This window comes from Rhinichthys klamathensis, unplaced genomic scaffold, assembly GCF_029890125.1.
Source record: "Rhinichthys klamathensis goyatoka isolate OS25496 unplaced genomic scaffold, OSU_Roscu_1.1 h1tg000635l_1, whole genome shotgun sequence".
Classification (NCBI taxonomy): Eukaryota; Metazoa; Chordata; class Actinopteri; order Cypriniformes; family Leuciscidae; genus Rhinichthys; species Rhinichthys klamathensis.
In genome coordinates this window covers 852,115-920,187 of record NW_026607081.1, presented here as the reverse complement: position 1 = coordinate 920,187, position 68,073 = coordinate 852,115, and the positions used below count along the sequence as shown (strand labels likewise).

The 68,073-nt window shown below is 37.4% G+C and overlaps 4 protein-coding genes across 7 annotated transcripts in view; 3 read left to right on the top strand and 1 right to left on the bottom strand.

Moving 5' to 3' along the window:
• The first annotated feature begins 16,172 nt into the window (after window positions 1-16,172).
• camk1gb (calcium/calmodulin-dependent protein kinase IGb) lies at window positions 16,173-47,389 on the top strand. 4 transcript variants are annotated; one of them, XM_056241269.1, is made up of 13 exons: window positions 16,173-16,317; window positions 25,659-25,770; window positions 33,339-33,464; window positions 34,150-34,224; window positions 34,306-34,444; window positions 34,544-34,667; window positions 36,568-36,643; window positions 37,207-37,319; window positions 37,451-37,529; window positions 39,040-39,127; window positions 43,563-43,903; window positions 46,472-46,577; window positions 46,665-47,389. In XM_056241269.1, exons 1-12 carry the CDS (start codon window positions 16,257-16,259, stop codon window positions 46,536-46,538), a joined length of 1,401 nt encoding a protein of 466 aa, XP_056097244.1. In that variant the 5' UTR covers window positions 16,173-16,256; the 3' UTR covers window positions 46,539-46,577; window positions 46,665-47,389. The 4 variants fall into 4 exon arrangements, with proteins under 4 accessions (XP_056097244.1, XP_056097247.1, XP_056097245.1 ...); XM_056241272.1 differs by lacking the exon at window positions 16,173-16,317 and adding an exon at window positions 22,868-22,974; XM_056241270.1 differs by lacking the exon at window positions 16,173-16,317 and adding an exon at window positions 23,343-23,482.
• A 4,276-nt stretch (window positions 47,390-51,665) lies between these two features.
• g0s2 (G0/G1 switch 2) lies at window positions 51,666-56,349 on the top strand. Its single transcript, XM_056241233.1, has 2 exons — window positions 51,666-51,797; window positions 55,695-56,349. The coding sequence occupies exon 2, from the start codon at window positions 55,711-55,713 to the stop codon at window positions 56,050-56,052; it is 342 nt and encodes a 113-aa protein (XP_056097208.1). The 5' UTR covers window positions 51,666-51,797; window positions 55,695-55,710; the 3' UTR covers window positions 56,053-56,349.
• Window positions 56,350-58,426: 2,077 nt separating this feature from the next.
• otud3 (OTU deubiquitinase 3) lies at window positions 58,427-63,065 on the top strand. The gene is made up of 7 exons (XM_056241257.1): window positions 58,427-58,699; window positions 58,790-58,938; window positions 59,844-59,956; window positions 60,034-60,156; window positions 62,246-62,363; window positions 62,445-62,638; window positions 62,730-63,065. The coding sequence occupies exons 1-7, from the start codon at window positions 58,494-58,496 to the stop codon at window positions 62,892-62,894; spliced, it is 1,068 nt and encodes a 355-aa protein (XP_056097232.1). The 5' UTR covers window positions 58,427-58,493; the 3' UTR covers window positions 62,895-63,065.
• Window positions 63,066-66,960: 3,895 nt separating this feature from the next.
• The window catches only part of vwa1 (von Willebrand factor A domain containing 1), a 14,005-nt gene continuing 12,892 nt past the window's right edge, over window positions 66,961-68,073 (bottom strand). The window contains exon 5 of the mRNA XM_056241237.1: window positions 66,961-67,238. Coding sequence (XP_056097212.1) covers window positions 66,985-67,238 — 254 coding nt within the window. The 3' untranslated portion in view covers window positions 66,961-66,984. The remainder of the gene's footprint in view (window positions 67,239-68,073) is intronic.

The window sequence follows — 68,073 nt, the reverse complement described above, 5'->3', positions numbered from 1 at the left end:
TATATATTGTTTATGAAGTCAGTATACGTGTTAATCACAAAATTCCCTTTTTCTACAGTGAATATTTAACTAGCCCTATTTATTCATTTTGTCTAATTAATGTTCTGTGTATTATTTTATCATTTATTTTATTTATTTACTATGTTATATTTTATCAATATATTATTTATGCTCGTTTATGAACAACGCAAAAGATATTTTTATTTCTCACATTAAGATAAAAATAAAGACTCAGAATATGTGGAATATAGTGCTTGAGTTGTATGGATTATGTTTATGGTGCTTTAATGTCACTTTTTTTAAAGCTTGGCAGCCCCAGTCCTCCAGTTTTATAGTATGGAAAATAGTTAATTCATTTACAAGTTCAGATTACAAGTCGGACTCTCTAAGCATTAGGCCAAATGGTTTAAGATGTCTTCTTGCAATACATTTAAGATATCTTCTTGCATGCGGGATACTTTCAGGACCTAAAAAAATGGCATTCTTACCAAAAGACCATCCACCTTTGCAGCAGATCTAGGATCAGTTGACTGGATCAGGACACTGGTCCCAGAGCTGCACACACTGCAGGTTAATCTAAGCTTTGGATCAATTTAACGAGTTCCTCACATGGATGGGTCATAGAGGGTGATATGGGTGTTGTCCTAGATCAGTAAACATACTGAATCATGCTTAGGTCAGATGCACGCTTCTTCTCGACAGATGCAGAAACCTGTAATGAAATGCCATCATAGTCATCTGTGCGCTCCTCCATCAAGAGCTCTACTGCAGCACAACAGATGTTCATTTGATTTGATGAGTATGTGCCTGCTCCTCAGTCATGGCCTTTTTAATCACTGATACTTTTTAAATTACATTTGCTATTCCTCCTCTAGAGAATCAATTTGATTTGAGAGGGACAGAGAGAGAGAAAATTGTTTATAAAATAGTCCAATTTTGGATCCTTTGTACACAAGCTATAGCATTTAACAAGGTTTTTTTCTCCCTCAATAGTTCATATGTTTTTAGCATATTTCTGTTGCTAGCAATATTTTTGCTAGCCCTATTACTATTATAATTGATGATGATAATGCAAATACAACGAGCAAATAAAAATAATAATTTATAAAATGGTCATGTGATTATAGATAGATGTCAGTGAAACCAGGTGATAATGTATTACAATTATACACATTTATAAGACATTTAGAATGCATTAATCACAAAATAAGCCATCATATGACTTGCAAATATAGTTAAAGTCGAATGGACAACTGTTATTATCTCCTTTTTTTCTGGTAAGCTATTGTTGTATGGAAAAGAACATAAAAATCCTGCCTAATATTTTCTTTTGTTTTCCACATAAGAAAGTAAGTCATACTGGTTTGGAACGATATATGACAGTAAATGATGACCGAAATTTAATTTTTACCAAGATTTTATTCTTTTTCTCTCCCTTTTTTATCCTGTTATTGGTTACTTTATCATCATAATTGTCATGTGTCCTGTTACTTTCTCTTGTCCTCTATTACTCTCCGACACCTTTCATTTCACCAAACACAATCTGAGTTACATAAGACATCATTGGTCATGAACGCTTTCCAGTGACATCACTGTCAGATTATCACTGGCTTTAGATTAGAGCTGCTTTTTACTGTCCAGCCGAAGCACAGTAGAGGTTTGTCTGCAATAATCAGCTTTGATTTAGAGTTGTGTAAACTTGCTTTAAGGATATTACATTTTACCATAGAAAAAAGTGTCAGAGGATTGATGGTAACTTTAGGTCCCATTCATTAACATGAAATATTAATGAGAAATACATATTTTTACAGTATTTATTTATCGATTAATTTTTTATGTTAGTTCACAGTGCATTAATGAATAATAACTTTTTATTTAAAAATGTATTAATAAATGTTGAAATTAAAGCTGCAGTCCGTAAAATTTTTTGTTCAAAATTAACTAAATGTATATAATAAGCGAGTATATCATGAGAGTGGGCCAATTAGCAGTAGGGGACGTGTCCACTCATGATGTGGGAGGAGAGAGAGTTGGCCAATCAGCAGTAGGGGTGTGTCCACTCATGATGGGGGAGGAGAGAGAGTTGGCCAATCAGCAGTAGGGGCGTGTCCACTCATGATGGGGGAGGAGAGAGATTGAGCAAGAGTGAGATTTGATGAAAGACTGTAGAAAGAGAAATGGCTGAGAGACATTACAAAAGAGAAAAGGTTAGATGAATATCACTGGAAAAAGAAGGGTTATGATCAGGCAAGAGCTTTAGGCGTTAATATTGGAAAAGCTTGCAGCACTGGAGAGACATGAGCGGGAAGGCCTGAAAATGGACGCAGAGGTTGCGTTGTTTTTGCTCCATACGAGAGTAACATTGGTTTTGCTAGTATGAAGATGTGTAGTTGTTGTAATGTTAGCTACAGTAACAAGACGTTTGTGAGTGTCATTGTTTGTCTGGAGCTGCTGTGCTGCTGGTGACCAACCAACTCTTGCTTATATTTACTTGTGTACTGTATGTTAATTTTTTGTTCTTCCTTGTCGTTCATTTGTTCTCTTCGCTTCATTATTTTGCTTCGCTTCAGATATGATAAAGAGATATTCACTCTTGCATTGCGTGTTTGTGCATTTTGGGGGCGGAGCAATGAAGGGAGGCGTGTGTTTGTTTGGATGTCGATTTCAAATATCAAGAGTGTTTCTCAGAAATCGCTTACTGCACCATTAACCCAAGATTAACAAATGCTGCAGAAGTAGTTAATTGTCCGTTCGTGTTTAATATAGAAGCTAACTAATCGTAGCAAATGAAAACAAAATATTGTAAGTGTTACAGAATTGTTTTATTAAAAGTGAAAGCTTAATTGCTTAAAATTAGAGTTTTTGGTTTTCTCTGTCTCGTGTAAGGAGTTCTAATATAGAGTGATTAGTCGCGTGGTGTTTATGGCCCAGATTATTGCAGAGATGGACATGTATAATATATATATATATATATATATATATATATATATATATATATATGACAACCCATCATGGATAATCCCCCATTAGCATCACACATAATGCAATTTAGAACTGTTTCAGATGGTTAAATTAGTCCCTTCAGACGACTCAACCCACCCCTGTCCTGAGGCTCTAAAGAACAATGTTTTATTAATTATTCGTTGTTAATTAAAGACTCTTTTGATGCCGTCTAGTGCCATCTTGTATACCTGATTTCATGGTCAGTGTCATTTCCTGATAAAAGTAATTGAGGCACAGACGATCTTCACTAAATGCTCACTCTGAGTTGAGCTCCAGGTGCATGACGGACAGAACAGGCAAACTTACTATAATATCTGATATGATGCCTCTTAAAACATTCTCCAGCATGTGGGCTTACACTGTGTTTTTCATCAGCATGAAAGGTAAACTATTTCAAATCTGATGTTTTCTCTTTAATTTCAAGCAGACGACTGTTTTAGTGGTTGTGGTCATTGGTTAGGCTGCATGCTGTCAATTTGAGATGCTGGTTCTGTCATGCAAACTTAATTTGTACTAAAAAATCCATCTTGTTAAATGTCTAACATACTTAAAAGTACGATAGCTTAATAGTTATTTAAAAATAGCTGTACCAGCTCTTGTCTAATTGTCATTGATGTCTGTTTGTTTTTAGTTGTTTTTATTCTAGCTTTTTATCTGACACATTTTTATATTGTTTTAGATCTAGTGAATGGTAAGTGGGATGAGCTAAAGATTGTGATAAAGGGAAAAGTCACTCTGCAAACAGGAGCTACTCAGCTACAGAGAGATGATGAAGTAATGTGGCTGTTTGACAGTGGCAACCGAACTACCCGTATAGCACAGCTATTTCAAGCTCATCAACAGACTGCAGCTGGACAGAGAAACTGGATCACTGACTATCTGGAACATCAGCACCAGTGAATCTGGATTTTATGAAGTCACCATCACTAAATTAATGTCCTGGAAGATGTTCAAAGTTGATGTTTATGGTAAGATTTAGTCGCAGACAATATCATTATTTTTGTGATAACTATTTATAATGATTTCTATCTCTGTGTGTGTGTGTGTGTGTGTGTGTGTGTGTGTGTGTGTGTGTGTGTGTGTGTGTGTGTGTGTGTGTGTGTGTGTGTGTGTGTGTGTGTGTGTGTGTGTGTGTGTGAGTAAAGAATCAGTTTCTGTTCCTGCCATCAGGATTGGCTCACTGATGAGTATAAACCAAGCACAAGGTAAGTCTTTTTCTCTTACCAAGTAGTGACTTACAAGATTAGTAGCGACCGTAACATTAGAAGCTGTGCAATACAATTTAAAAAAAATGCAAGTTCAAACTAGCCTGGCTAACGTCAGACCACGTCTCATTGAGATTGAGACGTGGTCTGGGAACCACATGTTCATTTTCTCGTATTTGAGGCGTGGTTTACGAATGCCCAGAGCCGTTTATTGGGTGCTACGAATGTCTATCAAATGCGCCTGTACGTAGCTCATAGCCAATCGTTTCAATTATACCAGATGACGTATGTAGAGCGAAAGAAATTAGACGAGGAAGAAGACGATGGGTCAGAGATTTATTTGCGTTCTAAACTACTTAGAACAATATCTAAGGCTGCATTGAAAGGTAACTTCGCGTCTGCTGCCATGTTGGATCCATAGGTATAAACAAACTGCTCCGGTGTGTCGCATAGACGTCGTCATCGTCTTGCTGCTCCCTCCCCGTTCTGTGATTGATCCCCTCGCTGAGGCGAAAATTTGGTCCATGGTATCCTACCTAGCAGCGTGAATAAAATCGCGCTGCGCAAAGGCAGTATGGGGAAACCCAGGCTAAGTTCAAACAGCAACAGTACAGAGTATTGTGAGGCACTTTTTGGTAGAGTTCGGAAGCTCATTCCCCCATTCAGTGATAATAAGTGTGCATCCCAATTTCCGTACATATTTTTTCTAACTGGCAAGATATTTGTAATGTATGCATCACCTTTACAGCTACAGTACAAGCAAAAAAAAACATAAATTGCAACCCAATGATTGACAATTTAACTTTTGTACATCTGTGTCCCACAAGACGGAGCCAAAAAATTGCCGCTCTGACTGGCAGCTACATGGGCTCATGAAGCAACAGTTTGATTTTAAAAGCGAGTCAAAAATGCTTAAAAACTGTCTTAACTTTAAAATGTTCAAGAGTAACCTTATGATCTGATGTATACCAGGGGCATTGACGCAATCACAGGTGATGGAAGACCCAAACCAACAACTCTGTTCTGTGCTTTGTTCTGTAAAAAATGAACGAGACGTGTCCATCTCCTGGTATAAAGGGGGTGAAATGGTGAACCAGACCAGGGATCCTGATCTCAGCATTAACCTGAGTTTACCATTAGAGCTCCGTTATAATGATCCAGAGACCTACAGCTGCACGGCTGCCAATCCAGTGAGCAATACAACCGTTCATCTTCACATGAAAAAGATCTGCCCACAACATGAAGGTGCAAAATCTCTTCCTGCCACAATGACCTCTGTGTAGCTTATGCGTCTCTTAATAGATGATGACAGTTGTTGACTTCACGTCTGTCACTTTCTCTCTTTCTTCTCTATCAGATTGTCCGGAGCATTGTGGTATCACTGAGGTTCTGATCCGACTGGTTCTGTCTGGTTTGGTGGGGATTGGCACTGTTTTCTTCCTGGTTGAGCATGTGATGTTCTGCTCGGCTCGGGCAAGAGCTCCATCGGTGTGCTAAAGATACTGCCATGATAGTTTCTAAGGTTAGACAGCGCCAAACGAAATGACTAAAATCCAGATGGTTTTCACAAACTCCAAACTATACTGTAAATCTAGAGTGTTGTCGGGATGATGTATTTGTGTTGGCCGTAACCCAGAAACAAGTTTGTACAGTATGTGTGTTTGTACTTTGATTTCCTGTTCTGAAGAGGTAATATTTTAAGGAAAAGATGATTCTTTTGTTCTGCCTTTCTGCCAACCCACATTCATAGAGCTCAGATGTTGTCATTGAAAAGGAAGTGTTGTTGATGATCCACATTCAGTGGAACAGGAAGCGGTCTAGTGGCATGTCTTCTGAAGTGAGGTATGAGCTTTATGAAACCACTTTGTGTGAAAAGATGTTGCCATCTAAGGGCCCAGCTAACTTTTTAACATGAAGTGCCATTGTCTGTTTTTATTTTAAACAAAATAAAGTGCCATTTTAAATATTTCTTTCAAAGCAACAAATTCAACCAAACAGAACTATGGGCTATCTTCCAGTCTCCATACTCCTTAAAAAGAGGGGCTGAATTCAGAATAGCATACCAATTATGCTACATATTGTAAATTAGACACCATGTCTCTCAATTGGGAGTCTCCCTTGCTAACTTCCCTCTGTCTCTTTCACTTGGATACGACATTGCAGGAATTCCCACTACTGGCAAAACCCTTGAAATATGTTTAAATGGAACATAAGCCCCTGATCACTTAAAATAAATTCAGGTAAATTAAGTCTGAGCTCTGCAAGTTGCTGCTGTGACGTCACAATTGTAGACCCGCTCCCTTTGTCAAAATTGAGGGGTTGAGGGTCTGTCTAAATAAACTTCCCTCACCAACTTGACGAAGTTGAACACACTTCAAAAGGGAAGTTCATGAGTGAATGTCTAAAAGTGGAGTAAAATGCAGCCTCAGTTGGCACTCCCAATGACTGCCCATGACCCACTCTCCATCTGTCCATCTATTCTGATTGGCTGATTGTAAGAAACTTCCATGAGTAAGGGCACACGGGTGTTTTTAACACCCTGGGGCCCGGATTCACAGACAGGGCTTAGATTAAGCCAGGAGCTGGCTAAAACATGCCTTAGAAAAAAGCAATACTTGTCTGCATCTTCAAAAAACAATGGCACTGACATCTTAAGATATGTCAGTGCAAGTTACTTTCATTTAAGACAGCACAAACATGCGTATTAGGCTTAATTCTTGTCTGTGAAACCGACATCTGGACCATCAGAATGCCAGAACGCAAACTAAACCAAATCCGATGTCTAAACCGAGCTGGCAGTGAGTGCTTTTCAGGATGACATAAACACGGGATTTGCCAAAGTTTTTGACGTTAGTGACATCAAAGATAATCAGTGCTAAGTTTGAGGCACTTGTTCTGAAAAGAAAACTAATAATTACACAAGAAGGCTCATAATTAGGCTATATATGTTTATTTAGTGCAGAAGTGAAAATACAGAAGGGAAAAAAAAGTGCAAACGTTGATTTAAAGAACTAAACCTTTTCTGGTAATGACCTTCATATATATCTTAATCCTTCAAGGTAAACATGAAAAATGTAAACCAAAAAAAAAGTGACTAGTTGAAATTAACAGGAGAGGTATAGTGCAACAACCCAGAGTTGAGTTTTGTTCACATGCAGTGGTAAGAAGTGAGTTGGCTATTCTGCCAAACCACCAAGTCCATCCTATTCGAACTGCAATGTTGGAGTCTCATTCCTTCAGTTTCTTTGCAACTCAAGTGTTTGAGTTGTATTTAACCTAATGGTAAATGGTAAATGGACTGCATTAATATAGCGCTTTCACAGACCCAATGGCCACCAAAGCGCTTTACATTTGCCTCACATTCACCCATTCACACACTCATTCATACACCGACAGCGGTGTCAGCCATACAAGGCGCCATCCAGCTCGTCGGGAGCAGCTGGGGTTAGGTGTCTTGCTCATGGACACCTCGACACTTGGTCAGGTGGAACCGAGGATTGAACCACCAACCTTTCGGTTCGCAGACAACCTACATGAACCACTGAGCCACTGCCGCCCCACTGCCGCCCCAACCTAGAACAATTAAAAAAATGTATTATCGATTTGCATAAATATTTGTGTGTATTTGAACTGACTGTATATTTCAATTATTAAACTATTCTAACGATACAGAAGCACTCGAGATCATGTTATATTACAACTGAACTGGGTTAAAGCATGAATGGTCCTAATCAATTATTGTGTAATACAGAAAATGCATTGCAAACAATTACATCATGTCCTTATAATGAGAGAGAGAGAATGTAATTTTATGTAAATTTCTTCTTGATATACACAGTATTAATGTCTGTTTGTTTGTTTTTAATACCGTAAGTGTTTTGAAAATGTTGCATGTTATTAATCCTTTCATTATAAGTCACATTTCATTTTCATTGGTGCAAATATGTCAAACCTTTTTGTTGTTCTCAAATAAATTGGGAAGTATTTAACCTACTTAAATAACAACAGAGCTACTAAAATTTGTGAATTTGGGCACTCTTTTTTTTAAGCGATGTTCTGTATGATGATATTTCTTTGTCAAATGTCTCAAGGAACTTCTCTAGTCTGGGATTGTGAAGTTCAAGAACAAAACTGCCCTGAATAATGTGCAATAATGCACATGGTCTTTACTGTATCAGAGCTGTTAAGGAGAGGCAAAATAAAAACAGTTAAATTATTGTGATAATACTTACATTGCGTTTGTAACAGCCAACAACACCAGCAATATGGTATTGCAGGGTGTTGCAGTGCTGGGCTTTGAGTTGGATATTTCTGGGCGGATGTTTGAGTGTAGTGGTTCTGTAAGGGTCACGAGAACAATACATTTTATAAAACTGTAGGCTAACTTCTCTACTGCCCACATGAACCGCAAAACAAACATAAATTGGAAAGTGACAAATGTTATTTAAAAAGATTAGTCATACAGTAACATACTCACTCTTTGCAGTAACAGTATAACATTGCATCTTTCCTGGTATGGGTTGTGCACTGTAGCATGTGTTAGAGGTGACACCATGTAGAATTAGATGGTCAGGCTTTACATTCGGGCTGGTGCAGTTCTCTTTAGGGCCACAGTAATGACCGATCGGACGTATCTTAATCTCTGTTTTGCAATCGATTTCATGGAAAAGAATCAATCCAGAAGTTGCGTAGCGTAGTGTAGCATTTCCATCCTCGGTTGCATTCACCTTCTCACATTCCATGCAAGAACCTGCGGAAATAAATATTTGAACTGTAAGTTAACAACAGATTCATTATTTGATTCACATTTCGATTTTACAATCATTTGCTGTAAATGCTCAAAACACAGATTTGCAGTAAAACATTTAGGAGAACTGTGCCCAAGGATTCAATAAAATGTTATTGACATTTGACAAACTTTGACAAACATTTATTTTAGTAAATATTTACTCTGTTAATGTAAATATTTTGAATAAAATTCCACTCAGAAATCCAAATGTTATTCTAAAGTACTTAGGCAGAAACAAGACCGTTAGCAGAAATGAGACAAAATCTGTTAGTTTGCCAGCAAGGCGCAGTTATCGGCCGATTTGGATCATCTCAAAACGGCAAATATCGTTCCAGAAATCAGCCATCATTCAACCAGCAGCTTTTTTCAGATATTAGTAATATATAAAGTAACTGAGATGATATTATAATAGTCTTTTTCTCATAAATAATATCTCATGAAATGTACAGAGCATGCTAAAAAGTTAATTAAACGTGTAATTTCATCCCAAATATATGTGCGCTAAGTATTATCTACATTGTAGCATAGCTGCACGCTTGCCTGTTATTTTCATGTGGGCAATGATGGCCGCCATTGATACATGTGCTAGCGTCACATAATCAACCTGTCTCTTCACTTTGTTTGGCACTTCTGTTAACAAAATAGCTGGGAGCATATCACATCAGTCACTCATGATGTTTTGAAAGGTTTTACTTGTCTAGACATAGCAGGTGTTTGTTTTTCTCTGTCGCTGGAATGAGCCAGTTGCACAGCACACGCAAGATTCAACTTGAATCAAACAATGAAAACAATATAAATCATGTCTTACCTACGGCGAGTATAGTCATCAACATCAACAACACACACATCATGATCAAAGGAAATTTCATTAAAACACTTCAGTGTTATGCTTGGATTCGCTTCAGCGCACCAACTGTCCGTTTCCTGCCAAGAAATCACTTGAATATTACTCCCGCCAAGAAATTCCCGCCACATCTTCTTTGTTGGTGTTGGCATCGGCATCTGGATTGTTGCATAACTGCCACCTGCGGTTCTACACTTAACTACACTCCATTTATTTAAATGTCTTGTCCAGTCCAGTCTTTTTGAGAAATTAAAACACCCTTACTGCCTGCTCATTCTAAAATACTTTTAATATTGTCCTCTAGCTGTCCTATTTGCTGTAATTGAGTCATCATTCTTGTCTTTCTAGAGTGAAGTTGAACTGTCTTGTATTCCTGACACTGAGTGCACAGACTTGTTGGATGTTTTCCCATGATGTGAAGTGATTGCTATGTCCCATTCTTAGCTTGCTCATTATAACTTGCTCTCTACGATTCATATCTTTAATTCTTAAAAGACCTACTTTGCTTTGTATTGAGGATAAATGTCTCCCTTTTACTGCATTATCACTTGTTGACATTTTTTTTCATATTTAGAAAATCCATTATCCAATTAGACATTTTTCCTATAACACCCAACAAATACATTTTGATTAAAACTCCCTCTTTCCATAGCATATCATCCTTTTCAACTTCAAAAAAACAGCCATCGCTGTTTCTTTACTTGCTTGGGCTTTTCGTACTTCATCCTCAAGTCATATTATTGGATTCTGTAGTACAGTGCTTCTCCCTTGGCTAAATCTGTGTTGATACGTTGCTATCAAATTTGTGCTCTTCAGAAAGTACATTAATCTCTCATTTGATCCTACATTCATTAATTTACAAATGTGTGATGTCTGGGCAATAGGTCTGTAATTTCCTGGTCTGCTGTTATCCTTCCCAGGCTTTTTGATTGGTATGATTATTGCCTCTTTCCAGCTTTCTGGCATTCTACTTTCTTCTTACACTTTGTTATACAGCAGTAGTAATTTCTCAAGACTTTCAACGCTTGAGTGGTTTTTTTTTTGGATTGATTTGAAAAGTGATCACTTCCAACAGTTGAGAGAATTGTGCAGTGAGATGGTGAGTTTCTGCTCGCTCTCAGACGGGAGGTCCTTGGATGTAGGCTGGTGTCTTTCCGAAAGCCATCAGAGGCAGATGGTTGGTGATAACTCCACTTTATTGAGGGATCGAGAGACACAGGCGTTGAAATAACTCTATTGAAGGGGAGGAGGTCACTGGGAAGAGTTGCTAGTGTGTCTGGCGAACCGACACTCTCTGACTCCAACATTCAGACAGGGGAACCCCGAATTTAGTGATTAAAGGGATAGTTCACTTTGAAATTAATGTTTGGTATGTTTTAGCTTACCTCAAGGGCATCCAAGATGTAGGTGTCTTTGTTTCCGCAGTAGTTTCAATTTTGATATTTTTAGGTCAAACCGTTCTTGTCTGTCAGTCATATAATGCAGGTCTATGGTCACCACCTCAAAGAGCATGCACAGAGAAGTCCAAATTAAACATGATTTAATGACTCGTAAATGTAAGTACACATTGATGGCCTTAGACATGGAACGAGCGGTTTGTGTGAGAAAACGAACAGTATTTATATCGTTTTTACCTCTTGTAAACACAGCCACGTCCAAGTGATCTGAGGGCGCGGGCGCTTCGGTCTGTGCGTTACAAGAGGTAAAAACTATATAAATACTGTTCGTTTTCTCACACAAACCGCTCGTTTCGTGTCTTAGGCCAACAATGTGTACTTACATTTACGAGTCATTAAATCATGTTTAATTTGGACTTCTCTGTGCATGCTCTTTGAGGTGGTGACCATAGACCTGCATTATATGACTGACAGACAAGAACGGTTTGACCTACAAATATCAAAATTGAAACTACTGCGGAAACAAAGACACCTACATCTTGGATGCCCTTGAGGTAAGCTAAAACATATCAGAAATTTATTTCAAAGTGAACTATCCCTTTAAGGAAGTCAGGAATATAGTTTAGCCTTTAGTTAAATATGATTGTTATTTTTATTTCTAATGCATAATATTTTTATTTATTATACATATGTTGTGATTATGACTATTTTAATTGCTTTTCTATGAAAAGCACTTTGAATTACCATTGTGTATGAAATGTGCTATATAAATAAGCTTGCCTTGTCTAACTTGTCTAAAGCTACCTATCACACTCAACTTTTTAGGTTAACTCAACTAATTCGCTCCATTTAAAGTCAACTTAAAAGCTTTTGTTTATCTAATGAGTAACAGGTAGTTCTTTGAACTTAAATTCGTGTCAAGGCAACTATAGAATGTTTAGCATAGCAATGCAATCCATGGATTGTGTCTTAAATACAAACATTCATATTCATACTTGGCAGTCACGTGACTACCATGGATACCTGGCGGGCAACAAACGGGTATTTTCAACATAGAGCCCTGTAGTTCCAGGTCTTATGGGTCTTTTAGTAGCTATCCAGTCTGTTAGCGAGCTAGCTGCATAACTATGGACTAGAAATAGGATTAACTCCAAGGTAGCTAAATTGTGTAAAGCAGACAAGGTTTTTTAAGATAATCGAGCGGTTATAAATCCTCCGTAAATAATCTAGCTCTACTGTTGGGTCATCTCTGGTTCTCATTAAAAAACCATAGATATCACAAACCTCAAAACACCAACTTTTGTATAGTAAAACTGGCGACGTCCTGGCAAGATCCTTGATTAGTTTACTGGGGTTTCGTTGCTGGAGTGAGAACGATGTTCTTGCCCGCCAGCCAGTACTTGTGACGTCACGTGCAAAGTATGAATTGTTTAACTAAACATTATCTGCTGGAACAAAACTGTCTGCTTATTGAAAGCTCATCATGAGCATGTTTATAGTGCAGCTACAGGTTGGCGTATTAATTGCGTTATTTGTGAACACTTTCAAATTGCAGTTTGCCGTTGGAGGTACTGGCACAAGATAGTCAACATCATCGTCAACACTGCATGAATATTGACTGGGCGCTGCTCCTGCATGGTAAGTTGGCAACGCGTTATGGATGTTTTCGAAACACTGCTTCATGTAAATTCGAAACCTTTGAATCAGTGGATTCGCAGAACATAAGAAACTGGCCAAGTCACGTGATGTCAGCAATCTGGGGTGTTGATCCTGAAGTAAACCCACGAACCACTGTATAACACAGGGGTTTCCAAACGGGTCCTAGAGGGTCCGTGGGAAAGTTTAGAAAAAAACAATGTACTTTTTTTAAAGTGCTTTTGATTTAAATAAATACGTTTTTTAAATTAATCAAATAAATTTAAAAAGTAAATAACTAAATAACAAAAATATTAAAATAAAAAAGCATCTAATTTGTACAATGATCATAAAAACTGTAATAACGTAACGATAGAAACTAAAAAAAAAAATTTACAGTATAAATTGGATCGTTATACTTAAAAAATATATAGCTCTTTTAAATTTTAGAATTGGGGTCCCTAGCATGATAATGATCATATCTGGGGGTCCATGGCATTTAAAAGATTGAAAGCCCCTGGTCCAATAAATGTTTTTATATTATGTATAAATTAATATGTGTCATATTCATGACAAGTCATTAATGATTTGTAGCATGTTAATTGTGTTTCACATGTTTAATAGAATACACTCAACAGTTTGTTTGTAAAATGTTTCATTATAAATGTTCGGGCTGATATAATTTAACTGTTTCAATGTTTTGATAATGCTGAGACTAAGCGACAGTACAACAAGAAATATTTGTGATTTTATCCTGGGATAGGAGAAATTATTATTTTTATGGTGTGGCTAAATACATAATAAAATTACTTACATTTACATTTATTCATTTAGCTGACGCTTTTATCCAAAGCGACTTACAATTGCTTATGCACAGTTTAGCTCTACAGGAATATATACTTGTGTACTGGATACTCCATATTTAGTTACCTCTTCTCCATTATGTAACTTCAAAATCAAATTGAGGACATCATTATCTTTTGCTCGTACATGCAGAGTTTGTAAATCAGTTGTTCTGTCCGTATAATGACATTAATAACAGGCCTTTTTAAGACTGTCACTGTGAGTCCTGCTGCGAACACATTTATCCATTTAGGGGCTGTTTGACTTGGCAGAGTGACTGATGCGATGGCAGGCCAGATTTGCAGCAAATACGACTGAGCTATTGCCAAAGAAAACAGGAAGAAATCCAGGAACTAAACGTTCATTCCAAAACAGATTCAAAGATGTGCTAGATGTGGTCACATATATGGGAGTAGTTGAATAATATCCCCCGATAAGAGACCCACAGAGTTCCAGAACCATTTAAAGAGCTCAGAACGAGCAGACTGTTGGGTTTGCACAAGTCACCCCATCTCAGGTGACTGACAGTATTACCTTGAACACCAGTTTCTCTGGGATGAATCTTCACATGCAATCGGGACCAAAAGTCTGAGAGTACACATGTGGGTCCATATATACTACCGTTTGAAAGTTTGTTATGATCGTATATGTAACAAAGTCCACTGAAGGCAAGCTTGATGAACCCATGTGCAGTTTTATTAAACCCAATGTGAACAAATACAAAAGAACCAAAGACTTGACTTAAACTTGACTATGAACATAAACATGGACTGGTTACAATGGTTACAGAGACAAAGCTAGACAAGAGACAATGGAAACATGAGGGCTATTGCAACGCTATCTCACAACCAATTCGTACGAGTGATTAACAGGTGGAAAATTCGTACGACCTCACTCGTACAAATTCGTACGATTTGTCTAAACCCACGTGATGGTTAGGTTTAGGGGTGGGGTCAGGGGTAGGTCATTCGTACAAATTGGGCAAGTCGGAAAATATGTACAATTTAGCAAAAATCGTACTAATTTGTACGAGTGATGTCGTATAAATTTATGCGAATTAGCCACCTCGTAAAATTCGTACGAATTGCCGTTAGATCGGGTTTGCTATATATTCACAGAGACTAATGACTAAACGAGAGACACCTGTGCGTAATCAAACAATGATCCAATAGAAAACAAGACACATGAACAGGGGAAACACATGACAGGATCACATGATGGGGTAAGGAAATCACATGACAAAAACAGGAACATGAGACAATTTCAAAATAAGAGACATGAAAACATGAATACAAAACCAAACGTGACATAGTAAAACTTGGTGAAACCAAAGTTTCTATTCCAAATATAATTGTAATTTTTTTTCTTTCTTAAATTATTAAATTATAATATATTATTTATATATTTTATAGGCTACTTTAATTTAAAGGGGCTATATGTAAGATGTTCATGTATTAATCGCTTTTTTGTTGCCAATGTGTGAACGGCTTGTAACGAAAAATGAGACCTCTCCCGACTTCCGTCAATGAAAGCCTGTAGACTGATTTTTATATGAAGGACTCTGGACGTTTTTGCCAGGAAAATCAAAAGATGTGATGTTTAAACGGTTTTCCCGAGAGCCTCTCTTCTGTTCAATGACACAATAAATGAAACAATGTTCAGGATAACGCCAAAAGAGCCATTCTGGACTGTAATGTCAATGTGTCATGCAAAGAAAGGGGATTAATTCAAACTATAATCTCACATAGTCAGATCTAATAGGCGACAGTATACAGTCTACAGTCTCAAATATACTTTATAATCAAACTATCATAAGAGTGTAATTTCAATTTATTAATTTTTAGCTAGTTTTTACTTCTAAGCGAAGAGTGAAAAAGAAGCAAAAAAGGAGTATAACGGGGCCTTGAATTACGTTCAGTCTCTTGTGTGTTTCGAGTGTGAGCACGAGCAAAACGTCACTGGCTGCAGTTCACTTAACAGCCACTGGTGTCGCTAAAACAGGGTTTTTTTATTCTACATAGTCCCTTTAATGTAAAGCGTTGCATTCGATATAATTCAAACCAAAAAAAAAAACAAGAAAAATCATGGCTAACAGACAGGGAGGATATAGTAACACTTTCCAATGATGCAGACACAATTCTGGCTGTGTATGGTTAGTCAATCTGTGAAATGACTTCATTGCAGATGTTAGTGTATGATAGAGCAAATGTTCTTTGTAATATCTGTTCATGGCACTGGGTTTGTTAGATATGTTCTGAAAGTGAATATGAAACCTCTTGGGTGGAAACAGGTTCCTCGTCTCCACATTCTTATTCCCATTTACGCAAATCATCCTCCCTGAAACAGAACTATCTAGAGATCTTCATGTCCGGTTATCTCCCATGTTTCCTTTCCCCACCATGGCAACGCCGTACACAGAGTGTTTTAATGAGAGAACTGTCTCGCCCAGGTTCACCATCCCTCCCAGGATACATACGACAACATCTTGCAAACAAGTCAGACTTCCACCGGTCCTGACAGCGGACACACTTCTGCCAGCGATGCCATCATACTTCATCCCGCAACACAAAGCGCTGGTCAGCCAAAAACAGCATCACAAAGGTAAGCTGGACGAAACCTCGAATTTATCTTCTGTGCCAGGCAGAAGTTTGGACACATTCGACCGAATTTGTTTCACATGGTTGTAAAAACCTTTTGATATAAAGGCTTTTGCTTAAATGCTTGAAATGGTTTTCGACAAATAGTTTTGAATTTGCTTATAAAACAAACATTTTTACAATGAAATTTGATATATATAAATATTTAAATTTTACAACTTTTCAAATTAAAATATTAAAACCTTTAATAGTTTTGATTACATTTCAAATAAATAATCAGATTCAAAATCTAGATTTTTAATAATCATGTAAATGTTACTGTTTTATTTTTACATTTGTTGCTGTTATGATATTAATAAAATGTATATTTGTTTATATAAATAATACCTTAAAGTTCAAAATATATTACATTTTAAATAATATAAATTTTTTTGCATTTATAAGATTTTCTGTTTTTATTTATTTTTGCATAAAAATAATGAGAATTGGTCAAGAAAACATACATAATTGTCTCGAGAAATATTTTTCTTCTAAAATAAAAAATCAGTAGGTGTGTAGAAATTCTCCTTTCACATACATTTCTACTCTCACACACCTACATTCTCCTTTCATTTCTACTGTCACACACACCTACGTTCTCCTTTGATTTCTACTGTCACACACACCTACATACTCCTTTCATTTCTACTGTCACACACACCTACATTCTCCTTTCATTTCTACTGTCACACACACCTACATACTCCTTTCATTTCTACTCTCACACACATACATTCTCCTTTCACATACATACATTTCTACTCTCACACACATACATTCTCCTTTTAGATTGGTAATTTTACTTGTACAATTTCATTGAAGTAGTAGTGCTTTTGCTTGAGTAGAATATTTTATTACTCTTTCCACCTCTGATATATATATATATATATATAGTTTTTTTTTTTTTGTATCCATTACTTCCTCTTTAAGCAGCTTTAAACAATCCTGTTTTCTTTTCAAGTACAGTTGTTATTTTTTGGAGTAAGTAGCGATGAACATGAAATCAGACAATTTGTTAATAATGTGCTGGAATGTATTGAGCAAATGCAAAGAGAAGATTATTTTGTGCATGATAGGCTGCATTGAGAACTTTATCACATTCAAACCCTATGTGGATTTCTGACAGTCTCAAGATTTGTTGAGGATTCAAGAAATAGAGCAGCAGTAAATACATTGGAGTCCTTATATGGATGTCTAAATGTAGTACGGACTGCTTATGAATCCTTTAGAAAGAAGGGATATAAATTATCAGGACCAGCAGACTTTTTTGTGTCTAGTTCCTGAAGAAAAAAAAAGAATCAGGTCTGAGAACAGTTATGTCCTGTTGCACACACAGAAGAGGCTGTTTTTCTAATGGCACATATCATTTTTATTTCTGTCACACACTGTAGCCTACAATCTGCAAATTCAACAAAGACAATAATACATTATTTTTTTGTTTCACAGTGTTGAAATAGCTGGCAGTGTGACTTCTTCATGTCAAAAAGTGAAACGCTCTTTCAATTAACTCGCATTACACATTTATCTACTGTATGGGCACAGAAAATGAAACTGTGTGTTCCACCAAATAAAACAATAGGCCTACTGACATTAACATTTCAGTAATCAGACTATAAAGCTCTATTAACATACACCAACTCTACAAGCACTTTACGTAGCTATTTAAAGCAACACCAAGTAACTTTTCCTCTGCGGTCGCCCTACAGGTTGGAAGCGGAATTGTCCATTACCGCTGTCGTAAATAATTTAGCCTACCGCATCCTACTGTCGCACACACGCACATGCTCTGTTTATCCAGCACCGGCTTTGGAATCATGATGACAATTCAAAAGCTACCCGGCTACTATAGGTATCTTACATGTAGTTGTAGTCTACTGTCCAGTACGCTCCACCTATTGGCAATTGTAACGCTTGCCGTAAAGCAAGTCAAATTTGTAGTTTCATTCGGACTACAGAAACGCGACCCGATCTGGCAATCTTACATAGCGTGAATATATCAGATAAAGTACCGCAAAGCGGTGGCATAAGTGCATTTCACCATGTCACGACTTGACGAACCACTGAAACGATTTTGAAAACATTATTTTAAGGTAAAAAATCTTACTTAGTGTTGCTTGAACTTTATAACTGTAAACGCGATCTCCGCACGACATCCGACAGCGCGGCCGCAAACATCCGCCTAATAAATAAAAAGTTATCCCGCTGCTGTTCCCGAATTTACCGTAGTCATAGTAATAGGCGCACACCCATTTTTTTTACGGCTAGCTTGACCGTGTATTTTTTTATTTTCAAACCGCGGCTGGCTTGACCAGACCTGCCTTCCGTTTCCACTATACTCTCTCTCACACATATACATTATTCTCTTACATTGCCAGGCTACATATATTTTTTTTGTGAAAGCAGAATGTATAGTGTGAGAGTAGAATTTTTTTTCTTCTTCTTCTTCTTCAGGAACTAGACACAAAAAAGTCTGCTGGTCCTGATAATTTAGATCCCTTCTTTCTAAAGTTAGCAGCTGACTTAATTGCAGAGCCTTTATCTTATATCTTTAATTTAACAATTGTTGAAAATGACATCCCTAAAGTATGGAAGTCAGCCCATGTTACACCATTACTAATCACCCCGATCCCTCTATTTTAAATAACTATAGGCCTATTTCCAAGCTGTGTATTTTAGCCAAGCTCCTTGAACGCTTGGTTGGTGAGCAGCTAAAGGAATTTTTAAATACAAATGATATCTTATCCCATTTTCAATCTGGGTTTAGGAAACAACATAGCACCATATCTGCAGCATTGAAAGTGATAAATGATATTGTTGGGGCACTGGATAATAGGAAAATATGTGCTGCACTGTTTAGATCTTTCAAAAGCTTTTGATACAGTGGATCACTGCATTCTTGTGAATAGTCTAGTGAGCATTGCTCTGTCTAAGCTTTCAGTAGATTGGTTTGCAAAATTATCTGTCAGGTAGAACCCAAAGTGTTCAGATGGCCGGCTCTTTCTCTTCCTTTTTGCCTATTTCCAAGGGGGTTCCTCAAGGCTCAGTACTAGGGCCCATATTATTCTCAATTTATATAAACAAACTTTGTGATAATCTATCGAATGCTATGTATCATTTTTATGCTGATGAAACTGTTATTTACTGTACTGCATCATCTACTGCACTAGCCCTTGATCTTTTGCAGTCTGCTTTCAATACTGTTCAGAAGCGTTTAAAACAGCTTAAGTTGGTCTTAAATGTAGAAAAGTCCAAAGTAATGGTATTCACAAACTCAAGACAACTTCCAGTTTCTTCTTCAAGCATCTCAACTTCTGAAGGAAATTAAATTGAGTTAGTAGTTGACAGTTGTAAATATTTGGGTATAATCATTGATTGTAAACTGTGTTTCAGAACCCATGTTAGCAATCTTGTTTCTAAGCTGAATATAAAGCTTGGCTTTCTCTACAGATCAAAATCATGCTTATCCATTCGCTCTAGAGAATACCTGGTGATGGCCACTTTTCTTCCCATTTTAGATTATGGTGATCTGATATACTGTATATGAATGCTTCTGCCCAATGTTTAAAGAAACTGGATGTTGTGTATCATTGTGCATTGCGTTTTTTCAATGGTTGTAATATAGGACACATCATTGTATCCTTTACTATAAAGCTAAATGGCCCTCTCTTTATGCAAGAAGGTACACTCATTGGCTATGTTTCATTTATAAGGCACTTCTAGCTCCTACTTAACTGAGTATCTTTTTAACAAGTAGCCTACTCACGGCCATTATGGATTACGTTCAAAGGACGTCCTACACTTGTTGGTACCCCGTGTCAAAACAGAATTAGGTAAAAAAGCCTTTTATGTTTGCAGCACCTTCTGCTTGGAAACTTCTTCAGAAATCGTTGAAACTGACTACCTTTATTTCTTATAGACAGTTCGTTTCAACTCTGTGGAGCAGGTGAACATTGGTCAGTGTTACTGTTTATAAAGTTGTATTATGCCTTATTCAGCAAAGGGTCTTGTGTTATATATGTATGTGTACTTGATGTCTTTTTATATGTTGGAAACTTTCTTTATGTTCTTTTATGCTGCATCTTGGCCAGGTCTCTCTTGTAAAAGAGATTTTAATCTAAATAAGACTCACCTGGTTAAATAAAGGTAAAAAAAAAGGAGAATGTATGTGTGTGAGAGTAGAAATGCATGTATATGAAAGGAGAATGTATAAGTGTGACAGTAGGCCGCCCTAGAAGAATGGATTTTGGGTTGTACGGCCCCTCATAATAATATACAAATATTTTTATGTATTTTAACTTGAATGTATTATATATATATATATATATATATATATATATATATATATATTCATTCAAAATGTAAAAACAAAAAGTAAACAAAATTATATTTATATCAAATTCTATAAATTATATTAATATTTTTATGTCATGGCGTCACCGCAGCTGCCGTCGTGTTCTGCTCCAGCTTAAAAAATGCATATTTTTTAAACATGATTTGAGTGTTTAGAAACAAGATTTTTGAGACAGTTATAGTCAGATTTCATTCAAATGTGAAATTTAATCATAAGCTTGGCAAACAGTTTTAGATAATTTGATGTTTCCCCATTCAAAGAGATAAGAGCTGCATGCGTGACTGAAATATGCCGAGAGACGTTTCAAAGATGGCCGCCGAGTCAAATGACTTGCAGGGACTTTGCCATGAAAACATGGTGGAAATGGCACTTAAAACATTATCTGACAATCAACCAAACTTGATTTTTGTAGTTTCTGAAAATGAGAGTGGTGTTTGCATGTGTAAAACTCGCCATTGCCATTACATTGCTATATGGTTGCGAAGGTGTTCTGAGTGGAACTGTATTCAGCACATTGCCATTGTGTCTGGTCACAAATCTGGAACAAATCTGGTCTCTATATGGCTCAGGACTGGGAAATTTGTTCACCTCCACCACATGAAATTCAAGTCCAATAAAAGAATGTGGACTGCATGATTCTCCTCAATAAGATGCACAATATAAGTGCAGGACACTTGTTTATTACTGTAGGTTCAGTCAAGGTTAAATGTCTTGTTTTACCAACCTATAACTTGGCTTTATTGCTAACCCGAATGCATGTGAATGTCACCAAAAAACATGTCCAGTCCAGGTCACATTTCACACCAAAAGAAAAAGGACCATTCAAGTGTTTTAGTTTTCTCTAGTTTAGGTCACTTGTAAGGGCCGCATCAGAGTGTACGGTGAGCTCAAGGAGAGATTATTGCATGCGACCTGTTGGGCCAGTCAGGATAATCCCTTAAAACACAGTGTGACACTTCCTCCTTTAATAGGCTTGGGTAAATCTCAAACCAAGCGAATTTTAGTTCTCTTATGACTGGACATGCAAGAACATTAAAGACCACTGTCTACCAATTAGCAATTGACTCTTTTATTTAGACAGCGATACTTATTCCGCCATATTGCGTATTGCACTTTCTCCCATTGATTCATAGAAGCCTAGCAGAGATTGACATTAACCAACCCACCAAATGCGGGTGTATCAGCAGTGACGTGTAAGGGCCTGCTCACATATCGCGTCTTTTGCGCGCTCAAGTTCGTTATTTCAAATCTAGGCGCGCGGTATGCGCGCTCATAATGGAAGCGACGCGCTCGTTTTTTCAAAGCGCGTCCGCGCCGCATCGAGATAAAAACATCTCAACTTTTCAGAATGCCGCAAGCGCACAGTAGTTCACGTGACAAGAACCAACCGGAGCGCAACCGCCCTAGCGCTTTGGAAAAAGGAGAATGCGGCGCGCCCAGCGTTTTCTACGCGTTTTTAGGCGCTATATATGTGAATCCGGCCTAACACAGCCACTTTGGTGGGTTAAATTTTATATATACATTTTACAATTGTAGTCTTTTAAAAAGGCAACTGAAATAATAAACTAAGTGCAATGTAGTGTTGTCAGAAATATAGATATTGTTTTTACACATAGGCCTATCGATACTGAAATATCTGAAACGCTTCCAATACTCATTTCCCACAGAATACACACGACACCAGATGAGCTTTCTCTCTCTCATCTCTCCGACAGCGAGTTACACACAAACCCGCCTCTCCTCACTCACTCGTTTCATTTGCTCCAGATGAATATAGCCTAGTTGCTGCTACAGGGCTTGAATTTCAGCATGGGAATGCTCGTATTGCGCATATTTTGACTCATTCCCGCAGATTTAGTGCTCACACCCAAAGTGTGGCACATAAAGCCGCCATCAGTTCTCAGTTTGTCAAGCCCTGAATATGAGGATAGGATCTAAAGTGTTTGTTAATGGTCATTCACCCGTGGTCAGTTTTAAAATCTACCAACAGCCTTCAAGTAAAGTTGATTTGTTTTTTTGTGGGGGTTTTTCAAAATGCTTTGTTTGTGAATGTTTTGTTTTGTTTTGTGTGTGTGTGTGTGTGTCACATGTACAGACAGTCAGTAAAAAGACCTTGAGAATCTCGCTGGCCGCTCCTCCTTCATTGACAGCTCATGTAATCTCAACCTGTTGGTTATGTGCTCCTCCCGACGGGTTTAATCTGTCCAGACTGCAGCGGGCTTTTGGCAGGAGAGTCAGAGCAGGGCATCTTTTGCGCACTTGCCTCTCTAGGTAAGTCAAAGGAAGGGACGCTGTCCCGAGTAAACCCGATTCCTGTCCTATTAACAGAGACAAAACGAGGATGCTGCAAAAACAGGTCACACTTTAAATTACAGTGTTCATGTTATGTGCAATTATTTATTAGCCTCTAATCCATTATATTTGTATGCAATATGGACATTGTAATGTAAAGTGTTTTTTTTTTTTAAATAGACGATTTTATATGACAGTTTTATTGCTCGAGTGCGCGCAACAATTGCTTAAGAAATTAACTTCTGACTGAGTGGTTTGCAAAATTTAAATGCTCGTTTTTCATATGATGATGTTGCGTATGAAAGATTTTTGCAAACTGTAGCTACTAATTGCATAAATGTGCATCATTGCATTTCGGGCGCGTTGCAAATGTCCGTTTCGCATCAACCTCTCTCCTCGACGCTCTTTCTTTGTCAATGCTGTCCTTGCTTGAGCTTCGATAGTTTCTGCAAGAGACAAAAATCCTGCTGGAGTTACAGACCTGAAGGTAAGGTCAAAAACTGGCTCTTTGTAAAATAATCACCTCTGCTTATGCATGCAGGCAGCATCAGAATGCATATTGTGAAAGATGATTAATGGATCGCATGCGTGTGGCTTAAATGTGCACGTGAGTACAGTACGATCTAGATTAAGACTTTGAATTATGCGATATGATCGTCAGTCACTGTATGGGACACCTTGCACCAGGACACGCGCCCCGTGCATGTTTTTAATGACCCGTGATGAGCTGCGTGTTTATGTGTATGCTGTCTCGTGCGCTGAGTGTTAGTCCACACAGATTCCTTGAACATTAGAGAGGCTGCAGAGGAAAGACAAAGCCACGTGCAGAAATCGATGTTCTTCTTGTTTTATTATTTTGCAATGTTGTGCATTGCGAGATGCATTTTAATTTATGATACTAAAATGAATACTGTGATTGGTACTGTTTGTTTTGAACCTTTTGAAAAAAGTCAAGAAATAAAAAAAAATATTTTTCATTTCAAACATTTATTTGTTTTCTTAAATGAATGTGCATTTCATAAAATTTTATTTCATTTTAATTTATTATTAATTAATTTATTAATTAAATGAATTTAATATTTTAAATATTTGTCTTCATTTAAACGTTTGTAATTTTAATTATTAATATATGTGGCATTTATTTTTTAAATTAATAATTTATTTTTATGAATCTGCAGTTTAACATGGATGGTCATATTCCTTATGTTTTAACCATATATAGCTATTGTTCGTTATGACATGACGGTAATGACTGCATGCAACCATGGTGTGTTTTTTTTTTTTAGACCTGCAGTCCATTCTTGCCTCTTAATTGGATGTTATTTGTTCTCTTGGTCTATTACTGGTTCTACTAGAGTTTTTTCACCTTATTGTTCTTAATGTCACTCTTGGAGGCAAATTATATTTTTGGCTATTGAAGCTATAAATGGCAAGTGACCTCATGGACTCATCTGGGAGGTAATTGTTTTAAGGTCGACTCAGAAGATCAGAGCCTTTAACCCGTTATATAAGTGGAATGAGAGCAAAGCTTTCCAGAACTTACCAGAACTACTGCTAATCCCAGAGAAGTCTTTATATGTTAGAAATGACAAATTTATTGGATTGCATGTATGTTTGAACACCAATTATGGAGAAATAAGAAATATTGTGTTTATTTTACCTTAAAATAAACACAATAGACATGGTGTAAATGAGCAATTTCTGCTGTCTTTGTGTGCAGTTGATGGGCTTGAGTTCGTAATACATGCGTTTTGTTGAAGATGATGACTTTATCAAATACATCCAATTATTTTTAGAGGCATGTGGACACCGCGAAAATGAGTTTTTACGTGCATATGATACGCAGTTTTCGCTTGCATTTGATACGCAGTTCATTTGCGTGTAATACACACGCACCCCACACCACTACTAAACCTACCCTAACCAACCCATGCGTATCCTGTGCACGTAAAAACTCATTTTCGCGTATAAATTACACGATAAACACTGCGTGCTATAGAGACGCATTTAGTGTGATCGGGTTGAGTTTAGACAAAATCCACCTTCTCCAAATACAATCCAGTTAAAACAACCAGATTTATTTATAGATATTTCTTAGAAATTGCCAAAAGAATCTCATAAGTCACCTAAACTCAAATTCAAACTCAAACAAAACAAAAAAAAACATAAGCATTAAGACGCACATCTACCTGTCTGTATACAATGACCAGCCAAAACCTGATTAGTGTTTTCTGACAGCCGTCTTATGTAGGACAGCCCATGAGGAGCTGTGGAGTTTTTAAAGAGTTCGGCGCAGGTCAGTGACACTAAAACTAAAGCTGTTACAGTAGATGAACACACTTCAAGAGTGAAGCCATCGACTGTCCGTCAGTAGCTGGAAAATGAGCTGACTTGCGCTGGTTTCTGCTTTGCACCTGGAACCTTAAAGGATGCAAAAGAGTTTTTGATATTTCATCTTGATTTGGAATTCTAATTGGATTTATATTAGGAATCAGGCCTCATGGCTCCCGGACTGTTAGGGATTATTAGGGATTTGGCTGCGAATAAAGGTACATTCAAAAACCATTGATTTATTGCTCACTTTTTTTCATAACAGATTGTCACAGATCACAGACGTTGGTCACTTTATAACGAGGTTTCTTCTTTTTTTTTATCCTCTTCAGAAATCCCTGTAGAAGCTCACACAGAAATGGGGCGAAAGGAGGGCGACTATGATTGGAAAAAGAGCACGGATAACATCCAGGATGTGTTTGAATTCATGGAGGTGCTCGGATCGTAAGTACAACTTTAGGTCCTCTTATAATTCATTGTAAAAGTTGTGAATGGTTTTATAAACATCATTTTTTCAGTAGGATATTTCATTTTGGTGGTAAATTTATACTGACAGTATTTATGTCTCAAGTGGCATTTTATTTTAATGAAGTATTTACTTCCTACATGCAGCTGATTTTTAGATTTTAAAAAGTGTAAGTGTGCTAAAAAGTATTATCATGCACATTATATCAATTTTTTTTTATTTTAAAAACTTCAAAGTTTGTATAGTTTCCTGAGTATTTTAAATATGTTAGAGACATTTTCCAGAAAGCTGATTTTCCTCACCCAAAGTGTCCGGTAAAGGATTGACCCAGATTGTTTACCCAACTTCACCGTGTGGGTAATTCAAGGCTCGGCATTTGTGAGATTAGTGATTCCCTCAGAAAAACCTCAGGAGCTTCAGCTTTAACTGTGTCTTTACATTTTAAGCCTTTTATTTGGATTTTCTTTGATTAAAGAAAATTGACTTAAAGACCCCCTGTGGTAAAAAATCTAGTTTTTAATGTTGTTTGTCTATGTGGTGTTTTTAATATGCTTTTAGACAAACTAAGTCAACACCATTGCTGAGTATTTTCTCCTTAAAACTGCAGTGAACCAAAGACAGTCTCAAAAACACGGTTTGAAATCGCAGTTGTTCTCAGGTTATCCCACAAAATGTTTCTGTTAACATGAAAAATCAGGTGCATTTAGCAATATAGGGGGTGAATTATATATATGATGTATACGATGTTATGATGAGCTATGCCTTTCTCCACTGACGTTCTGTGATGTTCATAAGAGCGCTGATTGTTAGAGGTAGTTGTTTGATTCTGAGATGCGAACTGTAACATGGTTTGTGTAACATTTTAGCTACACATTATTAGCTGTTTAATAAAAGCTAATCATATCAATTATCATTATGTGTCCGACGTTGTGGAGAGCGATACATAAAACGCATTACCGTTCTGAATCATGGACTTGTAGACGAGCCTGTAATTCACTCTTCCACTTCTTCTTCTCAATCAGTTTCTGCTTCAAACATATATGGCTGAATTAAACCAGCATTTCCACTTGCCATTGTGTAGCGTTTACCATAGTAAAGTTGAGCGAGTGGATCAGGTATTCTGAGCTGGTGTGAGTGAGTGGAGGCGGGGCTCATTTGCATATTCACGTGTATACTAAATGAAGCAAGGGTGTAGAGTTACATTCAAGCTACTTTAAGGCATGAAGAATAGTTTTCACAGGAAAAAAATATTTAAATATGTCATTTTGATGATGAAATATGAGTTTTAAGGGATAAAATTATTGACTACAAGGGGACTTTAATTGAATGTATGTAACTTTCTTTGCATTAAATACTTTATTTTATCCTAGTTTAATATTCAGAACCAAGTAAACCTTCATAGTTTAAATCGGGTAAACACTATTGGGTAACATTTTACAAAAAGGTCCCATTAGCTAACGTTGCTTAACGCATTTACCTACAATAACTAACAATGCGCAATATATTTGTTACAGTATTTATTCATCTTTGTTAATGTTAATAAAATACATTGTTAGTTCAGCTGTATTAAATAATATTAGCAGATACAGTGTTTGATTTCATCAATGTTTAAGTAAGTGTGTCGTTGTTGGTTCATATTAACTAATGTTAACAAACCGAACCTCATTGTAAAGTGTTACATAGTATGGTGATTATAACATTGCTCTGTTTGTTTAATCATTTCACTCAACCAATTGCATGAGTTTGGGGGCGGGACTCTGTTTGACCAGCCAATAGCAGATGGGAGAAATATTCAGGAATCCTGTTTAAAAACTTTATTTTGTAGACACTTGATACTTAATCTTGAGAAAAAAATATTTATTATTTAGATTGTGAATAACCTTTAAATCTTCATATCAATTATCCCATCTGATCCACTTAAAGCTACAATATGTGAAAAAAAAAATTGCAGCTAGGGGTCGCTAACCTCTTACAATAACAAAGGCGTAGGTTGATGACGCATAAGCGGAATTATGGAACTTGTCGTCATGGCGATGGATCTGATAATGCTTATGGATGAGTAAATACATTGATGTTTTTAACGTGACTGGTATTAAGCATGGCACGATTGCTAATGAGAGACAGATATCAGCGCCACAAGCGCACATATAAAGGAATAAGGACATTTCATTCTACCGAACTACCCGCAAGTGCTGAATTACTCACACAGGTCAGTTTATTTGACGAATTAAACTGCATTTGAGTGTGTTGAAAGTTATAATGTTATTCGTGTTAGTTTGTTGGCTGTATGAGACTAGCAGCCGATATTGATCCTCGTTTTATTTCTCCTTTTGTCCCAAAGTCTGCTTGCCATGGTCCAAAATGTTTGAACGAAACAACAATAGCGTGAGCGTGCCGCTAAACGTAACGCAGTTGTCCACGTCTGTCGCCATGGTTACTATGGCAGTACGAGCGGAAACCAGGGATAACGCGGATATTACGTCATTGACAGGCGACAAGTGAACATGGACGAGCCATTATTTAAAATTAGAATTTCTCTGAAATTAAAAACCTTTGGAAACTTTTGGGGTATTGTAAGTACACACCTGCAGGAAACATATCACACTGTGCAAGTGATCTTTTAACAATTTTATTACAAAAATCTTACATATTGCACCTTTAATGGTTCTCAGCCTGTAAAGCAGACAGCAATGATCCGGCCCTGTTGTCCTGAACCGGTTGTGTCATTGCGGGCGCAGAAAGCTTGAGCTCAGCAGACACGAGCAGCTGCACATCGCCTTTGCTGACTGTCCAGCGATCACTAAGCAGAATAATGTTGCGTCCCTGAAGACAGACACTATGAGATCAGTGCAAGCGTCACAAACATTATTTGGGACGTTCGTTTCCATGTTTCACCGAAGTCTTTAACTAAATAATCAGATACAGTGTGATCCAAAAGTGTGCATTTGATTGGCTGATGTTGCATGTTGAGGGTGTGAGATTTATTCAGTGGAGTCTGGATGTGATTCAAGGGTAAAGCACAGGTTAAGACACTTCTAGACCGGTGTGTGTTAATCGCTTTGGCAGACAGGGAATAACAGGGATCACAGGCACCAGGGAACAGCTAACGGGATGGAAACAGCTTTGCGATAATCTACCGGGCATGGCCTGCAATGTGCCGTCTATTACGCAGATGACGATTTCCATGTAAATTATTAATGCTGGATTATTTTCATTGATTAAGGCCAAACAATAGGGTAAAAATGTATCTAGTAATTTTCACTACTTAATGCAATTACAGTAAGAATTGCAAACATTTTTGTATTACACGTTATCTGAAATGTTGTTGAGGCATTATCTAATTAAATAAGCTCTAATTTGCATACATTTCCAGATCAGAATCGTCAAAATAATCGACTCGATTACCAAAATAATCATGTCACAGCCGTCAAAATGTTTTAAAATGCACCTGCATTGTTTTGCATTTTGTGACTTTCAGACGAATAAAAGACAGTTCATATATTTTGTCATTGAGGATTTTTAAAGTGTTAAAATATTGTCTCGTGAACTCATTGTTTCGTCTCGTCTCATGAGCCAAGTGTATCGGCACATCCCTAAAATCTACAGATGCAAACAGATAAAGTGCAATAAAATAAACAAAAGAAAACATGCAATGAAAAGACAAATAGCCCAAAATCTCTGGCTCTCCACTTAATTTTGTTGTTACTGTTTTCTTTTAAAATGGAGAATTTTGCCTCTGTGTTTTGAGACCAAAGTGTTATTTTAGTATCGAAATAGTATTATAGTTTTTATAATAATTTTGAATTAGATTTTCTATTTCTATTTTCCATTTTTATTTTAATTTCATTTAAAGTTTTAGGGATTTTGTTTCAGGGGGTTTTTGTACATCAAGTTAAACTAAATGAAAATGGGGAATGTTACCATGGCAATTAAATAAGTTTACATTCATATATACACTCACCTAAAGGATTATTAGGAACACCATACTGATACTGTGTTTGACCCCCTTTCGCCTTCAGAACTGCCTTAATTCTACGTGGCATTGATTCAACAAGGTGCTGAAAGCATTCTTTAGAAATGTTGGCCCATATTGATAGGATAGCATCTTGCAGTTGATGGAGATTTGTGGGATGCACATCCAGGGCACGAAGCTCCCGTTCCACCACATCCCAAAGATGCTCTATTGGGTTGAGATCTGGTGACTGTGGGGGCCATTTTAGTACAGTGAACTCATTGTCATGTTCAAGAAACCAATTTGAAATGATTCGAGCTTTGTGACATGGTGCATTATCCTGCTGGAAGTAGCCATCAGGTACATGGTGGCCATAAAGGGATGGACATGGTCAGAAACAATGCTCAGGTAGGCCGTGGCATTTAAACGATGCCCAGTTGGCACTAAGGGGCCTGAAGTGTGCCTAGAAAACATCCCCCACACCATTACACCACCACCACCAGCCTGCACAGTGGTAACAAGGCATGATGGATCCATGTTCTCATTCTGTTTACGCCAAATTCTGACTCTAACATCTGAATGTCTCAACAGAAATCGAGACTCATCAGACCAGGCAACATTTTTCCAGTCTTCAACTGTCCAATTTTGGTGAGCTCTTGCAAATTGTAGCCTCTTTTTCCTATTTGTAGTGGAGATGAGTGGTACCCGGTGGGGTCTTCTGCTGTTGTAGCCCATCCGCCTCAAGGTTGTGCGTGTTGTGGCTTCACAAATGCTTTGCTGCATACTTCGGTTGTAACGAGTGGTTATTTCAGTCAAAGTTGCTCTTCTATCAGCTTGAATCAGTCGGCCCATTCTCCTCTGTCCTCTAGCATCAACAAGGCATTTTCGCCCACAGGACTGCCGCATACTGGATGTTTTTCCCTTTTCACACCATTCTTTGTAAACCCTAGAAATGGTTGTGCGTGAAAATCCCAGTAACTGAGCAGATTGTGAAATACTCAGACCGGCCCGTCTGGCACCAACAACCATGCCACGCTCAAAATTGCTTAAATCACCTTTCTTTCCCATTCTGACATTCAGTTTGGAGTTCAGGAGATTGTCTTGACCAGGACCACACCCCTAAATGCATTGAAGCAACTGCCATGTGATTGGTTGATTAGATAATTGCATGAATGAGAAATTGAACAGGTGTTCCTAATAATCCTTTAGGTGAGTGTATATACTATATATCACACTCTAAAAAATGCTGGGTTGTTTCAACCCAAATTTGGGTCAAATATGGACAAACCCAAATGTTGGGTTAAAATGTAATTAAAAAATTTACAGGTGAAAGTGAAAGTTGAAGTTGGGTTAAAATTTTAAATTATATTTTTAACCCAACATTTGGGTTTGTCCATATTTGACCCAAATTTGGGTTAAAACAACCCAGCATTGTTTAGAGTGTACTTCAGTTCATGTTTTTTTGTGTTTTCTTTTTGTTTTACAGTCCATACAGATCATAAAGTGAGATATGTAGTTTCAGCTATAATTTCAAGCATAAACTGCTATGTCTAGAGCTCTGTCACGACCTGCCCTTGCCTGTGGGTGTTACTGGCACCACTGGTGCATTATGGGCCGTGGGGAGTTGAGCACAGTGGTTTCCTCTGACAAAAACAACCCGAATTAAACTCCCACAATCCCTCAGCAGGCTTCCACCGGAGTTAACACCCATCAGGATGAAGTACGACATCTAAAATTGGCTTGATCCAGAGAATCTATGATGAAAAATCATATTTCTATGTATTTCATTAGCAGTTTTCTCTGCCTCTGGGCACATTCTCTGCACTGACCTTCAGTTTAAGCTGTATTTAGTTTTTAATTATTTATTTAGTCATGCGTTTCATTGAAATCCTCAGTATTTAATGAATTCAGGACTTTCTAAAGGATTATACACTCCTGACCGTAGGTGAAGGTTAACACACATCTCTCAGCTCTTGCATTCAATGCAGGAAAAGGTGTTGTGGGAATATGTGATAGACGCTGGCAGTGTCAGGAGACGCTTGTTTTGGTGACGCTCCGTGTGTGTGTGTGTGTGGGAGGACGAGATTGTGTGATGTAGCACTTCAGGCGTGATTTAAGCATTACGAATTCAGCTATATCAAAAATAAATACCTACATTTAAAAACAATTATATTAAGTTTCAAACTTTTTTAAGTAGTAAATGTTATTAAAATATTGTAATAATAATACATTTAGTGAGATTTACACTCAAATAACGGAGTTATTTTTTAAGATATATATTCTCTTAAGGTTTTTGAAATATTCTTTGAGAAATCTTAAAGTCGACATGAAACGGAAGCTGTGATCGTCTTTTCTTCTCTATGTGACGTACAGTATGTCCAAATGAAACGGCTTCTTGAACAAGAACAAATGTAGGGTGGGGCTTGATTTTGTCCGTGGTGAATTGATTGGTTTGCTATTGGTGGATCTCATGTGAGTGACAGGTTGCCTCGCCCTCATCATCAGAGAAGAGAAGAGATGTCGCTGAAAGAGGGAGGGGAAGTTATTTTGATTAAAGATTACTAGGCACATGAATTTAAAAATAATAATAATGATGTGCACGGATAAATCGTTTATGATAAATACTGCAATATTCCATAAAAAATAAGAATTGTCCATTTCTTGGTGACTTTAATATCTTATACAGTTTTACTTCTCTGGTAAATTTTTCTTAAATGAAGCAACACAAAAATGGCTGGCAACTTTTTTTAAAAATGCTGGCCGGGAAAGAGTTAAACAGTGATGATTAGAGTATTACATGAATAATGCAGCAGATAAAGCAGTGATGCGTAATCTCAGCAGCTGTTCTTTATAGCCTGTCTTGTTCAACCGATCTCATGCTAATTGTAACCCATCCTCTTTCCGTCGGAGGCAGTGCCAGGCGCCCTGGTTGCAGGCCTGTGTTTGTCGAGGCTCCTGGATACCAGGCCATTAGCGTTTCCGTTGCGTAAGGGATTGCACATGTAATCCTCGTCCCAGGGCAGCTATTCCAGGTTACTTCTGAGGAGGGCATGGAGAAAAGGAAATTAAGTGCTTTAGGTGATCTTCCAAAGCTCCTACAACCAGCCAACCATATTTTACTGATTGTTTAAACTATCCGGTTACGCAATTAGTTTGTAAATTCAGAAAAAAAAATATTGCACTATGTCTGATTCTGTGCTCTGATTGGTTTCTCAGGTGTTGCTAAGATGTTCAGAATGGTTTCTAGGGTGTTGCTAGGCATTTTTCACTTGTTTTATTGTCCAGACATTTAGCAAATTGATATGTGTTTACCTATATTATAAAATCAATTGCAATAATAGTTATTGCTTCATAGCAGATCTCGCCAGAGCCCTGGCCTCTTTCACATTTCTAGCTGTTATTAAATGGATGCAGTGTGTCTCGCAGGGGTTAAAAAGTCACATCCTCGCCTTCATTAAAACCTGTTTTACTCTCAGGGGGACGTGTTACACCGGCAACACATAAACCAAGATCATGCTCTCGCTCAGAAAAACATCATCCCAGGCAATTGCACATTTGACCTTACCCCCATCTTTCTCTCTTTGCTTTCTCTAGGGGAGCGTTCTCAGAAGTCTTCATGGTGAAGGAGAGAAAAACAGGCAAGCTTTTTGCTATGAAGTGTGTGAAGAAGAAAAACAAAAGGGACATCAACCTGGAGAATGAAATCGCCGTGTTGCGCATGTAAGAATGAAACCAGCTCTAGCTTTTAGCTATGCAATGAAATTGAAATTGAAACTACATTAGAAATTCAAACCCAACTTAGGACATTGATATTATGGAAGCTCGTTTCCGCCACGGAATAAAAAAAAATGTCTCAATTGCGAGTTTATGTCTCGCAACTTGGACTTTATAACTCAAAATTGTGAGTTTATATCACACGATTTAGACTATTTTTTCACCGAATTTTGAGATAAAAACTCGCAATTGCAAGTTATAAAGTCTGAATTGCGAGATCACAATTCTAACTTTTTGCAATTGAGGGATATAAACTCACATTTCTGAAAATAAAAGTCTGAATTGCGATATAAACACGCTTATATCTTATAATTTGGGTTTTATAACTTGCACTTGTGGGATTCTGAGAATAAAAGGCCAAAAAAAAAAACACGTTTATTCTCGCAATTGCGAGTTTATATCTTTTTCTGTCTTTTTGTGAAATTGTGAATTATAAACTCGTTAATTGTGAGAAAAAAGTTTGAAGAAATTTGAGATAAAAAGTTAAAATGACCTTTCTTTATCATTTTATTCCATGGTCTAAATAAGCTTATATAGCCTATTGTAAATGCATTTAAAACAACATTTATCTGATTTTAAAACAGCATAACTGTATTTCCTTATACTAACTTGTTAATTTTTTTGTCTATAGGATCAAACACGACAATGTGGTTTGCTTGGAGGATTTCTATGAGAGTCAGACGCATTACTACCTGCTCATGCAGCTGTAAGCATTATCCCCCACTGAAGCCATGCAGAGCTCTCTGTGTGTTTACAGCATGTCGTTAAATGTCTCGTATGCCGTCAGAGTTTCAGGTGGCGAGCTGTTTGACCGGATCCTGGACCGGGGCATGTACTCAGAGTTGGATGCTAGTCAGGTTATCAAACAGGTCCTGGAGGCAGTCGGCTACCTGCACAAAAACGGCGTCGTACACCGCGATCTCAAGGTACAGAGACGGCCACATTCACACACACACACCTGCGTAGAAATGAATATACTGTACATATATGCAGATAAAGACTTTGAGCCTGTGTTCTCTCTTTAGCCAGAGAATCTGCTCTACTACAGCTCTGATGAAAACTCAAAGATCATGATCAGTGATTTCGGCCTCTCTAAGATGGAAGAGCATGGTGTCATGTCCACGGCCTGTGGGACTCCCGGATATGTCGGTGAGACGGCCAGTGAATGTCAAAGCACAAAAGGCAGCTGGTTTTGATTCGCTGTCTCTAAAGACACCATGAAACTGCATCCACAACATATTTCACTTCTGTAATGGGATGTTTCTCTGAGTGATGCACAGCATTCAGGGATAAATACTGTTTTGAGACTTGAGATTGTATCCATTGGGATCAGGAAAAGTATGCTGTAATAGTATTGATATTATAATACTGCGCTGCAAAAAAGTGATTTAATTTGATTATATTTTGATTTTAAAAGATTTTTTTTTTTTAAGTGTTATTTTAGTCGTTTTTATGAATTTTATTTATTGGTAGCACTGCAATAAGGTTCCATTTGTTAACATTATTAAACTGCATTAGTTGAACTAACAATGAAAAATACTTTTGTTAAAGGTATAGCGGAGGATCTTTCCGAATTTTAGAGAATTTTCTTTTTTAAATGCACATGCGCAACACTCTATTTGCTCCCGAGAGGGAATGCCTATTAAACTTTTACTAGCAGTGATTTTAAAGGTGAACTATGCAGGTTTTTTACCTCAACCGAACAGTTTCGGAGTCATTGGAATGGTTATATTACTCTTTTCGGGTTGAATGGTGGTCGTTTCGCATGTGAGCGGAAAAAACACACTTGCAACTTTGAGCCGGCGGGTCGCCGGCCTCAGTGTTAGGAAGTATCGTGTGATATCAGGTCGCGCGATGTAACGAATTGCTTTACGGCAAAAAAACAGATCTGATAAAATTCTGATAAAATGAGCATCAAACAGAAATAACCCGGCGCCATATACATGTGGTGTTCAAGGCGCACATACAATACAGACTGCCGACAGTTAAACAGGGCGTGCGCAGCTCTTAAAGGGGCCACACCTTATTTCCACTCGTTACAGCGTCCACGCTACTGAACAGGTACCAGTGTACAGGGGGAGGGGATCCGGCCGTGAGTGCGAGCCATCTCTGCGTGAGTGCTATTCACGACAGTACAAGTACTCCACAGCGACTCTAGGGGTCGCTGTTTGACAAAAACGGAATTCCTGCATAGTGCTGCTTTAAATGGATTTCTCCAAATAGCATGACAAACTTTACCTGTCTAGTATAATCTTCGCGACTGCGGCATCAGTGGGAATCCCAACCTGTGCTTTTAGCGCATGCCAGCGTGTGAAATAATCACCCAAAATCACTCTGGTCTTGTTTCTATATTCTGCGGCCTTTCTCTTCTATCATACACTTCGTATACATTTTTTCTCTTTCGACCCTCAGCCATTTTCAAAGGAATGGCTGAAACCGTAACTCATCACACATAATACACCTGATAATATTGTTAATCTAATATTGTTTATTTGGGAGTCAACCTTGTGTTGTGTGCGGTCAAACCGAACACCGGTGACGAAAACCTGATTATTATTATTTTTTTAGTAAATTCAATGTAATATATTTTTCTTTAATAATATTTTTGTAGCCTATTTCCTATGGCGGTCTTTTTGACCGCAAACAAAACAAGTGCAAATATATATTTTTTTACGACCATTCGCTTTTTTGAATGTCCATGATTTTATTTAATTTTTTGTAGTTACAAAGCGACTGCCGCAAAAGTCACAAAGTTTCGTACCATTCTGATTAAGTTTTAACAAAAGAAAATGACCGAACAACATTAGAAGTGTTACTTAATATTATTTAATGGACAGTATTTAATGCCAGGATTTAATGGACCTGAACATGAACAGTTGAATGTATAATGTCCTGTATTACTCATTTTTATTTTGAATTTTAGCATTATTTTAGCAGCATTATTTCAATTAACATCATTTTTTAGAATAACGTGCCCTGATGAATCGTGCTCTAAAACCAGAGACATTCAAGAAAATAAACAAGTGTATGTATTTGTATTTCCTCTTAGCCCCTGAAGTGTTGGCTCAGAAACCCTACAGTAAAGCCGTTGACTGCTGGTCTATAGGAGTCATCACCTATATCCTGTAAGTCCCTCCCTGGCACAAATGTAATTTCTAAGAAATCTGATTTTGTACAAAATGCACTCCACGCTACCAAGTGAGTTGGACTGTAAACAGCACTGTTATTTACCGAGAGTGATAAACGGATGCCAGGTTCTTAATTTGGAAACCTAAAGCTTACTGTTTGTCAAAACTGCCAGATTAACGGTTTGATTCAGAGCGAGGTCATTTATCTGTGCTGTTTAAGGTCACACAGAATACATAGTACAATAGGGCTCTTAGATACACGGCGCCCCCTGGTGGAAATCGACATTTTCATTCATTTATTTGGTTACACTTTATTTCAATAGTCCACTATATACATTCTGCTAACTGTAAGTGTCTTTGCAACTACATGCCTAACTAACTCTCATTAGAGTATTTGTAAACTTGTGTTAGGGTTAGTAAAATAAGCTGATATGTACTTTCAAATTTACAAGACAGTACTAATACTCTAATGACTGGTAGTTGACATGTAGTTGCAAAGTTATAGTTATTAATGTCTAAAGTGGAGCATCAATATAAAGTGTTTCGCTTTATCTTCACAGTCTCTGTGGATATCCTCCTTTCTACGAAGAAACCGAGACTCGTCTGTTTTCTAAAATCATGAAGGCGCAGTACGAGTTCGACTCGCCCTTCTGGGATGATATCTCTGAGTCTGGTGAGCATCCAATAATACAACCATTCTTTACTTACTGCTATCAGGTTGATCTAAACCTCTCTTATGATTCTGTAAAACACACCTGTAACTAGAAGCAATTAACCTCATGTGTATAATTATTATCTCTCTAGCAAAGGACTTCATCCGCAACATGATGCAGAAGAATCCTAAGGTGCGTTACGACACAGAACAGGCTCTCAGACACCCCTGGTGAGTGACCGCAGGACACTTTTATTGCTCAGACGTTGCTCTTTCAAAGCCTTAAAGGGATAGTTCACCCCAAAAAATCAAATTCTGTCATCAATTACTCACCCTTGTGTCGTTCCGTACTTGCTTGGTGCGTGAGAATGAATCTCATTGGCTCGAGCTTCTGTTTACCAAATTTGAATGCACTACATGTAATGCATGTTCGATGATCTATGTTTATGTAAATACAAGCCTGAATTAAATCTGTTCATAAAGCAATCATGTCTCTTCAGAAAGTCTTGGATTTAACCCCTTAATTCATATGGATTTGTTTTACGATCTCTTTATGAAGAGATTTCATTGAAAATATCTTAATTTGTGTTTCGAAGATGAACGCAAGTCTTACAGGTTTAGAACGACATGAGGGATAGTAAATGATGACACAATTTTCATTTTTGGGTGAACTATCCCTTTAACAAATGTCTGCTGTTTAATTTATATATACATTTTTCTCATATGTCTCAGAAAAAAAAAATAAGTGGGGTTTTTTTAACCTTTGTTGACAGAGTATAGAACTATAAAAGGAATATGGATAGTATAGCGCAGATCAGTGTTGTTTGTTAACTAAAACTATAAAAATAGTTTTTATAGAAATTGAAATAAAGCCGAAATAAACTAAAATATGTATATTAGATGAAAACTTAAAGGTTCTCTAAGCGATCCTGGGTGACGTCACTTCTTGTTGACGTTCGAACTATTGTCAAACAAAACGGAGGCTAGCTAGACCCTCCCTCCTCCTCATCCGCACACTAACCCCCCAAACCACACCCCCAAACCCTTCTTGTCGGTCATTGGCTGGAACAGTTTGTTATGTTTTGGGGAGCGGGTCGCTGCAGTTTGTTTTTGGTGCTGTTTGTGAAGCATGGGCTGTCTACAGAGATCGCGTTTCTTTACAGTGTGTTCAGGGGACAGGCAGCCAGCGGATAGTGAGGAGATGTTTGCTGTATGTGACAAAAAATGTTTTGGCCTAAAAAACACATGACATCGCTTAGAGCACCTTTAAACTTGGCAACTAACTGAAATAAAACAAGCTATAAATAAAAATAAACTAAAATAAAAAAAATAAAGCTAAATAGAAATATTTAAAAACACAAAAACTAATAAAAATGACAAAACATGCATAGCAAAATTACCAAAACTTAAACTGAAAATAAAAAAAAATAGAATATAAAAATAATGATAAATATTTTTTAAATATGATTGTAATACAATATCACTGATAATTCTCTCTTAATTTGATGAGAAATGTTGAGTTTGTATTGATATCTCCAACTCGACTTGATATTATTAAAAGTCTCCGTTTGCTCTCTGTATAATCTCATTGATGTGCAGGAGAAACGAAACCCACAAATCACATATGAGATCGACAGTTGTTAGATTAAACTTCTTCCTGTCTTAAAGTCTGGTTAAAAGAGGAAACAAAATCCTCCTGTTTTCCACTAGCTCTGGTTTTAAATCCAGCTTTGACCTGCAGGATTATAGGAAAGACGGCCCGGAGTCAGGACATCTACCACTCCGTCAGTGAGCAGATCCAGAAAAACTTTGCCAAGTCCAAGTGGAAGGTAAAGTCATGTTTCATAACTCTGGTTGGAGTTTGTCTCCTGTGGTTTAGTCTCAGTTGGGTTTTTTCAGATGATCTCTGGTCTGATTACACAATTTAAGTCGTTGATTTGGTCATCCGTCCGGCCTATCATTGCTCCATCTGTGTGAATATCTGGAACAGACCAGTTTCAGTTAGTTTTAGCAATCTGATTTATGCTTGGAGACATCTAAAGGTGTACTTGTCAAATCAAATCAGTGGCCTAGAAAAATATATCTTGGAAACACTTCAAGCCTTTATATACTGCCCGGCCAAAAACAAATTGGCTGTTTGGATTTAAACAGACAAATGCTTAAGAGTCTATGATTGGTTCATTGTTGCAGTGAATACTATGTTTCTAGCATGTTATTAGCCTGGTTAAAACCAGACCATTCTCAGTTGTAACTGAGTTATGGTCTGGCAAAGCGTCATAGACAAATCATTTCCAGAGGGGCGTCACCAACGGACGTCGCGGATAGAGCTAAACCCAATCAGAGCGATGAAGGAGATGACGTATGCAGAGCGGTGGAGACACATCTCCGAGTGTTGTTCTTTGCTCGGTTTTTAACTAAAAGGAAACGTTCAAATCGCTTAAAACAGACGCGATAGCTGATTCGAACGAGTGATCTGGCGGCATCCATCTTTGTAATGTAGGCTACAAAATCTGCTTCAAAATCCCAGCGCTGTCGTCATCGTGTAAAGCCCGCCCCAACGTTTCTGATTGTTGCCTCGATTTCGCCGGATAGGAATGGGCTTGAATGAGCTCTTAAAGGGATACTCCACCAGTTTTTCTTATTAAACTATGTTATTCCCTTAACTAAGACGAGTTGATACATACCTCTCTCGTCTCAGTGCGTGCACTATATCGATCTGTATTGCCGCAAAACTATGTTAGCACTTAGCTTAGCCCATGCATTAAATATGGGCCTAGCAGAGAAGCGACCAAACACTTCCACGTTTTCCCTATGTAAACACAGTTACTCGAGTAGTGTAACTTGACCTGGGCTGGTGACACAAAATAAACCGTTGCGCTTTTCTAAGCGTTTAAAATTGATGACTATATTGTATGGCGGAATACCATAACAAGTGCTTTTGAGCAGTTCGACTTGGCGCAATAATATCTTCACTAGTGAAAAGTCCTCTTACCGGCTCCCGCTTCCTCTCCCCCTCCCTCTGACATTTCCGTCAATACAACCAACGTGACATGCGCCGGTAGTAGTAGTTCGAGCGGAGTTGACGAAGTAACAGGTTGTTGGAAGCTAGTTAGCTTAGTTAGCATTCTAAACAGCACAGGCTCTCAATTTCGGTCGGCATCTGTTCGCAACAGTCACACTTGCACCACCAATTGCTGTTTGCCCGTGGTCTTTCGCCAGCTCCGGTCTGTTCTGGATCATATCTTTCTTTCCTCTCACGGTCCATAAGAGCTAATTCCTCCTCCGTGTACTCGGGTTCAAACAGATATGGCTCTGGGTCTTCTACAAAGAAGTCATAATCATCTACAAAGTCCGCCATTGCAAATGATCTGCAGTTTGCTAATAGCACAGGTAGTAAAAGCCACGTTGGTTGTATTGACGGAAATGAGAGGGAGGGGGAGAGGAAGCGGGAGCCGGTAAGAGGACTTTTCACTAGTGAAGATATTATTGCGCCAAGTCGAACTGCTCAAAAGCACTTGTTATGGTATTCCGCCATACAATATAGTCATCAATTTTAAACGCTTAGAAAAGCGCAACGGTTTATTTTGTGTCACCAGCCCAGGTCAAGTTACACTACTCGAGTAACTGTGTTTACATAGGGAAAACGTGGAAGTGTTTGGTCGCTTCTCTGCTTGGCCCATATTTAATGCATGGGCTAAGCTAAGTGCTAACATAGTTTTGCGGCAATACAGAGCGATATAGTGCACGCACTGAGACGAGAGAGGTATGTATCAACTCGTCTTAGTTAAGGGAATAACATAGTTTAATAAGAAAAACTGGTGGAGTATCCCTTTAACTAACTTTCAGAGCAAATCTAAATTTGCCGGAAGTTGTCTGGGTTTTCCCAGGCTAGCATGTTATATGTTTGGCAACAGAAATTGATGCACCTCTTGATCAAGCGTGCCGCACAAGCCCTGAAAAGTGAAGCCAAAGCGTCTCGATCGCCCTCCGGTGGCCGGTCCTAGTATAGGTCATAAACCCCGCCTCCCCATGTTATTCAACGGGTGAGACCAACTAAACAATTAAATTACACTTCAAATATTGTTTTTCCAAATATGGTTTCTGTCATTTACTGTAGTTTTTATCACGCTGATGTAATTTCAAGTGTTTGTTTTTAAAATAAGTTTGTTTTCAGTTAGTTGTTTGATGCGGTGGGGGTGACGTCATGATTGACAGCTGTGATTGACAGTCACTGAAGCACCAACAGACTTTTTTTCGGGATCTTCGGAGGACTGAGGAGATTGGAGCTTTAAATTTAATATCTAAATTTCTATAATTAATAAAAAAAAGTGCCGGAGCGTGTGCTTGCAATTGATTCTGCGAGAGTGAGGGCGGGGCCTTGATTTCGCGGCTTTACTTCCGGCTCACGACTGCGCATGTCTGGTCCCGAGATCGCTTCTGCGCAGACTCAAGTTTTAAGATGTCAGCGCCATATCCGGACACTGGCGGCTTCACTTCTGACCAATGGAAGAGAGCGAAGGGGCGTCGTCCATCTTTTTTTACAGTCTATGCTCTTGATGGAAATAACATTGCAACATTTATTTCTATCAAGAGGTGCATCGATATTTGCTCAAGATCTTGTATTGTCAATGCAAGAGTCCAGCGCTCTGTAAAGTCTCCTCCAGCACATCCCAAAGACTCTCAATGAATTTAAGCTCTGGACTCAGAGTCGTCAGTTCATGTGTGAAAATGATTCTTCATGCTCCTCACAACTATTCTTTCACAGTTTGAGCCTGATGAATCTTGACATTGTCATCCTGGAATATGGTCATGATGTGTCTTCCTACATGGCTGTTTAAGTAATGAAAAGTTACACACTCCATCAATTAGTGTTAGAAGAACTGCTGACAAACGTATAACATGCTAGAAACATAATAATCCCTGCAATAATGATCCTTAAAGGGTTAGTTCACCCCAAAATGAAAATTCTGTCAGTAATTACTCACCCTCATGTTGTTCCAATCCCGTAAGACTTTCGTTCATTTTCGGAACACAGATTAAGATATTTTTGATTAAATCTGAGAGCTGGATCACTCCTCCATAGGCTTCTTAAGGGATCGAAACTGGCCGGCCCAAAAGTTATGAAAGACATCGTTAAAATAGTCCGAGTGACTACAGTGGCTCAATCTTAAGTTTATCAAGCGACGAGAATACTTTTTGTGCGCAAAAAAAACAAACAAATAACGACTTTATTCAACTATTCATTTCCTTCTCTGTTGGCCGTGAGATTTCACGTAGTGAAACTGCGCAAAGCTTCTGTGTTGTACGTCACACGCATCACACACATGACCAGCGTCGGCCAATAGTGAGCCTGCGTGTGACGTACAACCTAGAAGCTTTGCGTAGTTTCACTACGTGAAATCTCACGGCCCACAGAGAAGGAAATGAATAGTTGAATAAAGTCGTTATTTGTTTGTTTTTTTGCGCACAAAAAGTATTCTCGTCGCTTGATAAACTTAAGATTGAGCCACTGTAGTCACTCGGACTATTTTAACGATGTCTTTCATAACTTTTGGGCCGGGCCAGTTTCGATCCCTTAAGAAGCCTATGGAGGAGTGATCCAGCTCTCAGATTTAATCAAAAATATCTTAATTTGTGTTCCGAAGATGAACGAAAGTCTTACGGGGTTGGAACAACATGAGGGTGAAAAATTACTTTTCATTTTGGGGTGAACTAACCCTTTAAGCGTTTGCCTGTTTAAATCCGGGTGGGCAGTGTGTATAATGCATTCTAATATTATTGTAATGCCTTAATTATGCCTTGTTATGCACCTTATAATGCATGGTCTCATGAATAACTGTACAGTTATAATATTTAGTTAGTAAACCAGTGTCCAATTCCGAACATAAACATTATATTTGCATATTTAGCACACTGCCAAATGCATACTGTGCTGTAAACTGGTATACTGGTACGGTTTTTCATATGGTTTCAAAGTCGTTACATATTTTACAGTCAGTTAAATATCACGCTGGTAATGGAAGTGCACTGCATTATGGGACACTACTCATCGCAGTAAGCTCTTTTTGTATACCGCACAGGTCTATCGTTCATACAGAAAAAATATTTCTTTTTGTGCACCATTAAAATGCATTTTACTTCATGTTTCCAGATACAATCAAAGTGAGATTTGGTACTAAAAAACGTGGTCCTGAATCTGTCTATTAGCTTCCGTTCTTTCCTGCTCTATACTGACTGTCTGAAATCCTGATCTCGTCCCTCCAGCAAGCCTTCAACGCTACAGTGGCCATTCGCCAGATGAAGAAGCTGCAGCTGGCCCACTCTGAGGCCTGTCTGCAACACATCCCTCCTCCAACTGTGCCTGAGATCAAGGTCATCGCAACATCCACACCTGAATCCGTCCGCAAGAAGCAGTTCGCTGAGACCCCACAACCAAACGGCCACGTGCCCAGTCATCAGATGAACGTGCCGTCCGGCTCCACCGAGCCGAAGAGTCAGTACCACCCGATGCGGGTCAGTCACAGCGAGACCACTCATGTCGGGACCCTAACCATTGCAGAGAAGGGCAAACATGTGTATCACTCGGAGCCAGCTGATCTAAATGGGTATGTGTTTGTGTTGAAATGTATCTGTGAAGCACTTTGGTCAACATTCGTGTTGTTAAAAGGTGCTATAGAAATACATTTTGACCTTGACCATGACCTTTAAAGGTCATGGAAAACAGATCTTAGTTTGATCATTTGCACTAAAACTCTCTAAAATTGAAACTAAGCTGTGAAAATGTTCAGCAACCACCTTGTCAACCATGAGCATATTAACATATGTGACCCTGGACCACAAAACCAGTCACAAGTCGCACAGGTATATTTGTGGCAATAGCCAACAATACATTGTATGGGTCAAAATGATCGATTTTTCTTTTATGCCAAAAATCATTAGGATATTAAGTAAAGATCATGTTCCATGAAGATATTTTGTAAATTTCCTAACGTAAATATATAAAACATTTATTTTTGTGAGTGAATGCAGCACAATCGCGAACATAAATGGACACGTTTAAAGGCGATTTTCTCAATGTTTCGATTTTTTTTGCATCTTCAGATTCCAGATTTTCAAATAGTTGTATCTCGGCCAAATATGGTCCAATCCTAACAAACCATACATCAATGGAAAGCTTATTTATTCAGCTTTCATATAACATATATATCTCAATTTAAAATAATTGACCCATGTGACTGGTTTTGTGGTCCAGGGTCACATATGATCTCCTATGTTTACATACTGTACCTGATGAAAAACAAAATGCTTAAACCAGCCTAAGCTAGTTTTCTGGTCTGGTTTAAGCTAGCCTGACCAGTCTGGGAGACTAACTAAGAAAAATGTTTTTTTCCCCCTGCAACTTTGGGCATGTTTACGCAACAACAATGTACTAAAGTGTGGCCTTTTTTTTTTCGACGTACAGGCGCCAACGTTGTCAAAACGATCCCGTTCACTCAGATCTGCAAAAATAACTAAAAACGCTGGCTTACACTTTATTTTAAGGTGACATAGTTACATTGTACTTGCTCAAATAAGTACTGAGTAATATTAATGAATTACATGTACTTACTGTAGAGTTAGGGTTTGGTTTAGGGTTAGTTACTTGTAATTATGCATAATTTACTGTTATTACAATAGAAAGCACATGTAGTAACGTGTAACTACGCCACCTTAAAATAAAGAGTTACCGAACGCGGTATTTCGCTGCCTGGCCGGTAGATGGCAATGACACTTTGTAAAGAAACACTACGAGCCCATAGCCTCGTGAGACCATCCTGATCTCGCGAGCTTTCAAGGTTTCACTCGCAGATCAGTCTGGATACTTTCCGTTAAAGAAAATTTGGGAGCAGTTCACCAAACGAACGTCCAATCAGCGTTGGCTTTGAGGCGGGTTGAGGTGTGGCGCAACGAGAAGCGCGACAGTTCAGTCTAAAGAACATGTCGGCTTCAGCGGATGAAACTAGCATCAGCGTGGCTATCGAGCAAGTTTTATCGGAATTACAGAGTATTTCTTCACTGAAAGAAGAGCAAAACACTGCTCTGGAGGCTTTTCTCAGAGGAAAAGATACGCTCTGTTAGTACGTCATATGCTTCGTTGATCTGATTGGTTGATTTGGCCCGTCTATCACCAAACATAGGCCAATCAGCTAACCAGTATTTTCGCCCCTTACCAAAACTACTTCAACGGAAGGTTTCCAGATGGATATGCGGAGCAAATCCATCTGGCGGAGTCAGGTTAACGAGCCCATAGACTGAACACGTAATACCCATGCGCATGAAGACACCGTTTTCACAAATTCACATTTTTGTTGTTAATAGATACGGAGACAATATCTTTTCAAAAACACTCACTTTGAAACCTGATTTCAAAAGTTTGCGTTTTCAGGCCCCCAAAATGCAGTTGTCGTGTAAATGAATGTTGAAAATGCATAAAAAGTCCTACATTTTTTGGTTAAAAACAGCCTAAACGGCCCCCTAGTGTGAGCATAGTTACCCATTTCACATTCGAGAAGGCTAGCCAATCATAATAGAGGTCATTTACATCTTAAAGGTACAGTGGCGAAAACTGAAAAATGGTCAATTGTCAAATTATGATGTTTTCAGTGTGAGAAACCTTGACTTACATTATTAGTGGATCTCATGTGTTTGAGTTTGCCAAAAGCTGTTAGAACAAGATTTAAAGTTAATGTGCTATTCATAACCATTTTTCAGAGTTGCTATTGTTAACTAAAACTAAAACTTTTTTTTTAAACTTCATTAATTAAAATAGAGCTTAAATAAAATGAAATATAATAGATATTTATACAAAATAGAAATGTTGAGTAGCCTACTAAAATGACTAAAACAGAAAATACAAAATTAAAGCTAAATAGAAACTTAACAAAAATGTATAAAACTTAGAACTAAAATGAAAATAAAAAACATGGATTTTATACAAAACTTTATAATATTAATAAATACTATAATTGCAGATAAATACCGGTAGTAGGCCTACAAAAACAACACTGCCTTTTCCCCTCTATAATCTGAAATATGTTTGAGTGAAACAGGATATTAAAGGAGAAAAATGTGCAACATAATTTGTTGTTATCCATTGATTGATTTACTCTGATTATGTAATTTAATTTCTTCAGGTACGCAAAAAGAAGCTCCACCCGAAGCGGGCCGAACCTGCAGACTGGCGTTTGCTCTGTCATGTGATTTGGCTGCATTGGAATTACCGTATGTGATTTTTGACAGGTAAAGCTGACAGCTTGATTGTTAAATAACACATACATACGCATATATATATATGCTACATGCCTCACTTTCTCGTGCTGGCTACAGGTCTGTGACCTTTCACCCAGCACTGGCTGCTTTCTGTGGGCAGGTCCTCTGCTCTGCTCTGGTCAAGAGTGTCTGCAAGACAGACGGCCACCGGCCCGCACCGCTCTGAAATACTGAAGTTTAGAGGAGTAGTGCCTCTATACCTCACACACACACGCTCACAGAGCACAAATCCAGCCTGTCACACACTCATGATGACACAGTATCCCTGTAAAAGCAGATATACAGTTACACTTTAAGTGCTGAACCTCCAATTTTGTATTTTCCCTTGAGGAAACAGTTTTACATTATCAAGGACAATTAATATCTCTGTATTAAAACATTTGGAGTCCGTGTTACTGGACGCTTGTGTGAGGAGTATTAATTCTGTGCTTTTGTACATACTCACTGTAATGCATGGCTAGTTTGTAATGTGCAAAAAATGTGTAAAACTATTTTGCTTCACTGTAAGCTGTAGCTATCGATATTAGATCGCACATCGCTGGAATAAGAAACTACCCAACTGAAGTTCCAGCCTTTCTAATTATTCGTTAAATAGTTATTTTTTTGTGGTAATTTAACTAGAGTGGTTTATTTTTCTAATGCAGAAATTATTATTGTATGTTTATCCATTATATATTTTTGTCATAATGAAGCAGATTAAAATGATTTAACGCCTTTTCCCACCACCATTATAAAACTATAGCCCTTGTTTTGTGCACTATATTGCATGTGACACACATTCACATGAACTTCATTGTTAGAAATACTGTGACTAATTATCTTGTAAGAGATTATAATATAGTTTCCTCTGAACTACAGAAAGGGTTTATGCTCATGTAGGCTGCTATACTGTCAATGCTTTGTGCAATAATTTTACCAATAAACTATCAGATTTATCACTTACATTTTTCTTACTGGTCTAATGTTTGTACTTTTTTGCATGCTTAGATCTAATTAAAGAGGCTATATATGCCCTTTCACAAAGTCTTGATTTTGTTTTTGGTGTCTACTACAGTAGATTTTCATGCTTGAATGTTCAAAAACACCTTTTCCTCCCTCATATTCTCTTGTTGCAGCTCCTCTCTTCCCAGTCTGTCAGTAACACTGTTTAGCTGTCTCTATGAAGCCCCTCCTTTTAAAAAGCACACTGTGGTCTGATTGGTCAGCTGGACCGGTGTGTTGTGATTGGTCAACCGCTTCGAGCGTGTTTGTAAAATGTCCCGCCCCTTACCATAACCTCAAGTAACTCAAACAGGCCTCGTCCCTTTATTTGCGTATGGCTGGGGCAGGAATTATTTGAATGAGAAATATTGTGACATGTTCGTTCCCGGAAGAAAGCTCAACACTACAATGGAGGCGTTTCAGTGTGACTTTGTAACTTTGCAGACCTTTTTCATGCTTAAACAGCAACATTACATACTAAAAAAAAGCTGAACATGTTAAAAAGTTATCTCTAAAGCCTGTTATTTTCAGACTGACATGCATTTTATTTTTTACTCGCATTACATTCAAATATTGTGACAATTGAAACTTTTAGATGGTCCCAGTAAACAAATAATGACTGGCCTCAATACAGCATCTGACCTGGGCTGCTGACTGACCTGTAGACGTTATGCAGGTCACTCACCTGAGCTCAGATTAGCATGAGACTTTAGTCATCTTACCGCTGAGTGTGTACTAATGCATGAGGACACACTGACACCGCTGACATTATGATTGGTCTTACTGTCATTTACTGCCACCTGTTTACTGAAGATGTGGTAAATAATATAAAAAGTAAATATTTGGCCTTTTTTTTACATTACAGGGCATGTTTCAATGTTTGATTCAAATAATTTGGGGCATAGGCATTTTAAAATGTTCACTCTATAACGGCATGTTTGAACTTCATAGGTGCATTTACTGTAAATGTTTAATTAAACAGCACTTTTGTATAGACGTGTGTGTGTGTGTGTGTGTGTGTGTGTGTGTGTGTGTGTGTGTGTGTGTGTGTGTGTGTGTGTGTGTGTGTGTGTGTGTGTGTGTGTGTGTGTGTGTGTGTGTGTGTGTGTGTGTGTGTGTGTGTGTGTGTGTGTGTGTGTGTGTGTGTGTGTGTGTGTGCGCGTGTGTGCGTGCGTGCGTACCCATTTTCCCCTGCCATAGGATTAAAAAGTTTGGGGTTGGTAAACATTTTTTAAAATCTTTTTGAAAGATATCTCTTACACTCAACATTTGAATATATTATAAAATGTAATGTATTCCTGTGATTTCCAGCATCATTACTCCAGTCTTCAGTGTCACATGATCCTTCAGGAATCATTCTAATATGATGATTTGCTGCACAAGAAACATTTTCTTATTATTAATTTTGAAAACAGTTATGCTACTTTAATATTTTTTGTGAAAACCATGATCTCTTTTTATTCTTTGATGAAAATAAAGTTAAAAAGAACAGCAATTACTTACAAACCAAAATCATTTGTAACATTATAAACATCTTTACTGCCACTTTTGGTCAATTTAATGTGTCCTTGCTATAGTAGCATTTCATTTCTTTAAAGAAAAAAGAAAAACTTCAGCTCACTTAGCTTATATTTAGCTTTACACTTTGCAGATTAACACCAAACTACTAAAACAATCTCATAAGTAAGCATTGGCAATTGGCATATGTCGACATTGTGAGTCGTGTTGTTGTTGTTAAAATGCAAAGTTCTGTCGTGAAACTCTAGATGGCGGAGGCTGATAGTCCTTAACTCAATCTGCTTGCAATCACATCATTCTCTATAGGGCACAGCTGATTGGTTCCTGCTGTATCAGTAGCCAATGAACTCGCTGCTCAACCTTTAATACTGGTCAGCATTTGCTGTAGCAGTTGCAGTGCGCTTTCAGAAACCCTCCACCTTCCCCAGCTCCACCTGTACAGATCTGCTATGGGTAATTCATGTATGCTGTATTGTACAGTAGCAGCATGTCTTGTATGTATTGGCAGTAGCAAATCCCGTACTCGCTCTACAGCCGCAACAACCATCATCAGCAGCAACAACAGCAGCAGTGTAGCAGATCTATTCCCCCAATACCAAACATATCAACGTTGTCATATCCATTACCATGCCAAACACTTGGTTGTCGTAACAGAAATGAGTTTCTTCCCAATGTAACAGTGTGAACTGTCACGTCTGCTGCTCCAGCACGATCTGCGCGTGTTGAACGTGGTTTCCCAACACTGTCTGTGCATCTAGGGAAGAGAGCATGGCACATATCAGAGCCAAACGGGTCGAAAGTGTCTGATGCGGCAGCAGGTCTACAGTGAGTCCATTACCCAACATTCATCTGCCTTCTCACCTCATGCAAGAGCCTCATGAGAGCCTCAGCACTGATGATTCTTACTCCATTTTAAGGATGTGCTTGAGTCGGGATGTTACTGAAAGTGAAAGGTCAGCATGTTTGCTGTTTAAAAACTAAAAATATTGTGTTCTGCTTTTGAACTATCGATAACTTACTACGGCACAAAAAGTCCTGACAAAAAGCTCATAATTGCTTAGACATTTTTTGCAACGCCTTAATGTTAATTTAAAAAATAAAATAAAAAATAAAGAGAATACAAAAATAAAGATTAAAACATATTAAAATATATGTTATAAATAAAAAGATTAAGCATATTAAAATATATTTTATATAAAATATTAATATTACACTTTATTTTAATGCGTCATTGTTACAATGTAATTATACATTTAAGTAATGAGTAATATTAATTAACTACATGAACTAGGGTTAGGGTAAGATTAGGGTTTGGTTGAGGGTTAGTTGCATGTAATTATGCGTATATTTTACTGTTATTACTATGGTAAGTACATGTAACATGGACACTGTAAAATAAAGTGTTACCCAATATTTAAATTTAAATTAATTGTATTTCAATTAATTGTATTAAATTGAACGGCTCATTTTTTATTTGAAAAACAATTTGTTTTTGTTTTAAGCATTTAAGAACCATATTAGCTTGCATTATATTATTGTTTCTCTTATTCATCAGGCTTGTTAATATAAGAGCCTGAACAGAGGGCAGTGGAGTAAAGGTCCTCACAGCGAATGATGTGGCGTCTCTTATCATAGTCTAATTTCCTGTCTTAAAACAACAAACAGTATTTACATTACCATTATAGTTTGTGACAGAACATTTCTGATGCACCTTTTTTTTTTTTTTTTTTACTCATGTAACACTTAAGGTACACTATTAAGTGTACAGTATTACTATTTTTATGTGCACATTGTATGCTGGAAATACTGTTCTTTTTGGACATATACCATGGTAATACCATTATTCTTTACAGTATCCTGAATCCATTACCGTAGCCTTCAGGGTCACATGAAATAAGAAATGTTTCTTGAGCAGCAAAGCAGAAGGATTTCTGAAGGATCACGTGACACTGAAGCTGAAAATTCTCCTTTGCATTACATGAATTAAAATATTTTAAATAGAAAACAATTTCTCAATATTACTGTTTTACTGTATTTTTCCATTAAATAAACTCAGTGTCGGTGAGCATAGGAGACTTTTTTTCAAAAACTGTCTAGCTATAAAAGTACCATGGTACCACTATAGTACATTTTTGAATGCTTTTAGACCTTTTGCTAATGTTTTTGCTTATAGATATTCCTCACATGTTTGTGTTTACGTCTCATATCATCTGCCTTCGTCTGGATAATCCAGGCCTATTTGTTGTTAAACATCACACTGAAACGTGTTTTACCGCTCCTCATAATACTATCAAACTTATCTGTGAACTCTGAATCTGTAAAGCTGAATCACCAAGTTCTCGGTACTAATAAACCTCTTGAGTGTGTTTACTTACACACACTCCTCACGTAGAGTGCGTCTTTATGGCGTTTTCGCGTGACCACCAGCACACAGGTTTCCTCCACTGTCTTTGTGTAACTTGGCAGACAGGGGTCATCATCTGGTCAGCAGACCCGGAGTCACTCACCGCTCACATGAAGCAACTTGGACAAAAGTTGCATCTGCTTTCCAGCCTCATGAATATTAATGTCTTGTGGGCGTCGACCATTGCACACTGGCTTTAAATAGGCAGAGCATCTGTTCCTGCAGCACCCACTGAAACTCTGAGCATTAGGAGTTATCACCTGAGCGGGTTCTTCTACGTCTTGCAAGTAAGTATTTTATACACACACATATATATATATATATATATATATATACCCTTATCTGTTTCTACGGTGCACTCTACAGTGAAAAGCTGTAATAGATCAAATGTTTTTAGAAAGCTCACATTTGATGGTTTTCATTGAAATAATTGTTTCTTCTTAATTTTTTCTTATCAGTTACGTACGTTACAGTTCAGTTACAGTTACGTCTCATCTTAAGTTGCTAAATTAGAGTTTATTGGATTATTTTAGTGTCATCTGTGCAGAGCCGGATTAACGCAAAGGCAAACTAGGCACGTGCCTAGGGCCCGACTGGCGGGATGGGGCCCAGACAGAGGGATACATTTTTTTTTTTTTTTTTTTTTTTTTTTTTTTACAAATGTCCTATCTACAATTTATTTTAATATTTATTAATTAACTAAAAATAGTGACGATGTTTATCTTAACCATAAGGCTTGTTTGAGATGAGCGAAATCTGCGCAGAACCGATCACCGGTGATCAGCGCGAGATGCATGCCGGTTAGAAATGTGTCCGAGTGCGGTCCGCCTTGCTCTGATGTCATGCCGACGTATGTCAAAAAACTCTCGCGACTGCAAGGCGCACGTGTCGGATTCTGCAGTCGCTCGCAGTTGCTCTCCACCGACTGCGCTGATCAAAAGCATGATGGGAAACGACTTGCTGACGGCACAGCTTAATGCTCATTGGTTTAAACAACCGTGATGTATTGTTCTCTTTTAAAATGTTTGATTTTAAAACTCTGACATCATGTTTTATGTGTATAAATTATGTGTGGATATTCCCAAACTCTCTGACAGTGCGATCTATGTGATGTAATTTTATTTTTTTAATAAAAACACATGTCTGTATTAAAGAAAAAAGTATTGATAAACACGTAGGCCTATTTAAAATGGAATTAAATAAGTACTTTGGGTGTCTTGTTCATTATATTTTCATATAAAAGCAACACAACTTAAATTACATCCACTTTATTAGCAACACCATGCACGAGCGTGAATCCCGTGAATCCCGCGATATCCACCTTTGATCTCACAGGTGTCTGATCCACTGCGAGAAGCGAGATCTGTCCGGCTTGCCTGCGCTTTTTTCACTCCTCCCCTCACTGCAGCCGCCTACTCTCGACTACATTTCAGGCGAGGCAAGGCGCATCTCAAACAAGCCTATTGACTGTTACATTACGTCACATTAACGCCAGCCCATCAGGTGCTGCGAAGCAAAAGCCTAAATAGGCACGCAAAGAAGCACAGCTCTAATGCAGGTGTGTGCGTTGTCGTTATCTATTTTGGAGTGATTGCAATGTATTCTAAATATAAACTTGTACTGTAGATCAGCGTCATTTCTGGAAAAACCATTCACCGCTTTATTACGAGTTTAAAAGAGCGCGAGCGTCATTAACGTGCCCAGACGCGACGCTTTGAATTTGCGCGTACAATGAATAACATCGCGTCGGGAGCTGACTAAAAACGCTACAAAAGTAAAAGACAAGACGTTTGTATTCAAAGTTAAAAAGCCAACACACTACAACATTTTTAAATGTTTCAAATAAAGGATCTTGGGTCTATCTTCTAAATTCTGCTGATGATTAGATTATACCCTGTCTGACATCAGCCTACTTACGCCAATAATATCAGTTTAGAATTTTTTTTCTAATCAGTAGCGATCGTGTCTTTCTCTTCCACTTCATTTGTGTATAGCATATTTAAGCTAGCAATGCATAATATCATATTAGGCCTACTTATATTAATAATATGACAATATCTGCATTCTGCAGTCAATATCTATTAAATGGGAGGGGAAAATCCTGCCCATACCAGCTATGAAAAAAATGATAAAAGCATATATCACTGAAGTGGTATTCTGGAACTGTGAATAAATTGAATAAAACAGCAAAATAACAATAACAATAACATCTTCATTAAACAAAAAAGAGATTACCTTAGATGAAGTTTGATTAATATGTACATACAGTAGCCTACTGGTAAAAAGTCTGGACCAATTACTATTTTTAATGTTGTTGAAAGAAGTTTTTTATTATGCTCTACAAGCCTGCATTTATTTGATCAAAAATACAAAAAAGAAAAAGAAAAACAGGAATATTCAGCAAGGATGTGTTAAATATATAAAAAGTGATAGTGAAGACTTTTTTAAAACAACTTTTTAATAATAATAAAAAAAAAATCCTGAAAAAAGTATCACAGGTTATAAAATAAATATTAAGCACCATTTCTAACATTTGATAATAAATCAGAATATTATAAAGTTTTCTGAAGGATCACATTACACTAAATTCAGCTTTGCATCACATAAATATATTTTAAAGTAGTAAAATAGCAAAACTATTTAATAATATTTCACTATTATTTATCTGTATTTTCGATCAAATAAATCCAGGCTTGATTAGCATAAGAGACTTCTTTCAAAAACATTAAACATAGTAATGTGTCCAAACTTATGTACTGTGTAAGTAAAAACATTTAAAATTAAATGTTGTATAAATTAAAAGGTTAGGAATCATATTTGTTTCAAGAGTTTTTTATTGGGGGTGGGGGGCCTCTAACATGAATATTGCCTAGGGCCTCCAAATATCTAGAACCGGCCCTGCATCTGTGTTACATGATGGGGTTTTGTATCTGACACCGTGCACCTTTCTTTAATTAGATTTTTTTATTTTTTATTAATAATGTTGCCAAGTCTTTATAATTTGTTTTAAGGTGGTTGGCAGTAGCTTATATAATCAAAGTAAAAAAATTTTTAAAGAAGATTTTATTGATTTGGTATAGCCCAGTTCATGAAATGTACATATTTTTCTGTAAATTCATATTCAATATGCAATACTTAAAATGTTGGGTAACACTTTACAATAAGGTTTCATTTGTTGACATTAGTTAACTACATCACTTACAATTTCTAAAGCATTTATTAGTTAATGTTAAAAATCAAACATTGTATCTTAACATTATTGAACCTGAACTAACATGAATCAAGTTGTATTTTTGTTAATTAATGTTGACAAAGATTAATAAGTACTGTAAGGAATGTATTGCTCATTGTTAGTTAATAATAGTTCAGGCATCGACTCACCTTAACTAATGGAACCTTATTGTAAAGTGTTACCAAATGTTGCTTTCAGGCCTTAAAAATAAGCTTTGCTTCCCTGAGGTTTATTTTCTTAAAGGGATAGTTCACCCAAAAAATAAAATTCTGTCATCATTTACTCACCCTCAAGTTGTTTCAAACCTGTATTAATTTCTTTCTTCTGCTTAACACAAAAGAAGATAATTTGAAGAATATCCTTTATTCAACCGCATTGACTTCCATAGTATGGAGAAAAAAAAATACAATGGAAGTCAATGGGGTCCATTCCGACATTCCTCAAAATATCTTCTTTTGTGTTCAACAGGATATCCATACAGGTTTAGAACAACTTGAGGGTGAGTAAATGATGACAGAATTTACATTTTTGGGGTGATCTATCCCTTTAATGCATATTCTTGGGCACCATATACTGTAAAAGGTGATCAGTTGACTTAACTTAAAAAAAAAGTGATGAAACCTGTTGCCTTAAAATTATTAAGTAAATAAGATTCATGAAGTTGAAAAAATTAAGTTATGTGAATTTCACAAACCTTTTTTTTTCCGACATTTATTTACTTACTTAATCATTTTAAGGCAACAGGTTTCCTCGCTTTTTTTAAGTTAAGTCAAATGATCACTTTTTTGAGTTTATTTCATGAGATATGAAAATAAACTGTTTTACGAACAGCATTTAATGTTGATTTTAAGATAAGCCTTTATACCAGCAGTAGGCTACTTATTAATGCAATTCAGTTGATTTTGATATATTTTCATTTCATGACCTTTGACGCTCTTGTTTTCTTTCACAGAAGAACACAACTGAAAATGGACATTCATGAGATCATCCCTTTTGCTAAGGAGATGCTGAGCTCCGGTCCCTCCAAGGGCTGCCTGAAGGTCTACCTAGTGGGCGGCACGTTCGCTGTCCTGGGAATGGTGAGCGGTGTGGTGCAGGTCGCCGCTTCCCTCTTCCCTGACCACGAGGAGCCCGATTTTGGGATGCTAAAGGTTCAGGAGATCATAACAGAAAAAGAGCATGTCCAGGAGCCACAAACCATCATCACTGATGAAATGGATGATGAAATGGATGCTGCGATGGAGGCCAAGGCTAAGGAAATGCCCATGACCAGACAGAGGCGGATGAGTTTCAGAGCTCACGCTTCATAGGCCTAATGCTCGTGCCTTGCTGCTGTTTATGCCTACATGACAAAAACTGAGCCAAAATGAAGTTCTGCTTGTGCACTGACCCGTCATGAGGAACCGTATGGACCCAGTTATAGGACTGAGAGCTGCAGAGCAGCACGGAGAGGGAAACGACTTGATAGTTTACGACTGTTACGTATGTCTGTTTAGATGGTGTAATGATTTTTTTATTAGTAGATAACTATTTATAAAGGATGTATAAAAGTCATGTGTAGAGTGTGCTAACTTTTACTGCCATAAAATAAATTCACATTTGCTCAATCTCTGCATCACTCTGTTGTGCTGTAAGATGATACTTTGATTCTGCATCAAATAACGTTTCAACTTAACTGTTTTGTTGTTAATGTCATAATAAGAGTCTTTTCTCAGTTGTGCTTTTTTTGTGGAATTAATTCATTTATTATTACATAAACATGCTTGCATATGCATAAGAAGGAAAATCGGATAAATTAATATTCTCTGTTCGCTCTAAAAATGGTTTATTTCAAGCAAAAAAAATGAAAAAATGTCAAGTGATGGTAATTAAAATATGCAACAAATAGTTTACACTAAAAAAGATTAAAACGTATTAATATTTTTATGGATTATGCACTGATATCAATTTTTCCAGAACGAGTCCAATACTGATACTTTCATTGCCGATACCGAGTACCGATACCTGTATTTTCACTGCATTTGGCATTTTTAAATGTATTATTGGGTAGAGAAGAGAAACCAAAAGAATATGAATCATGTTGGCTTAATTTGTTCAGCAACTATTTCCTTCAGTTATTTTCATTAAGCCAACTAAAATGTAACAAAACTTCTTTACCTGCAAACGAACCACTCGTTATACATAAATCAGGTTTTACTACACATACAATTTAGTTTTAATCCACATCTGCTGAATGAGTGAATGATCAGCAATCAAGAGCATTCAACTTATCAGCTCTTCTCAGCTCGCGCACCACTGTAAAGACGTTACTATATGTAGTTTAATATTCCACTAATAAGATACATTTACTTCATAGACAGCTTTCTTTTTTATCCCCATTATACTCTCTGTTGTCGGTGTTTCTTTGTCTGGACACAAACACTGTACACACACTGCGTGCTATCGGTTGTTGGTATTGGAGCATTTTTAGGCCTACAAGAGCACAGTATCAGGCCCGATACCGGTATCGCTAGCCGTGCATCCCTATATTGTTATTATTAATATTATGGATAGATTCAGAATTCATAATCTAAAACATTATTTGTGTGAGAAAACTTTTTTTTTTTTTTTCTCACACAAATAATATACTCAAACAACACCACCAACTATAATAACAGCCACATTTATTACAATTCTTGTCATTTTTTAAGAGAAATAATCTAAATTAAAACATGTATTTTTTAATGACTTGCCTCGGCCGTGCCTTTATTTTGAAAGCAAAGCCGGAACCGGAAGTGAGGCCCGGTCTTCTTTAGGAAGTAAACAAACCCTGGACAGCTCAGAGTCAGACGTCAGACTCAAGAGTTAGATTTACCGGACAAATTGTTGTGCCGTGATCGTGTTTCTTATTGTCAAGGAAATAACGTGAGTAGAGTTGTATGACAAAGTTTAATTGTCTTTTCTCTTCAACAACCATTCTCATTCTGTCGTTTAATCACTGCCAAATCTGAGAGAAACTGTTTATTACGCGACATTTCTGACACATCACGCTGCTGTTCTCTTATCTCTGTCTGATATTTGCAGTACATGACTCTGAACTTCTTCTTGTTGGATTCATTACTCAATTTTAAGTACTTCATAAAGACAGACAGCAAACAAACATTTCACATCTGCAAACATGATTCATTGGCTTCGGTGTGTTTAGGTGAGTAAATCCATAAGCACAACACTACACATATCCACTGTTAATGACATTACCATGAGAAAAAAATATATACAGTTTCAATATCTATCTATCTATCTACTATCTATCTATCTATCTATCTATCTATCTATCTATCTATCTATCTATCTATCTATCTATCTATCTATCTATCTATCTATCTTCAATATGGTCTCAGATCATACCTGGGAAATAGGAACATTTTATTAATTTAAAAACATAATAATTAATCAAATAAGCAAATTACTATTGTTACTGTGTGATTGGACAGCACTATTTTTAAGTTATTTTGGTTTTAGCCACCACACATTTAAAGCGTTTGAATGTAATCCTATATTAATGTATTATTAATTATTATCAAATGATGTTATTTGTGGAAAAAGTAATTTGTGCTGTGTTTATTTTGATTGTGTCATATTGAGTGTTCATTTTAAGCACTTCCTCTTGTCATAACTGATTTTTGTGTTGTTGTGAATTTTATGATGTCTTTTAGGCGTATGTGATAGATAAACGGCTGCGTCATCACTGAGTGTAATACGGCGCATCATCATGTCAAGGAAACAGTCAGGAAAGCCCATAAAGGGAAACAGGAAGTATGAATTAGAGAGGAAGAGAGACGAGCGGGCGGCCCGTCGGGCTCTGGCCAAAGACAAAAAGAACAAACCTCCAGGAGGGGAAGATGGAGAGGAGTTTGTCAGCTTCTCCAACCAGCTTCAGGCTCTGGGTCTCAAACTCCGAGAGGTGCCTGGAGACGGGTATGTGTGGGCTTTTGTCACAGGACGATTGTGATGACCAGATACGGTTCTTTAAGGAGTCAGGCTTCTGTTTCTCATGTTGTCCCGCAGTAACTGTTTGTTCCGAGCTCTCGGAGATCAGCTGGAGGGACATTCGCGGGGTCACCTGCATCTGCGACAGGAGACAGTGCAGTACATGACGACGCACAGGCAGGACTTCGAGCCCTTCGTTGAAGATGAAGTGCCGTTCACACAGCATTGTAAGAGAAGTCTCTAAAGTGTGTGTGTGTCTGTTGCCTTAAATCCTTTTCTGGTCAAAATAAACTGGACTAAAATAATCAGATTGCATGTCAACTCAAAATTAACTTCAGAAATGACTGTTAATCGTTATCATCATCACTATCAATATTGCTCATACTTATGGTTTAAACTTTGACAAAATAACTTGTCCCACATTATTTGTACTACAGACATTTGACTTACGCCACTATAAAACTATTAAAAAACATTTACGTTAGTTGAAAAAAAAAAACGTTCAAGGCAAGTTTATTTATATAGCACATTTCATACACAATGGTAATTCAAAGTGCTTTACATAGAGGAAATTATAATAATCAAAAGAAATAAGAATAATTTAAGGGATATTTTTCCCCAAAATTCTGTCATTAAATACTCTTACTTAACAAACCCGTTCATCTTTGGAACACAAATTGAAGATCAGTGAAATCTGACAGTTTCTGTCCCTCCATTGACAGCCTTGCAACTACAACACTTTTACGCTTCAAAAAGTTCATAAAGAGATCTTAAATTTACAGCTGAAAAAAAAAAATTCTGAAAGTGATTCCAATGATATCATTCCTCTGTGCCGTTATCATTATAGTTGTGATATGGACTATTCTTTTAAATTTAGATCTAATTAAAACAAATAAAACTGACAAAAATAAACAGTAAAATTCCAGAAATGGAATATATCAAAATTGTAACACTGTATTGATGATACAAGAATGTTTAAAAAAACAATGTTAAAATAAAAAATAAATCAAGTTATAACTTGATATATATATACTAAATGTGAGTGCTGTGTTATCCAGCTATTCCAGTGAATTCCTGCTGGAAAGATCAGTTATGTCATTAAAGAAATCCTTGTCATTTTTTTCTCTCTCAGTGTCAAACCTCTCCCAGCCGGGCATGTTTGCCGGGAACGACGCCATCGTGGCCTTCGCTCGCAGCCAACAGTCGAAAGTGGTTATTCATCAGCTGAACGCTCCATTGTGGGAGGTGAAGGATTATTCATGTATTTGATTCATGTAATTCTAAAGTGTGTTGTTGTTAATGCTTTTTCCCTTGCCATTTAGATAAATGGTACAGAGAAGCCGTCATGCCGTGAGCTACACATCGCATATCGCTATGGAGACCATTATGACAGCGTCCGAAAGATTGGAGACAACTCGGAGAGTCCAGCACATCTACGTATAGAGGTCTGTCTGCTAACAAACATCAGACACACACACTGCTGTTCAAACGGTTTTGATCGGTACGATTTTTAATGTTTTTAAAAGAAGTCTCTTATGCTCACCAAGGCTGTATTTATTTGAATAAAGATACAAAAAAACAGTAATATTGTGAAATATTATGACAATTTAAAATAACTGTATTCTTTTTTTAATATATTTTAAAATGTAATTTATTCCTGTGATCAAAGCTGAATTTTCAGCATCATTACTCCAGTCTTCAGTGTCACATGATCCTTCAGAAATCACTCTAACATGATGATTTGCTGCTCAAGAAACATTCATTATTATTATCAATGTTAAAAACGTAAATAAATAAAAATGAAAATAACTGTTTCCAACATTGATAATAATGAGAAATGTTTTTTGAGCAGTAAATCATCATATTAGAGTGATTTCTGAAGGATCATGTGACACTGAAGACTGGAGTAATGATGCTGAAAATCCAGATTTGATCACCGGAATAAATTACACTTTAAAAATATATTCACATAGAAAAAAAAAGCTGTAAATTGCAATATTATTATTTTATTTTTTAATCAAATAATTCAGTCTTGGTGAGCAGAAGAGACTTCTTCTAAAAACATAAAAAAATATGTACATGAACCAAATATGGAAATTTTGCTGTTGTTACCATTCAATGTGGGATCAGGTTTTTTTGAAACGATATGAATATTTTTCTTCAGCAAGGACATATTAAATTGCTCAAAAGTGACAGTAAGATTTCTATCTCAAAAGATTTCTGCCTCAAATAAATGCTGTTCCTTTGAACTTTCTATCCATCAAATTATCCTGAATTTCCTTTTATTAAACAATAATAATTATTAAAAATTGTTTCTTGATCATCAAATCATCATATTAGGATCACGTGACACTGAAGACTGGAGTAATGATGCTTTGATCACAGGAATAACTTACATTTTTAATTATATAAAAATAGAAAACCAATATTTCACAACATTACTGTATTTTTTTTAATCAAAGAGTGAAAATGTGAGCTGAAGAGAAAACAAATCGTACCCACCACAAACTTTTGATCCTAAGGCCGGAGACACACTGGCTGCGTGGCGTGAGCGTGGCGTTTCTGTTGCGTGTCAGCTGCGTGGCGGCTGCGTCGCGTTTTCTGTGTCTTTGCACACCAGAAGCGTGTCTGACGCGGCGCTGCGTGGCGTACACGAATACATATTCGCTATATGTGACATAGAGGGAGGGCGCCGACAGACCAGTCTACATTTGGATTACTGTTGCTCTTGCCTTTACGACAACAATTTCAACTTTTATCACGCATCTTCCAAAATCCGAAAAATAGGGAAACATGCGGCTGTCTGTTTATTTCAATAACATTTACAAATTTTGTGTAGCTTTAAAGAGCCTATATTTACCCTACCTGATGTTGGACCGTCACTCAGAAGACACACTACGATGTTATTGTAGCCTATCCTAACTTTATCCTCCTGAGGCCCAGAAAGTTTTTTTCAAAGAATTTTTTGATTTTTTTGCATGTAATCACATTGTTAAGATCATTAGAAACAAATGAAAATATTTATTGGCTATATTTTATTCATATGCTATGACCTCTGTAGTGGACACCAGGACTCGACTGTTTAAAAAATAAAATGACATGAAATTATATAGGCAAAAATAATGGGATTAAAAAAAAAAGACATTTATATCTGAATTTATGTCAAAACCTAGATTTTCAAACATCAAAATGTAATTTATTAATATGTATTCGTGTACAAAATGACATATAAACATCTTTTCCTATACTATTTTGCCTGCAAACGCTTCCAACACGCTTTCGTGTCGCGTGAAAAATAGGCGTCGGTTCTATTTCTAGCATGCACGCGTTTTCCGCGCGGCTCATGCCGCGCCTGAGACGCGCGTGTCACGCAGGCAGTGTGCAAGCTCTAACCTGTTAAAAACGGACACGCCACGCAGCTGTGACGCTCACGCCACGCAGCCAGTGTGTCTCCGGCCTAAGTGTATGTTGGTGACCCTCGTTATGATGTACTAAGTTCTTATCATGTGACTTTCTCATCTTTTCTTTCGATAGAGTCTGAATAATTCCAGACGCTTTGGAGAGGCTCAGAAGGATAAGTCGAGAGGTGCCTCTCCCTCGCGCTCTCTCTCTGAAGATGAAGAGCTGATCTTGAGCGATATCTGTGCCGACAGTCGGTCCATTTTTAATTCACTGTTTTAATTCGGTTTCCCTTTGCTCCCAACATGCTCTCACCACTATTTTGTGTCCGCAGGTCAATCAGACAATCTAAGTCAATCAAATGATGCGTCACAGATGTGCCTCAGTGATTGGCTGGAGTCTGAACAGAACAACCAATCATCACAGAGAGATTCGGCTTCAGGGACACACCCTCTATGTCAAGGCATGCAGGCTGAATGTAGTGAAATCATATCGCCAACAGAGGGCAGCATCTCACATAAACCCAAGGTATCTCAGATTGTTTTGAATGATAAAAATGTCATATTTGAGATTCTCAAATGAGAATAATAAAGTGTTTGTGTATTTTTATCCTTTTTAGGTCTCTAATAAACAAAGGAAAGAGCAACAGCGTCTAGAAAAGAAGAAACGCCAAGAGGAGAGACATAAACAGAAGGTTTTACAGGGCAAAGGGTCACATGACCAGAATCAGAACGGACCTGAAGCCGTCACTCTTGTCCCAGCGCTCAACACCCTGAGCATCTAGAACAAATATGAACCCTGATCAGTGTTGCTCGGTTTTGGGTGGTCCGTACACTGTGTAATGAACCAGAAACTTTAATAGTTTAAATGTACAGGAACTGTGATGTGTGATTGAGCGCGTGTTTCTTTAGCATGAAGATGGCATTGAGATACGTTGTGCTTGAGATCGTTGGCGGTTGAATTTTTGTACCGAACATAGATTAATTAACCCTCATTAATGTCAGCTGACCCATCGGAGCTCAGCCAAAGAACACTTGGAAAGGGATCTGAAATATCGAGAGGAGAAAAGAGTATAAGATTAATGATGGACCACGATTTAAACCGGTCGGGGTATTTTTGATTCATTTGTTTAAAAAACTTTCGGTTCTGCCCCTACTTTCAGTTTTTGAAAGCTACTAAAGAATAGAGCATTCAAATAATCATGGTTTAAAATCTAGCGTTTCATTTTCAGACAGTTGGGTGACTTCATATTCTGCAGTGAAATCCTATAAATAAACTTTTCAAATGGGATTTAAATTGTGTAGTATTAAAATTTATTCACGACAAGGGTGAATTTCAGGATCTCACATTTCACCTCAAAATAGAAATTATATTTTGCTTAAAGAAAATGCTATGTAGCACTATTTAGAGTTTTTACATTTTATGATAAGTACTTTTATAATTCCTTTAATGTAAAATTATCAATTTAATTTAAAAATCTATACATCTTTTTTTTTTTTTTACTATAACATCATAAATGACTGCATAACAGGAATGAGAATCTAATGGGGGAAAAAACCTTTAAAAACATTGCATTAATTTAGGTGGATATGTGCTTTATTGTCATGCTATAAAATATTATTTTTATTTACTATGAGGTGAAATGTGTCTCATTTGCCTTGAGCAAGGGAAATGTGCTCTATAAAAAAACTATATTAGATATATTTCTTATTTTTAGGAAATAAAATATAACTTTATTACACATAGGTTTAGAAACAAAAGCAAACATGGATTGAAATCGATCCTTTTTTTATTTAATAACTGAAAACATTTTAAAAACAGTGATGTGTAAGACGTGCAGCCAAGCTGGGAATGAACAAGCACCTTTTCATAATACATAAAGCTTGACCTGCCATTATGATGCAACAAACAAAGACAGAAAATATCAAATGCTGAATTTTTTGAATAGCTATTGAAATAGACTACAAATTCTTGCAGAATGACCCTGAAATAGGGATGAAAATGGGTTTCATTTTTGTCTAGATGAATGATATGATGTAGAAAATTATTCACATCATTAAAAGTCAGAACAAAATGATGTATCTGTAAACACTATTTTAAGACCTTGATCCGGCCTGCGAACTTATGTTTGCCTGTTAATAATTAATAAATGATTAATCTAATCTACACTATGCATGCACAGGGAAAAGCTTGACCCTCTGAAAGAGTCACTATTCTTCAAACAAACCAATCGTGGCCCTTTTGAACCACAAAACATCTGCGACCAACATCTGCAAAGTCTTAATACTTTAGCCACAGTGATTAAGATCCATGCCAGATTTTCAGTGTTTCACCGCGGAGAGAATCTGCAGCTATGGTAACGACGTGTAAGTTAAGCAGGGTTTCAATATTTGCATTGACCTTAAAGAAAAAACTGATGGAGGTCATTCAGATTCCCCATAATAGTGTCTCATTGTTCCCTTTTTTAAACTGTGTGGAGGAATCTAAAAACAAAAATACAGTAACCAACTCTGTCTCTGATAAATATAACTCAAAAAGCATTAGTAGGATATTTACAAAATATTGCTTCGGTGATATAACTCTTAATAAAAACTTGATTTTCTAATGCATAAACATTCTAGCATCTTAAAGGAATATCATGGGTTCAAGACACAGCACATACATGTTAAAATGCACAGTTTGGAAAGTATAGCCACATGATAAAATGGTTAATTTTACCTATTATAGTCAAAGATGTACTCAATGATCATATAAAGCCGCTTAACCCTGTCACTTTCACTCAATATGCGCGAGGATACTACAAAATACTACTATAAGTGCATTACTGTTGCTTGTTTACATACTGAGGGATGAGTCAAAGTCATGTGCGGTAATATGCAGCGATAGTGCTGGACTCGTATTGAACCCGAAACATTCCTTTAAAAGTCACTTTTGAGCTCCGAGTCATTCAGTCTCTGTATTAGAAGTGTCGTTTGGGGTTTGTGTGTCAGTGCATGTTGTGTTGCTGTGTTTAAAGATCACCATCTATGGGTGATGAGTTTTCCAACAGAGTCCTGGACTCCCCTGTCCTCCCATCTGTCCATTTGTGGAAAGCTTTTGGTGTTGTTCATCCCTCCATCTCTCGTGTTTGGCAGAGCGGTGCTCCACGGTTCCAGGTCAGCTAAAAACAATCAAAAGGTGCCGTTGTTATTATAATAAATGTGCGTTAAAAAGTGTATGCAGTGTAAAGAGCTTAACATTCCGCTCTTTGTTTGTCCGCCCAATGTATTTATGTAATATTACGTCATGCAATTCTGTTTTGCAAAAACCCTTTAAATCGTACTGTATCATATTTGATACACAAATTTCTAAGGCCTTTAAATTATCAACATGATCAGAAACGTACTTCTTTTTTCTTTTTTTTTTGTGGAGCTGCTGTAATAAGTGATTTTCCCCGGTGTGGGATTTATAAAGTCAATCAATAAATCATAACTTTGCTGAAAACCTGTTGCACACACTCTACTACATGCCTTCTGTTTTCTGATTGATAATTCATACTTTTTAGCAAGTAAAAGGCCTTTTAGTTTAAGTCTTTATAAAAATCATTAAAGATTGAATTGCAAAGTAAACATAAGAATAACTATTATATTGTGAGTAATATTTCAAGGTGAAGACTTACAGGACTTATGGTTATTAATATATAATATTTTAAAATCATGTTAAAATGAGAGTATCAAATATGATCCATCAGGATTTTAAGGAAGGTTTATTTGTTCATCTCTCAATCATCATTGTATTGCACTGCATTGTATGTTTTGTCCCAAAATAAAAACTACAGAGAACTAAGCATTTAACTCTTTCCCCGCCAGCTTTTTTTTTTTTTAAGTTGCCAGCCACCCACCGCCAGCATTTTTAATAATTTTCACAAAAAAATTCATGACCCCAATAATATTTTGCAGAATTTTAAACAAACGCGTTTTATTCTAGCTTTATTCATTCTTTTAATTTAATCAACACTTGAATATGGGTAAGTTTTATTTTTAAAAAAAGCTACATTTTGAACAAAAAGTTGAGAAAATGTTGTGTTTTTTCTTTATAAAAAAAAACTACGTGCATAAGCGTTTATTGCTTTTTTCTGCTTCTTCTTCGCTAGCGTTTTGATCCGGAGATTCAGTACTCTTTCAGAAGATGTGTAATAGCGCCCCCTACCGTATAACAGTGAAAACACTGAAAAATGTCGTCAATGGCGGGGAAAGAGGTAAATATCATCTTACTAATACATATTATTATAAGGTGACAGCTGATATTTATGTGCACTTTATGAAAGAGTCTGCTATACTGGTATAAAGATATCATTGATTTACATTAAAAGCTAGAGGAATGTTCGGTAGCACTTTATTTTACAGTCCTGTTCTCCATGTACTTATTACAGTAATTACAATAACTGGGTAATAACTAGGTACTAACCCTGAACCTAACCCATAACCCATGTATTTACCTTTATATTACCCAGTATTTTCTTAAGTAAGTAAACTGTAAGTAGACATAGCCTACTGTGAAAAATAAAGTGCTTTTTTTCTCAATTTTTGCCCATATAAATAGCAGCAACTGCACCAAATTGCATATTTTGCTCAGTTTGGGTCTGAGTGTGAGCTCTATGTTATCTTATATCATACTATATGAGCCACAAAATCCTCATGTTTTTAAATATGATACTCGCACATGAAAACTTTTTAGATATATTTTTTTATATTTCCTCTAAAGGTTCAACAAACTGTTACATTTCAAACAATGTGTTTTTTCCGACTGTATTATGCCATTTGCCAGGCTTTTTTCATATCATAAAATAACCCATAATCCCCGTGTTTCCCAGACAGGCGTCTCACCGGAGGCCTTCACGCAGTGCAGCAGAGCCCCTCCCCGCGGGCCGTCCGGAACACCGGGGAGACGCAGACGCGGGCTCTGGAGGGCACGTGGGTGAGGGTGGTGGACAGCCGGTTGGGTGGTAAATACAGGGTGGAGCGCTGGCTCTGACCTCGCTCCCATGTGACCCAGTAACCGCGCAGGCCGTCGAAACTCCCCTTCCACCGGAGCTGCACTGACTCATTGCCCACTGTGGTTAGCTGCAGATCCGAGAGAGCCGGCAACACTGACAGAAAGAGGGAGAAAGGTCAAGCTTCCCGTTTCTTGCTGGGAATCAGAGCGAGGTGAGGGGATGTGGGAAGGATAATAACAGGAAAGAGGAATTCCAACACTATTCCAGATGCTCTAATGAATTTAATTAAGGAATAAACTTAATTAACTTATAACTAAGGGTGTGTTCACACTTGTAGTTTGGTTCTCTTGGTTCTTTTTAGTCCGGATCGAATAAGAAAATGATACATTTAGTCCTTGCTTACCATTCATACTGTCAGTATATATATATATTTTGCGATGGAACTTGTCGAACATCCAAAACAATGGTGTGTACCGGGCTAAATGTGCGTAGCAACATACAGTATGATGGAGCTGAGAACTTTTGAAGAGCTTATAAAATGTGTAAAGGAGTCAAAACAGCGTCAGGAATCCCTCCGTCACACACACACACACACACACATAAACGAATATCCGCTGCGAGGAGACGCTGGTTCTGATGCCTGTACCGAACTGATGGGCAACATGATGAAAATACAGGTGTGTGTGAGCATTCTGACCTTTTTAGGGTCGCATCTCATGACATCACGTCCTGTTTTTGGTTTGTTTCCATGTCTTTGGTCCGTGTTGCGTTCATATTTCCGTCGAACCGCACCAGAGTTTGTTTGGAAGTGGACTGAGACCCATCTTTTCAGCGTTCTTGGTCCGCTTGTTTGGTGCACCAGGGTTCGGATGGCAGCGTTTACACTTGTTCAAATGAACCGCACTAAGGGTGTGTTCACACTTGGCAGGTTTAGTTCAGTTAAAATGAACTCTGGAGCGTTTGCTCTGTTAGTGCGGTTAATTTGAAT

Coding starts and splice junctions, on each gene's coding strand:
- camk1gb (XM_056241270.1), top strand. CDS start 23,365: ATGTCCGTTTCGCATCAACCTCTCTCCTCGACGCTCTTTCTTTGTCAA. Junction 33,465..34,149: donor GAAATCGCCGTGTTGCGCAT/GTAAGAATGAAA, acceptor TTTTGTCTATAG/GATCAAACACGACAATGTGG. Junction 39,128..43,562: donor TTGCCAAGTCCAAGTGGAAG/GTAAAGTCATGT, acceptor TCGTCCCTCCAG/CAAGCCTTCAACGCTACAGT.
- g0s2 (XM_056241233.1), top strand. CDS start 55,711: ATGGACATTCATGAGATCATCCCTTTTGCTAAGGAGATGCTGAGCTCC.
- otud3 (XM_056241257.1), top strand. CDS start 58,494: ATGTCAAGGAAACAGTCAGGAAAGCCCATAAAGGGAAACAGGAAGTAT. Junction 59,957..60,033: donor TGAACGCTCCATTGTGGGAG/GTGAAGGATTAT, acceptor CTTGCCATTTAG/ATAAATGGTACAGAGAAGCC. Junction 62,364..62,444: donor GAGCGATATCTGTGCCGACA/GTCGGTCCATTT, acceptor TTGTGTCCGCAG/GTCAATCAGACAATCTAAGT.